This window comes from Brassica napus, unplaced genomic scaffold, assembly GCF_020379485.1.
Source record: "Brassica napus cultivar Da-Ae unplaced genomic scaffold, Da-Ae ScsIHWf_738;HRSCAF=1070, whole genome shotgun sequence".
Classification (NCBI taxonomy): Eukaryota; Viridiplantae; Streptophyta; class Magnoliopsida; order Brassicales; family Brassicaceae; genus Brassica; species Brassica napus.
The window spans coordinates 13,641-85,516 of NW_026016789.1; the positions used below are offsets into that span (position 1 = coordinate 13,641).

Genomic DNA, 71,876 nt, shown 5'->3' on the forward strand with positions numbered 1-71,876 from the left:
CAACAATAGTACTAATAAACGCTAGCCTAGGAAATAAATCAAGTAGATTTCAAATGTATGCATATAAGTATCTACTCTATTCACTTTCTATAATCGATCATAAGTCCTGATATTGATAATATCCATAATTATAACATCAAATACCCCAAATCTAAAACACGATCAAACTTTAAAATAGATCAAACTCTAGCATAAGACCGAGAAGTACCTCAAGGTCATCAACGACGGTTTCACGCGGAGTCAAGCGCTTCCCTTGTAGATTCAACATAACGACCAAAATAAAACCAAAGAACGATTAAGATACTTGAAACCCTAAGGCAAAATCACGAAGAGAAAGACGAAATCCAAACGATCACATCAATTTCAAGAAACCCCTAAATAACATAAGACCAAATCAGAAACAAATTCACGATCTAGAGATTAGAGAAATCGGAAAAAAAAACTTACTAATCTAAGATTCTAACGAGTTCCCGCATGCACAAACCGTCGGAACAAACGAAACTTCGTCAAGAATTGAGAGAGAGAGAGAGAGAGAGAGAGAGAGAGAGAGATTTCCTCGGCTTTTACTTATGTTTTTTTCTGCTTTTATGTATGTAACGTTGAGTGTTTGTTATAACTAGGCAAAACTCGCGCTAAGCCGCGGAAATTTTAACACAAAATTATTTTATATGTAAATTGAAGTTATTGTTAACAAATTATATAGTAATATTAGCTAAAAATGAGTTATATAAAATTTGTAAATTTTAAATATATTTATTAGTATCAATAAATTAGTATGATGCTCTTAGTGATCCCAGCCTTCTTACTTTAGATATTTTTTTCATTTTGATATTTATTTCTCAATTTTTTTTGGGTTATGAATCTTTTTGTGTATTTTGTTAAACACTAATTTTGACAAGCATATGATATAAAATTATATATCTCGATGTTCATATTACATTTAGGCCCATAATATTTGTTTCTACCTGATTTAGAATTTCAGATCTTTGTTGTCATTCAGCTTGGATTAAAAGATTAGTGTAGTTAATCTTGATTAATACTTGGTTGTGCTAATAGCCTAATACTAGCCAACAAAAACTTAACAATACCAAAACTAACTGGTGCCTGTTTTGCCATTTAAAACTTGGGATTTTTGCCAAAACTAACCCACAACTTGATTTTAACCCTAAACATATACCCAAACTTGAATCAAATGCAAAACTAACCTAAAAGTCTTGTGAAATTACAGCCCAGTCCCTTGTGACCAAACAAAAAAACAGAAGCTATTTTTATGAATATACCCCTAGTAAGTCGTCTGAGTCGTATGAGATGTTGGAAGTCGTCTGGACAACTTCAAAGTAAGTCTTCTGGTGTAGGTGATCTTAAAAATAATTTTTAAATTTTTTTAAAAAATATTTTGATAAGCGAAAAATTAAAATCATGTAATTATAAACAGTTTTAAGTGATATAAATTAAAATATAACAAAATTGAATTGTTTTCAACATAGATGAGTGTACGTAGTGAATCATGGTATTCTTTGGTCTAGGGTTTAGGAACATATGTTATAGTATTGTATGTATTCTTAGGGTTAGATTTTGGAAACCTTGAATGTTTTTTTGAAAAATTAATTTTTTACCTATATGTGTTTATTTTTGTGTATAGTAAACACTTTTGAAGTTTAATTTGATTTTATGAAGTGTTTAGTTAGTTAATTAAGTTAAGAGGTTATGTTTAGGGTCTAGACGACTTACATTTCAGTCGTCTGGTGAAGAAATTAAAACAGACGACTTACATGTAAGTCATCCAAATATTCCCGCCTAAAATTTTTAAAAAAATTATTTTCCCGCTTAAATAATTTAAACCAGACGACTTACAAGTAAGTCGTCAGGAAAGTCTTCTATTTTAGTTTCCCGCTAAAAATATTTTAATTTCCCGCTAAAAATATTAAACTCTTCTGGACGACTTACAAGTAAGTCGTCTGAATCAAAAATATTTAACCTAATTGGATTTTTTGTCTCCCTATATAAAGAAAAATTTACACATTCTCTCCCTCCTCTCCAATGGCTGCAACAAAAATGTAATGTTCATCATTCTAAAACTCTTCAACCTCTCTCTAATCTCTTTTACTTGAAAACACCAAACTTTATATGAATTTTTCAGTTTTGTCTCATGTATTTTTTACTAATCTATCTTTTTTGCAGGTTTTTAATTAAATGGTACTCATCTTCCACTCATTTAAAGGTAGATCTATTAATTTTATATATGTATTTTTGTGTGTTCTATAAAGGTAGATTTATCTAATCTTCCACTCATATTCTCAGTTTTTAAGTCATTTTGGATATGCAGGTTTTTCAGATCTGGAAGACTTCTGGGACGACTTACCTGTTAGTCGTCTAAAATATAATGCACTAGACGACTTCCAGAAAGTCTTCCATACTACTTCCATTTCAGTCGTCTGGACTTCCTGAAAGTCGTCTGGACTTCCTGGAAGTCGTCTGGACTTCCTGGAAGTCGTCTGGACTTCTTAGAAGTCGTCTGGACTTCCTGGAAGTCTTCTCACAAAGTCTTCTTCAATATCAAGTGGAGTCCAAGCTTGTCTTTGTAGAAGAATGATCTATAATAATTTTGTTTGTGGTCTATTTTGTGAATTGCATGTCTACTCTTTCAGTTGTGAATTTTTTGTAAAATCAGTAATAATGTTTCCCAAGATGTAATACATGTGCTAACAATGTGTTTACACATTTACAAATCAATGAAATAATAGACTTCAGTAGTCTTTTTCTTATCTTTGAATCTCTCATATGCAATAATAAACTCCAATGGCCTTTTTCTCATCTTAATAAACAAGAATGTTGGTAGCTTCATATTGATAAAACATTTTAAGAAGCATTTTAACATTTCTTCCAACTCATAACAATAATCGTCATTAGTGTTTATAACAATACTACTTAAGAGATGGAAACAAACAATAGTAACTAGTCAAAGCATATCATATTTTTTATTTGAAAAACTTAGTCAAATTTAGTAAAACTAAGGGAGAGAACATATTTTGTAAATATGAATATCTTGAAGTTACTTATCACTCTTAAAAATACAAGTTATTCAAAAACTAGGGTAGAAGACTTAAAAACTAGCGCATGGAAGTCTTCTCGGATCAGTTAAAAACTTTAATTAACGTGAATGTTGGTAACCTCATAAATATCACCAGTTAAGTTATAAATTTCATTCAGTAGCCTAAATATTTATTAATAAACATGAATTAACAAGAAAATGTTAAAAAGTCTTTATAGTTTTAGAGAAAATGCAAGTTTATTAAACATTAACGCGACGACATCCACGGAGGTCATCTAGTAGACTTCCAGAGAAGTCGTCCATTTAGGTCGACGCGGACGACTTCAATTTAAGTATTCCAAACGACTGAAATATAAGTCGTCTGGTCAACGCAGATGTTATTTTTGCAATTGACTTTGAAATCTGTTATTTGAGACGACTGAAAAATAAGTCGTCTACTTTTGTTTGGTTAAAAAAAAACTCCAAAAAGCTAGACGACTTACATTTCAGTCGTCATAGGTTAGTTTTGCATTTGACTAGATTATTTCAGAAGTATCCTGTACGACTTACCAGTAAGTCGTCTGACGGACGACTGAATTGTAAGTCGTCTATATATAATTAAATATTGAAGTTTTTTTTTTTCAATTGCAAAACTAACCTATGACGATTTAATTGTAAGTCCTCTAGTTTAAAAAAAAATTGATATATTAATTTTCACGAGACGACTGAAATGTAAGTCGTCCGGAAAAGTCAAACTTCTGAAATAATTCAGTCAAATGCAAAACTAACCTATGACCACTGAAATGTAAGTCGTCTAGGTTCTTTGGAGTTTTTTTTGTAACCAAACAAAATCAGACGACTTAACTTTCAGTCGTCTCAGAAAACATATTTCAAAGTCAATTGCAAAAATAACATCTGCGTTGACCAGACGACTTTCAGGTAAGTCATCTACAACCAGACAACTGGACGAACAGATCTGGAAAAAAACTCGATTTCATACCTTAAATTGGTGAGATAACTTCCTTAGCACACATAAGGCTTCTCCAAGAACACAAAATCTTAAACGAAAGTGACCCACCTAGAATCGTTAGCTTCTTTGACTCTATGAACCATAAAAAAATGTAGAATCAAAATCTTGGGTTTTTTTTTAGCTTAATGTGGAGAGAAATTGGGTGAGATGTTGTGTTTAGTTCATAAGAATGGAGAAAGAAGAAGGGTAAATCGATTTTGGGAGCATTAAGAGCTTCAAATTGGTTGTTCATGGTGGTTAGGGTATTGATGACAATGTCAATCTTGTAATTACTTGAAGATGATGAAGGTGAGAGAGTAAAAATGTCATTTTCGAAAAAAAAAAAAAAATTGATGGCATATTCGTGAATTATATGAACTTGTGGGGTGAATAGGGCATAACTAATTTCCAAAAAAAAAAATTAGTTTTGTGTTTGACTTTGAGTTGTAGGTCAATTTTGCAAAAATCCTTTAAAACTTTCGAGTGTTTTTTATTTGTCAATCAAGTACAAAGAAGTGGAATAAAACATCATTATATTATTTAATTTTCATAAATGTAAGACTATTTCTTGAACACCCAAGTTTATAAATTTGGTTATCCAAACCCAAAACATTATTTCAAAAGCAGAAGCTTTTAAACCACAGTGAGACTAAGAACTTCAAAAGAGATTTATTCATCAACTCTTTTTCCGTCAGTCCAGATGATATGCGATTTAGAAGTACATAATGAGACATAACAAGGTAAAGTTCAAATAGTTGGGAGAATAATTTAATAGCACTTTTAATTTTCACCAAGGATAAACAAAAATAAAAGAGTGTTCTTAAGACATCAAATTGATAGAGCGACAAACAGGTTTTACTTTCAGTTCATGTAATTTGATTGTGTAACGATTCTCTCAGCGAACTCTCTAGCAACTTAGCCATGTCGTCTTCTTAACTCTGTAAACACCAACAGCAGCAACTCCCATTATCGTCTATGAATCCAGTGAGATGATTTTGTTGCTTCGTAATGTACCCGTGTTGTTCTTGTTGTCCCAAGTCTGAGCAAAACAAAACACAAAAAACTTAAATTTGATCATTTATCATTCGAGAGATTCAACTGAATAAAAAATCCACCTGTGGAGGCATCCCTTGGAAAAAAGCTACGAAGAAATTTGACATAACGTAAGATGGGGTATCATGGACTGGCTAGAGCATGCCCTAACTATGAAAGCAATCACCATTGCACGATTTGTGGATTCTATATGACTGAAAAAGAGAAAAGTATAGAAATGACTCTCTATATAAACGCTTTGGAAACTATCATTTTTGAAATTGATTCCATTTTGACTAAACAAATAATGTGAAAGAGCTAGTCAATTATAAGTAAATTGATAATCGATGATGTGTCAAAACTAAAAATGACTTGTTAAATTGAAATGTTTCGATTGGCATTCCAAATTTTTTCATTAATTGACATGTTGTGGAGTTCGAAAATGCTGAGATGTCAACTCCTTGGAACACTTGTGTTATTATTGTGTTGATTACTGTGTTGATTTTCTAACGGATACACTGCATCTTTGTCAGTAATGATTATCTAACGGATACATTTTCCAAACCGAATCGATTTGAGATCCGTTGGATACTGACGGTCCTGCATTTTTCACGACTCGGGGTAAAAGCGTAAGATTAAACTTCGCCTTCAACGGTCCGACATAATAGATGGGGTTTATTAAAGCCCAATATGCCATTAATTCAAATTTCATTTTCTCTTACGCTCTCCTTGGTATCTCAAAACGTTTCGAATCTTAACACTCTTTCTTCGTCAATGGCGAACAAACACATACCCAACCACACCCACTAAAAGTATACCGCAAATATATCATTGTAGTTATTTTATTTTTTTGTCACAAGATATCATTGTAGTTACTAGAGCCGGTGTCCATGCTCCATGCGGATTATATATTTAATTAAAGTATGTTAATATTTGTGTTAATAGATTTCTACGCGTTTTTCTGGGATTAAAACAACGGTGAAGAGGTGCCGCATGTTTGTATAGAAAACGATCATCATCTAAGAATCTTCATCACAAAAATATTTTTTTTTTGCCAAAGTATTTAATTATTTCTATATGTGTCTTCTAAGGGTGAATGACGAATCTGTTGATACAGTTGGGAGCATGGTTTTTTTATTAAAAACTAATTGTGGTTTCTTTCATAATTTGTATTTTTAAATAAAAAACATATTTTACTAATAATGTTTATATTTGTTTTATTAGAGTTTTGTAACTATAAAATGAATAAAAATATCATTATTTAGTACTTATATAAAATTATATAGAGATAGATTATTAATTTATGATTATGATGAGACTATATATTAATTTGGAACAAATATTAAGCAACTCAATTAGATTCTTGCAAACCGGGGGAAAAGGAGTGGCCGGGCATGTCGTCTGTATTTTTACCTTTTCCCAAGTTTTAAAAAGTTTCGTAGCAATAAACAAAAATCAAAACGTAGCATTTCATTTACATATTTGGAATCTTATCAAATAAGATGTAACTTTTCCTTTTTTTGTGCACTTCAAATTTAATAAGATGTAAATAGTCAAAAATATATAAAAAATAAATATATATAAAACATAATTTGTATTTTATATGTTTTATTAAAGTTTTGGATTAAAGTATTAAATTAATATATCAATACTAATAATGTTTTTGATTCAAAAATGTACTTGTAAATTCAAAATACCTCCCATAAGCGAAGGATTTTTGGCGGTTGGTTTGACCATGGTATTGAGGAACAATCAATCCTTAAACAAAGGAAAGAATATTTAAATGTTAGGCAAAGTGAAATGGTTTGATAATAAAACATAGTGAAAAAAGTCCCAATGGATAAAATCGAACCATGAGATTAATTACAAACTAAAATCTTATAAAGCCAAAAAAAAACTAAATATTTTATATGACCGATAGAAGTGAACTACAATTGTAGTAGCTTAGCAGGCAGGAACTATTATATTAAATCAAAATTTTTTGGCGGAGACCAATAGCTAAAGACGGAAGATTGTCGGTCTATGTTTAATCTTAACCAACTAAAATCTTATACGTTTGTTCGCACAGATTATCAATATGAATCTATTATTAAAACAATTGAAAATAAACAGTGGAACGTGAGCCAAACCCCACGTTCCCAACCGCATATGGACTTAACTATCCAACTCTTAAACATATCACTTACGCCAAGAAATTGACAAAATTGTGACTTTCAAATATTGATTTACACAAAATCTTGAATGGTTGGCGGTGGTGGTTTTTTTAGAGTTATTTTAGAGTTCTTGATCCTAATGGTAGAATATATGTTATTTAATTTTCAATGAAAACAGTAGGCATTTTTGGCATGAAATATAACGATTTCCTAAATTAAAATTTTTACCAGCTATAAGAATATTAAGTATGGGGCAAGTTAAAGTTGTAGAAATCGATTTTGATTTAGGATGGCAAAGATGTGGTAGCTAGAAGCCTAATAATCAACAATCAATGCATGCATTGTTTTATTATGATGTAACTGGAGTTGAACCGGGTTACACCGTGACTCTTCACATATTTTAATGGTTGGTTTTTTTTTTAAAGTCCAGTCCAGAATGACATGGCATAATGGTTGGTTCTGATTATTTTGTTCATGTGGCAAGGCTTAGGAAACTAGGATTTAGCTCCTTTTATATAGTAGGATCTATAAATTTCAAAATTCATATAATGTATTTGACTCAAAGGGCTCGAAGAGTTTTTTTTTTTTTAGCATTTTAGAAACTGCGATGCTAAAGTTCATATTCATTGATTCGGTACGTAGAAAGATGTTGCAGAAATTTTGGTTAGGTCTTCAGCCGGTTCAACTAATTCTTGGTATAATGGTAACGGTAACGGTCCGTTTCAAAGAGTCGCCGTAACACAGACGTTTCACGGATCGTTATTCCCACGTCGTCTAACCAAGCTTTTTTCCGCTGTCCGATTTGTTATTTTTCTGAGGAGAACGTCGAGAAGCTTAAACCTTACTAGGTTTTAAGTTTCTAACTAGTACAAATGAGCAAAATAATGATGAAGAACAAATTAGTAGGAGTGAAGAAGAATTAAACGGAGAGTGAAATGTCATAAATGTTTAGAAAACATTAATCATCGTAATAATAATAATTATTTTATATCAGATATATTAAAAGTATGTTATCACTATCAAGTTAAATCTAAAACCTGCATATGAACTATGAAGTACCAGTGAATTTAATCGTATAAATTTTAATTTAATCTAGAAACACATCTGTAAATAATTAATTATCAACATTAACTAATTACATAGATTTTGCTAATATTTATAATTATATTTCACAATATTTTTATCTATTAATTTAAATTAAATTTGTATAGTAAATTATTCTTTGAACTATATATAATTATTATTCAGTTATATTACAAATTGTCAAAATATATATTTTTTGAACTTTTAAATTGTCAAAATATTTATTCTTTATTTTAGATCCTTCTCTAGTGTGAGCAGAGTTAGGAGAGGAAGATGGCTGTTTCTAGCTGCTGCACTAGTGAGTCTGGCCTGGGAGTTTGTTTTGGCAATGTGGCTAAGCAACCCACAGAGGAGGGATATTGTAAACTCTCACAACCAAAGGGAGAGCAGGACCAGAAGATGGATGCTGTTTTCCTGACAGCTGATGATGCTTGAGTTTTTGTTTCTGTTTCATCTAATGGATATTGACCTTGTGTTGTTTGCACATGTTAGTTTAAACCGTTTTAAGCACAGGTCAGAAACTATAATATACTTTGATTTATTCAGAGCAAACAAGAGGAAGGTCGCTCAGCTCATATGGCACTACGCAAGAAAGAGAAAAAAAAAATAAGATAAAGAATCTAGAAGAGTATGTTGATATACAATACCATCCATCCGGTCATTGAGAAGATGGCAAAGATGTGAACCCAGAAGAGCACAGCAGCTGACTCCCTTCCACATCCTCTAAGGTTGGCAACAGCACCTGAGAGCACAGAGGTAGGCATTGTGTGCTGTAGAAGTAACACAAACCTAAACATCTTGTCACCAGCTGGAAGGAACCCAAGTTTGTCTGCTAATGTCACTATCCCTAGCCCTGCTGGTGGCACCAACACCAACCGTCCAACTATAATCGCCGCTGTTGTCTTGAAACCAAGTTTAGAACTTCCTGGTCCTGTAAAATGTTTTATACAAGAAAGTTTCTTGTTCCAATAAGATGGGCTCAAAACAAATGTCTATATATGGATATGAGAGAGGAGCCATCCTTACCGTTGATGAGATTGCCACCAAGTGCCAGCAAGATGCACGGTATCATGGCGTCCCTAAAGTTTTTAAAAGTTATATCAACGTATTGATTCGAAGAAGACAAATAAAGAGTGTACTTACCCAAGAATCATGCAACTGTCTGTGAAGAAGAAAAGAGGTGAATTGTTTGTGAATATCAACTTCTTTGTGAAAGGTATTGCACCAAGTATCATGGCAAGAATCTGGAAGTAAAGAAATAAAACTTGTCTTTTTTAGTTACATAGTAAATGTTTCATCAGATTGTCAGAATAGTACAGGCAAGAGATACTTACAGAAGCAATTATTGCAGGTTGGATGATTTGCTTTAGTTTCAACTTCTCATAGAGGTAAACAAAGATGTGTGTAATCTTTGAATCCTCTCTTTCTCTAGGTTCGGCGCTCTGTACAGGGAGGCGAGCTTGAGCGGGTGGAGTGTCCTTGGGATAGTTCTGAGTAAGCAAGGGGACTTGGTCTGGAGAAGCAGCGTTTTTCAAAGGTAGATTTTCTTCTTCTCCGTCAAAACCTTCAGGGGGAGGAGTAAACATCTGGTACACATATGTGTAGAGGATGATGGCACCAACCTAAAATTAATAGTTTATTAAAGTCCCTGAATGATATATCATGGAAAGTGACATGAATGCTACATGTTGAAAAGCGTACCCATTGACCAAAAGAGATATAGGCAGTGCCATCAATGCTACATTTTTCAGAGTCACCAAAAGGGTTGGATTTGTCCCTACATAGAGCCGCTAGTAACACAAGAGGGACATTACCAATGTTACCTGAAAACAAAAGGCACGTAAACTGAGATTACTAGCGACAGAGGACAGAGCAGAGCAGATCAGACAAGGGTTCTAACCAACTCCGATTTGTATGATTGTGAACTTGAAATAAGGGTAAGGAGGCCGAATAATGGTAGCAACAAGGAAGCCTATTAACGACCCTGAGATTGTACCAAGAACAACGTTAACCGGAATGAACCACCTGAAACAAATCAAAAGAATTAAACAAAAAGAAAAGTCAAAAGAATAAGCCTTTAATGGATGGACCCTATAGAAAGAGACTTGAGGAAAAGAAACAAAACCACTGAAGCATCTTGTGGAGAGTGACGGCTTGTCCGAGCTGGGAAAAGATCAAGCATGGCAGAAGAAGCGTGAAGACCAACTGTAATATTACATAACATGACACACACTTGTTGAGAGAAAGAGAGAGAGAGAGAAGCAAACAGTGGAGAAAGAAAGAAAGAAAGGTTTACCCCGTTCAAGAGTTTTCTTCCGGAGGGAGGCAAGATGTTGACGTACTTGGAGGCCATGAGAAGACCCAAGAAGCACATGGTGAACACTTTAGCTATTGGCATCACAGCGATCTTGATTGTACCCAGTACCGATTCACCCGCAGCAACCGCCGTTGGCATATCCATGAGATCGGAGAGGATCCGCGTTATCATTCCTACAAAAACCAAAGAAAAAAGCAGCGACGAGTTGACTTGGGTCGGAATCTGAGAGAAATCTGGAGACGGAAGACAAATCAGAGAACTGATGAGTAGTTTGTTTGTAATGATGATTGTATGAGAGAGAGAGAGAGAGGGGAATCAAAAGACCTCTCTCGCGAAAGATTCTCTTTCCCTTTGCCACGTGTTCCTTTTTAAAGTTACTCATTTCCCTTTCCTAGCCCAAAAGGTCCAATTCAATTAATTATTTATTCTGTTCCCTTTTCTAGTTACTTTACACAAAAAGCCAAGAAGTTTAAAAGTTCCCAAAAATAATGTGGGGGCATTCATGAACCTTATTTATTCTAGTGTTTTTTTTCTTTAACAACACTTATTGGTGATTTTTTTACAAAATTGGTTAAAAGCCCAAAAATTTCTTAAATATATAATATTATTATTATTTTATATACACACTGGTTTATTAAGGTTCTCTCAGTAGCTAAAACAAAAAACGAGTTCCTGATCAGCTTTTCTTTTAATCAGTTTTTGTTTTATTTAATTATTTTATTTTTGAAATGCTCCATTCAAAACTTACGGTTGGATATGCCCTAATTAAACAAATTTCAAACCAAAATTTCCCAACTTTATTCTAATATTAAATTATAAAATATTTAATCCATTCTAAATTGAATTATCTAACGCATATTTAAATAAATTGAAAATTTACAAACTTAAATATTTTAAATATGTTTATATAAAATCAAAGAACCAAATTGTTTAAATAGAACAAATAATACTACATTTTAAGCAACATTTTAAAAATCAACAAGACAGAAGCTATGAAATTAAGCCTTAGAAATCAACAAGATTGACATCTCTTAGATAAGGGAGTGTAAATCTTCATAAAGATCAAATAGATATAGTATCTTTCAAGGAGAAATCTCCTTACGACAAATGTCATTTTAGCGAAAGATCAAATCTTTATCATTTTATACTCTTTGTCTTTTGAACTTGAGTATTTAGTGGTCTTTTTGCTTTTTAAACATGATTAGTCTTAATTTTTTATGAGTTTAATGTTATCCATGAAGATTAGTGAGTAGATACATTTTGAATCTATGGTTAAGTAGTGATTAGTAAATAGTTAAAGTGTTTATTTTCAGATTTAATTGTTTCCATGCTTGATAAATGCTCTTAATGCTAGATTAGTTTTGATCACTTTCATCTAGACTCTAAGCTATTTTATGCAACGGATATGTTTGTTAAAATGATTGAATGAACTTAGTTTTCCTCTTGCATGATTAACCAAATGGATTTCAAGATGGTAAGTAGACTTATTCAAATGCATGTTTGATTGTATTAAACCAAAGTGATTTAATGTTTAATACTTCATTACATAGAAGTTTCTATCATGGAAATGAATTAATCTAAGTGTTCTAGATCTATGGAAGCTTATTGATTGTTTGCTTTACACTCTGACTTGGAATCTTATTGCTTTATATCAATTTACATATACCCATAGGTTTATACTTGATTGAAAACTTGCTTATTCTTGAGTAGTCCGAGTTGTTTTCATTTGAATTGGATCTTGTTTGAGTTATTGATTAGTAAGTTAATCACAATGACTCTTATTTGCTTCAATTAAGTGATGGTTTTTCATTCTTAGTGATTAGAATCATCTTTGGTTGGATCGACACCTCTCTTATATTACAACAACTATTGAACTTGCAATTAGACTATAAGAAAATCTAGACTTAATCCTTATCAAGAGGCAAGGGAAAGAGAAACACGTTTAAAGATGGTGAAGAAAGAAATAAATAAACAAAAATATATAATATGTAAAAAAAATGAACATGTAAGAAAACCTCCCAAAATACAATTATAAGATAAGACTGTTACAAAGACATAAATATAAAAGGATACGTGTTCAAAAATCTTTTTCTTTTTTCCTTTATATAAAATTCTTTTTTGACCATTTTAAAGATAAGACTGTTAGAAAGACATAAATATAAAATTCTCTATATGGCCAAAATTTCTTTATCAAGCATCAATAAATATAAATAGTAAATTAGCATGTGTTAATCTATCTAAAAATTTATGGATCACATTCTAATGCACATATATTATTGACACAGAAATAAAATAAGTATAATCAGGCATGGTTCAAAGCATAACCTACTGAAACTATCACTTAATTAGGACAACTAATATGAAAATGCAACGTTTTTTAAATTTTATCTTAAACTTTTTTTAATTAATTTTTATATGCTAGACCTCCACCAAACATGGAAAAATGTTATCAAAATATTAAAAATTTGACTCATCATTTAGTCCAATATATCAAATTTCGTCATTGCTATTAAAGTATTCATTCAGATTTAAATCAATGACTATTTAAGTGTTTTATAATTTACAATTGAATGTTTTAATTGTTTTTATATGTTTATAGTAATTTTATATATAACCAAAAAAACAAATTATTTAAATCGAAAAGATAATGACCTATTTTTGAAGATTAAAAAACCCAAATAATTAAGACTAAACTGAATAATTAAACTCATCCCTAACCTAAAACAGTAACTTGTAAAGAGGATTTATCAGCTAATTGATCAGACTAATGCTTAAAAATTAGCAAGATTGACATATCTTTCTTAAATCCATAAATATCAAATAGATACATATAGTATATTTTAAATTCCAGTCTTTGAGTTTTTCAAAAAACATTTTAGCGGGTATCTAAAAGCATGCCCATTGCTAATATCCATAGGGTATCTCAGCAATGTTTTTCAAAAAATAAAATATGAAAAATATGACAGAAACACAGGAGAATATATCATTTCAGATACTCTGAAATACCATCTATTACACATGGCATTTTATAAATGGTTCAAAGTTTTAAAAATCATTTTGATTTAAATAAATAAGTAAAATATTATCAAATAATTATTTTGTTTTGTACAGAAACTGAGTTGAGATACATGAGGGATGAGGTTGCTCTAATAAGATTTTAAGATGAATAGGTGAGCTTGTCCTTTGGACCCATCCTGTTATAAATACTCAAATCATATAATAATAATGGTAGGGGAAAATCTATTAAAATGTTGAAATAATAAATGGTAGTTGACTAGTTGATATCCAAAAGATCACGAAAGATCACCTGAGTTGTGATATGGTTAGATGCGTGAACAACAGGACCAACTCAACCTACAACAAAATGCAAGTTTGTCATTTAGCCGTAAAAGTTGATTGCAGGCTAACAGGTTGTCGTGACTAAGTTGTACATAGTAATATAAGGCATGATTAAGACCGGTTTCTAGCAGAACAGAGAACAGCTGTCTCGATATGTGCGATCTTTAAGCAACAAGTAGTCTATATATCATCATGAGAGCCGTCTGAAAAAAATAGAACATAATGAGAGAGTGCAACATGCATAATTAGTCTACCTAGTCGATCAAGGCACAGCTGAAAAAGCTCTACTAGCCAAAACTGATAAACAACTAGCGACAAGTCCCTGAAGTCAAGAAGAAAGTGTTGATGGAACTCATCTGAGATAAGCTAATTCTTCAGCAAGTAAAACTCATAATCTGAAAAATGATTGTTATATTGTAAGCTCAAAATGATTGCAACAGCAGAAGTACATCTAAAACACGTGAGATTTGTTGCTGCTCTTCATATTCACCAGAAAGCGTATGGTTTTTTAGCTTATTAATAAACGTACGGACGAGATTAAATCCCGTTGAAAACTCTTAACGAACTTTCCCAAAAATGGCGCGCTTAAAACCGAACAAATAAATAAAACAGAAAAAAATCCTCTGTTCTGTTTTGAACATTTCAAACACACAGAAAAAGAGAGATAGTTGAGAAGATCTGAAAGAAGAATGAGCAGCGAAGAAGAGAAGACGGTATGTGTGACGGGAGCTTCAGGTTACATCGCTTCGTGGATCGTTAAGCTTCTCCTTCTCCGGGGCTATACCGTTAAAGCCTCTGTCCGCGATCCAAGTCCGTCTCGTTACTCTCTATTCAATCTCATCGCGATACAAACAGATCTAGTCATCTTCATGATTGATTATTAATGAAATTTTGAAGGAATGGGAAATGATATAGAGATCTTTAGATCTAATAGTTTTCGGATGATTCAAGATTCATAGATTGGTTATATATGGTTCAATGATACAGATGATCCGAGGAAAACAGAGCATTTGCTTGCATTAGAAGGTGCAAAGGAAAGGCTTCAACTGTTCAAAGCAAACTTGTTAGAAGAAGGCTCTTTCGATTCAGCGATCGATGGTTGCCAAGGAGTTTTCCACACCGCATCACCATTCTATCACGATGTCAAAGATCCTCAGGCTGAGTTACTTGATCCAGCGGTGAAAGGAACAATCAATGTTCTAAGCACTTGCTTGAAGACTCCCTCTGTTAAGAGAGTCGTCCTAACCTCATCTATAGCATCTGTTGCTTTCAATGGTATGCCTCGAACACCCGAAACCATTGTTGATGAAACTTGGTTCGCCGATCCTGAATATTGCAGAGCTGCCAAGGTAAAAAAAATAGAAAATAACTTCTGTTAGCGTGATCTTCAAGTTATCATTCTGTTTTTTTTTTTTTTCTGATTTTCTTTTTGTAAAAGCTATGGTATGTACTATCCAAGACATTAGCTGAAAACGCAGCGTGGAAATTTGCCAAAGAGAACGATTTACAGTTGGTTTCGATAAATGCAGCAATGGTGATCGGTCCTCTTTTACAGCCAACGCTCAACACCAGTGCCGCCGCAGTTCTAAGCTTGATCAAAGGTAAAGAGAAAAGATACAGCATTGGTTTGATTTAATACATGTACTTAGACTCAACTTTGATTTGCATTTTCAGGAGCACAGACGTTTCCTAATGCGACATTCGGGTGGGTTAACGTTAAAGATGTAGCTAACGCTCACATTCAAGCGTTTGAGAATCCAACTGCTAATGGAAGATACTGTTTAGTGGAGAGAGTTGCTCATTACTCTGAAGTTGTTAACATTTTACATGATCTTTACCCTGATTTCCAACTCCCTGAGAAGTAAGTCTTTCTTTGAATGTCAGAAACAGAGCAACTCTGTTTTTCTTTATAGAAATGGTTAAGATCTTTAAAAAGAATCCATCTAATATTTTTATATATTGCAGGTGTGCTGATGAAAAGATATATATTCCAACATACAAAGTGTCTAAAGAGAAAGCAGAGTCTCTTGGGGTTGAGTTTGTGCCATTGGAGGTTAGCATAAAGGAGACAGTAGAGAGTTTGCAAGACAAAGGGTTCATCAGATTCTGAGTTTCATCACCAAAGAAAAAACTCAAACCAGAACCAGATTTTTATTTTCATTTGTTTGTGGATTTTTTTAAATTCAAATGTGGAGTGTGTTGCCTATGATATTGTGGACACTTTTTTGCATCATTTGAGTCTGATATTTGCAGGATGTTTCCTTTTTGAAGTGTTACAATATGCTATAGCAAATAATCAAATTCATTACATTTATCTTGTGCATCTAATCTTAGCACAACTTCTTAGGGTCTACATCTAATTAACACTTTGGTTTAGGTAGCAGTTGCAATTTCTTAGACTCGTACACCACTCACTAATTTATAAAATTGTTAAAGAAGTTAGAGTTGTGATATTGATAACAATTTATAGAAATTGAATTTTGATTTAGAAAAGTAAATTTAATAATGTCTTGTAGTTGGATTGATTAAAGATATGAATTTGTAAAGGGTGATAACATTTCAGTCACTTCAAAAGCCAGAAGTTAATCTGGTGTATCATTGCAATAATAAGTGATGAGTCTATGATTTGACCAAAAAAACAAGTGATGAGTCTATGCAACCATTGATACTTTAGTCAAAAAAAGAAACCATTGATGATTGATACTTGCCTCGTAATCTTTTTGGCTCTCTACGCAAACAAGAGGGTTATAAAGATTTTAATATAAATTTTAATTAATGTATAATAGTGTTAGTTTTGGGGTCAAAACTGAAATGTTATGAGGCAGACGTTATGCTTACTGATAAGTAACATTATGAAATCATAGAATTGTAAGATTTTGGAATATAGTGTACCGAACGAACCATAATACATGTTTTTATTTTGTTTTATGGCAATACATAGGTGACTCCAAAACGCATAAAATGGCACTTTTGAATGCAAGTTTTATTCAACCAATAATAGGATGCTAGATGGTTAAAGCCAAAAAGATAATAGCAGTTCAGATTATCCAGTTGCTATCATCTTTCACCTCTGATTCTTCCGACCATGTTTGCTGCACATTTTCCCACACAAACCCTTCATTTTCCTGCAGGTTCCAATACATTTTTCAATACTCAAGAAACTGAATCTACTCTTATAGATTTGTATACTAGTGTACAGTTGCATGCCCTCTTAATCATCTCTTACCTTTGAGGTGAATTTGACGGTTGTTGTGCAGCATTTCCTTTCACTCCCTGAGATATTTATCCACAATACGAATATCAACAATTAAGGAAGAGAATGATTCATTTTCATGGGTCTTGTGTAGCGTATTAATGCTTTTAATTACCAGTTTGTTCCCATTTATCAAGCTTTACAATCCAAGTCCCATGAGTAGTTTCTGTTGCCAGAACCTGATCTGTCCAAACCCGGAACTTCTTGTCTTTTTTGTCCCCATGGTACTTCCCAAGCTCGTCAATAGTGTCTCTGAGTGATTTTTCAGCACCAGATGGATGGACAAAGACGCCAGCAGGATCCTAAAGGATAGCATCATAATTAGCCTCTTAGATACATTAAGATTTGCAGATAAAGAGAGAAACAAGGGTTATACTCTACTCACACATGAAGCTTTGAGACTTTTTGTGTATGCTTCACAATTCTCAATTTCACCTCGTCTCCATCTCTCATAGAACAAGAAAAACTCCACAACTGCATGACCCGGGTTCACATTATCCGACTTGCACTGCAAGAAGTCAGACACATCTCTCGGAGAAAGTTTGGGGCCGAGCTTAAAATGGCCTATCGCTTCTATAATCCCACCCGCACACCTCTCACTCGCATGGATTATGTTCGAATTGTCTTTCCCGTTTTCAGCATACCACTCCAACAACTCTTCTCGTGCATTGCTTACCTGTGAAAATAAGAGGAATAATTTTATAAAGGATGAAGAAAATAATGGGAAAACAAGCGATAAACGCAAGAAAAGTAAATGAGACATAGATTTAACGTGGTTCACCAGTTCGACTATGTCCATGGGAAACTAACGCTACGAGTCATATCAGATTCAGTGCACATCAACAAATAAAAAAATAGAGAATGGAAACTGGAAAAAACAGAGGTTCAGATGGTAAAAACTAACCATGACACCATAGACATTGGGAATAGTAAATAGTTCAGTATCGTTTCCGGAGTCACCACAAACAAGAGTATTAAGAGGAAGTTTCCCTTCAGTATTGAGCTTCTTCAGAAGATAAGCAAGAGCTTGTCCTTTTCCTCCACCTTTTGGCAAAACATCTAGAGCTATTCCTCCACTGAAGATTATTTTGATCTCCAACTGATAACAATACCAAGAAAACCATAATCATGTATGATCTTATGGATGCAAAATGCAGAAAAGATATGAACAAACGAAGAGATTTAATATGATTCACCAAATTGGTTACGTCCACCATAAAGAGAGATTTTCTTACCGGAGGCTCGAGATATTTTTTAGATACATTGTTAAAGAACACAAGATATATATAAGAATATTCCGGTCCAGAAACACTAACACTAACATACTAGCGGGTCTAGGGTCAAAAAGAATGACTAAACTAAATATCGTTGACCTTATAGGAAAGATCACCAGCAAATTACTGTAAGAGAGATTCCTCCTATATTCGAAGTATAGTAGCAATATAAATAACAAATAAGCAAACAAGATTAATCAATCTTATTACCCCGCGTTTCTCCAACCGTTGATATAGCTCCTTGGTTACTTCCTTGACTTTACTTTTGTCAACGTGAAAGCTAAGCTTGTGAGGCATCTGCTCAGTTTCTGCCTGCAAGGATTTATCAGAATATTGTTATACAAAATCATTGCTAGGTAGAGACTTTTATTTGTGTGTTGAAGAAGAAAGTAAGTAACCTGAAGAGTTAACTCAGGGAACTTGCTGGTTTCTTCTTCGACAATTCCTCGGTTCCATTTATTGTTCATGATCTCAACCCAGTTCTCATCCGGAACCATTGATTTACCATATGATATCTCAGTTCCTACGGATGTAACGATTACATCAGGAGTTAACAATGGTCTCTCTTTCCTCAGTTTCTTGTACATTGTTTTTGCTCTTCCCGTTGAGAAAACAAGAAGAGAGTCATGGCGATAAGCTTCCTCCCACAATGAGTTGAACCTCAACAAAGAGTGATTATCATTATCATTTCGATGTTCAACCTGGAAAACACACACACACAAGAAGATGGAAGGAAACGTGTACACGTAAAATCAAAATCGTTGCTCTTGAAAGAAGAATCTTAGGTATAAAATACCATTGTATCATCAAGATCTGAGACTATCATGAGACGAGGAGGAGATGTCAACCGCTCCATGAGTTACAAACAAAACGTCCTGATCAAGATTGAGATTAGATTCCTAAGTGATCATCTAGCTAAATGTTCCGACAAAGATTTGAGATCAGAGACAAACCTGAGGGATGTAATAGTATGACTTTGGTTGTGAGAGAGAAGAGAGCAAGCGCAGAGCGGGGAAGAACAAGTCAACCTTTTCCTAAACTTTTATTAAAATTTTTATTTTGCTTTTCTTTCTTCCAAGAAATATTATTTTGTTTTCGCTCTTTTCCACAAAATATTATTTCGTTGAGAAATTCTTAGGTTCACCTAACCAATGATATCTTGTCACTCATGTTCAGTCTTTAGAAAATAAAAAGCCAAAAACTTAGAAAGATATTTATCTACAGAAAAAAAAAAAAGAAAAAGATAAACATTAAAGTTAATAAGGCCGTCGGACTCAATGCGTCTTCCTCTTCATTGGTACATAAAAGAAAAGAGTCTGTGTTTGTGACTTTCAAGTCTCAAATTCTTTGCTTTCTAATTCACCTTGGACCATCCAACAAAAACAAAAAACTTGACAGCCACAACACAATTCTCTTCCTCGGGAGAAGATGAGGACACTGCTACTTTGGTGACCATCTGAGTTTGGCAGTGAGGAAGAGCCACAAGAGGAGGCAGAGATATACGTTTGGCAGAGATATACGTCTGGCAGAGACATACGTCTGGCAGAGACATACGTCTTGGATCCACTTTATCTTCCTTCTCTTGTGCCTCACGAAATCAAGAACTGTAGGTAACTATGCTGTCTAAGAAAAATAAAGCTTAACAGTGTAAACACTTGCAACTGCCAGGGCCGGCTTAGGGCATGGGGCAAGGGGGCGTGGGCCCCAGGGCCCAAACAGTTTTTAACAAAAATAGTATGAAAGAGGGGTCCAATTTTTTAAAAAATAATTAAGGATAGGGGCCCAAAATTTTTAAATTATTCATATATACATGTAAAAAATTTTTTTTGCCCAAGGGCCCACTATTATCTTGAGCCGGCCCTGGCAACTGCTAAACTAGATTCTTACCCTTGAGAACTTATTTTTCTGTATCTAATTTGCTAACAGTGTTCCAAAAGAAGTTAAGAGATCTTCCAGGGAGCTCGGTGTCGCAACAAGCAGTATGCCTCCTTGTCTGTGTGTAAACCTCTAATATTTGCATTATATTCATTATTTTTTTCTGGTCTTGACTTCTCTTTTGCTGGCTTCCAAAAAACTCTAGAGTTCATTGCCACCATGGTTGATACCTTATATGTCTTAATGCTGCTCCGTAGTGATTGATTATAAATCTGGAACAAAAAATGTGAGTGCAAAGGGCTCAATGTTTCTCCATCTCAGACTCAGGATTCAGTTTAGACTGTTATGTTTCTTCATCTCCAGACTCAGGATTCAGTTTAGACTGTCATGTTTCTTCATCTCAAGGTCTAAACAAATGGTTTGCCATAAACTGAAGACTAAAAATATGTTGCATTGATCACTCAAAACTCTACAAGATGAGGTACGTAGTAACCGAAGTAAATGAAATATTTGTGCTGGGTATTGGGGTAAACAATCTTTATAAAAAAAATTAAGTAGAAATACTCTAAACATGCTTGTCCAAAACATCTTTTGTGCAGTCTCTGCCAGAAAACGGGTATGAAGTGGAGAAACTCCATTCCAATACAAAGTTCATCAAAGTTCATCTTTCTTCTCATTGTTTGCTTCTAAAGCATCAGCATCTTCTGTTTTAAGTTGAACCTCTTGGTGGCTATTTCGTATTCTTCCTCAAACTCACTTAGTGAAATGTCGTCTTCACTGACTGAAACATCGTCCTCTTCTTCGCTGGATGCCTGTTTTAGTTTAAAAAAAAAGAGTCAGGTTCTCAATAATAACAGATTATTCCTTTGCATGTCAATGCAGCTAAACTAAAAAACAGTTAGTATTATGTCCTCAACACCTCGTCTTGTTGAAGTCACTAGGTATATAATTATATTATAAGTGTTCATATAAACAACGTGACAAAAGAAAAAAAGTTAATTCATCATAGCAGTCACTGTCCAGCATTCTAACATCGCATGTTCACCGCATAATCTTTGCTTTGACCTAATTCATCAACATGACAAAATTAATTTGACTATATCCCATCTTGTTGAATTCACTAGAGCCTGTCTCTAAAGTAGTGGCTCTCTAGTGTAGATAACAATTTTTTCTTGAATAACACAGAAGCCAAAACAAAACAAAAACTCTTAAAATAGATGGATTTTGAGAAACACAAAACTTAGTATGAGCAACCAGGGAGGAAACAAGCCAGAACATCAAACTGAAAACTTACCTTTTCCTTGTCTTTCTTCTTCTCAAGGTTAGCCATATAGTGCTTAAGAAATCCTAAAAGCTAAAACTCAATTTTTCTTCGTATCTTTTTGATGAAGAAGAAGTCGGCGGCGTTAGGTTTATTTTTTTCTTTTTTTTTCTGTAGATAAATATATTTCTAATTTTTTAACCTTTTATTTTCTAAATACTGAAGATGAGTTGGCAAGATATCATTGGTCAGATAAACCTAAGAATTTTTCTATTTTGTATCTCTTCTCTATTCCACGTTGTTACCTACTTATTTACTTGATAAAATACTAGTTAATTTAAAAAAAAAAAATCATTTGGCTATTGTCAGAGGCGAGTCTCAGCCCATTCCAGACCCTATCCAAGAATCCAGTCTAATGTCTCTAAGGCACAAGAGAAGATATTAGGCCTATGAAGATTATCATGGCTTATACCGAGCTAGGAAGATGATCCATGCCGAGCTGTCGTATTCAGTCCTGAACATAACATAGGACAAGATGTTAAAGACAATCATAAAAGCACCTGATACTCGTCAGAGATCATAGTATCCTTACGATCCACCTCTGTCTATCTATAGAAGAAGAACCAAGAACAAAGAAGGGGGGGGGATCCGAATTCTTTGATAGCAAACATATTGTCTCAATGCTCTTGTATCTTCTCACATAATCAATAAACATACATTTTTTCATACTTAATTTCTAGTGTATATAATTTTCTCAAAATTGTTCTTACTCATAAAAATAATAATAACAAGAAACTTATTTTAATCTGGTGGTTAAAATGCTTTTAGTTGTGTTGGAATGCGCGAGTTCGAGCCCAAAAGTAATAAAATTATGGGTTAGTTTGTGTTTGACTTTGAATTTTGAGTCATTTTTTCAGTAAGCCCTAATTTTGTTTTTGCCAAGATTCTTGATATCATATTGAATGTGTTTAAACTTAGAATGAAACAAGTCTTAATTTGCTTAAAGCATCTCCAAAAAAAAACTTTATTTTAACGTTTCAAAAACTATATATTTGAAGTTTAAAATTGTTCTTCTCCAAAAGCAAAACTTCAAACTCAACTTCAAAACTATTTGTATTTTATAATATGGTCCTTATTTTTTTTTATTTGAACACATAATATGGTCCTTATATTTGTCATAACTAATTTGAATTCATATAAATTTTATAAATAACTAGCACATATATAAAAACATTACAACAATATTAATTAATAAATATTATATTAAAATATAAAATTTTAAATAAAATACCTTAGTTAATATTAAACTTCAAACAAAATAACATACTATTCCATAAAATGACTTTCGTAATGCATATACTAGTCCATTTTGAAGTAAAAATAGCTCTCTTCATTTTTACTTTGTAGATTAAGAGTTAAAAAGTTATTGAAACCATGTGGTATTAATATTTGTAAATACATTAGATTAGAACAAGAATGTAAAAGAAAAACATAAATAATTGCTAAAATACTAATTTTTATCGATGATATTATTAATCGTGAATATATTTGATATGAAAAAGAGAGAATTGTACAAAACAAAACATCAAAAACAAAAACAACAATAACAACCATCTTTAGTTACAAAAGAATTGGACAATATTTGAAAATTTTGAAAGTTTCGAATCAAACTTACCTGACTATTAGTGTTATTGTAATATTTAAATTTGTGTAATAGTTATGGCTTCATGTAATTTTTAAAAGTTTTTTTGTTATGTTTCTTTTGTATATTATTGTTGTCTAAATCAAGTTTAAAATATTTTAAATCATATTTTAAAGTTTTTATTTGATTTTATGTGTAAAACTTAAATTCTTTAAACAAAATTTAAAATATTTATGAGATATAATTTTTTTAAGGATTAAAACAATAAACAAGAAAATATTTATGAATCATAAATGTGATGTGTATTGTAGGGCCAAAATGCAAATAAAATATGAAACTTCAAATTTGAAGTTTTGAGTAGTGAAACTTCATATATAGAGTTTCAATCCTCAAAACTTCAAATTTGTAGTTTTGAAGTTCCTTTTTGGAGAGCAAAAAACTTCTTTTTTTGAAGTTATAGAGTGTCTTTTGGAGATGTCCTTAGCTAGGGAACCATATATCTGTACAGATGAGTAAATTGAAAAATAAGCTAAAAGAGAATGTGTTTCGAACGAAAACCGTTAACCAAAAATTATTATAAACCAAATTGGGCATGTTCTCATTAATTAATTAACATATATATGTTCTCATTTCAGAGTTTCAGACATGTGCAGGTATATATAGCTTCACACACGATATATATATATATATATAAAAGATGACTTTCCGGGATATCACGGAATGGTATTATTTAAATATTATTTGTGATAAGTAAATTTTGCATGTATTTAAAATTTATAAAATTCTGATAAATTGAATTGGTTAGTAACAAATCGATAGAGAACTTTTTATTGGTTAATAATGTAAGAATATCATTAAATTTTATTACATTTTATTAGTCATATTAACACATGCTTCTTATAGTTATGGAAAAATAAAAATTTAAAAGAAAAACCATATATGATTTGTGATATATATTTAGCATTTATGTCAAATTTAGAAAATAGTAAATCTTAAAAGATTTTATTATATTACTTGGATATAATATAAAATTATTTTTGGATTTTAATAAATTTCTTTTCATCAAAAAATATTAACTATTAGGTATAGTTTAGTTATCTACACAATTAATCAACAATATAAGATTAATTTTAAGATATTTTAAAATATAATATCAGAGATCCCGTAAACATTTTCAAGACATTTGACATTTGTATGTTTATTTAATTTTATATTAAATATAATATATTACTTATTAAAATTAGGATTCTAACAAAAACATATCTATAGATTCAGAATATTTGAAGAAACTTCAGGATATAGATAATTTTGTTTTTCTTATAGCTACAGATTCATATTTTGATAAAGATAAAAATCATGTAAATACAGTCAATATAATATTGTTTCATTATAACAAACTATAAATTAGCTATTTAAAATAAAATTAACATATATTAAAACATTAAGTTGCATATTCTATAAAAAATATTATTTTAAAAACTGTCTCAAGCAGAATATTTAATAGAATATAATATATAATTCTTTATGAAGATATATTCTTAGAATTATGTTCTAATCGTACCTTTACTTATTTAAATATGGAAATATGTACCAAAGATATCATACGTGTTATAATTATAATATATGAAATTAATCTAACGCGACATATAAACGAAACTTAGTAAGTTTATTGGTATTATTTGTTTCCAAGTCTGATTTTGGGAAATTCCAAGTCGTACATACCTTAGCTTTCTCGAAGATTTGGATTTGCCTCTTCTCCGTTTGGCTTACTCATTATACATTCCTCTTCTCGTGTCTGTCCACCACTTACGGATTGTAAGGATATCGATTCTTCCTGGATTTCTTTACTTTCCTGGCCGTGTTTAGGCTGAAGCCTGTGTTGCAGTTTTGGTTCAGCGATCCGTATTTTTTAGATCTGGGTATTCGTATCATTGGCTTTACGAAAAGGAATAGGCATCTTGTCGAAAGTCTTTTGGCGTTTACAGGTAGCCAAGGTGAACAGGAGATGCCAAGGGTGATTAGGAAGATTCGTTGCGCGATCAGGAAGACTCGTTGGACTTTGAATCTTTTGTGAGAGGTCACGGTCGGTGAAGCAAAAGAGAGAGGACGGTGAGACCGTTTACAAAGGCTGATAGGTGGAGTTTACCTTCCAGCTCTCGCTCCATCTCTTTCCTTCTCTGAGAGTCTTTTTGAATGTTCTTGTTTGTCTTTACGAATGATGTTTCGTAAAATATTGTCAACTTTTAATCTTACGAATTTCTGCAAAGTTTTATCGAGTTTTAACTTTACAAAAGCTATTTCGTAAAATGTTGTCCAGTTTAATTTTACGAAGGTTATTTCGTGAAATGTCGTCGAGTTTAATTTTACAAAAGCTGTTTCGTAAAATGTCGTTGAGTTTTAATATTACGAAAGTTGTTTCGCAAAATGTTATCGAGTTAATTCAACAAAATATGTTTCGTATAATGTCGCCGAGTTTAATTTTACGAAGGCTGTTTCGTGAAATGTTGTCGAGCATAATTTTATGAAGGTTGTCGAGTTCGGCTGTACAAGAGCCTTGACGAGGTTAATTTATCGCGACCAATGTTTAATCAGAAATTTATCTCGTTTCCGTGGGATTGTTTCGTGGTAGTTCCGAGTAGATTTTTTTCAAAAGTAAGATTTAGGTGGCAAACATCAATGATTCGCGGAATATGTTACTATCAAAGTGATATCACTCAAATTATCCTACATGTGATTTGTACTCTCTCAAATAAGAGGTTCAATTGTAGTATTTAGAGATAAAATTCACGGGAAGCTAAGGCACGCAATATATCTATCTAGTTATCTAGATAAGCTAGATTGAATAGTTTTAAAGAAGTAAATAAACAGTGGTGAACAAGTAATTGTTCAGTTGATTGATTGGGTTTTAAGGATTGTCTAATAGGCCTAATTTAATTATATAACCGTCAGAAGATGAAATTAATAAATTGTATATGAATTAATGAATGAGCATTTATTAGCATATATATTCTCATTCAGACATGTGAGGGTATTTATAGTGTGTGAAGCTATATACGTATTTGACATTACATATTTAAGCAAGAGGAATATGATGCCGTAAAACTCAACATGGTTATTTGTTTATTCGTAATGAATCAACTTTCTTTGTATTAACAACTCAATCCTTGCTTAGATAACAGTATATAAAATCTGGAAATTTTGTTACGTTAATATTATGTGAATTTTACTTCAAAAAGAGACAGCAAGTCGTGAGGTGGAGAACATGGAAGATTAAAATCGTTGCAAATATTCGTACGTAACGAGTTTACTTCAGAGCCCATGCAAATTCTCATGCACGCAAATTTTTCTATATAAACCTTTCCAAGTTCACTATTTAGTCATCATCATCAAATTACCCATTAACAAAAAACAAATTAAAACAACGAAGAACTAAAGAAAGCAACCCATAACAATGCTCTCAACCATGGAAATTCCAAAAGCTCACTTCTCTTTGGCCATTCTTGTCATTCTCTTTGCGGTTTCAAGTAGCCAAAATGTTGCCACCCCGGCCTGTAAGGCTAAAGAACCCTTCAACTGCGACAATCCCCTTACATTCAACCGAACTAGTTTTCCAAAGAACTTCACTTTTGGTGCGGCTACTTCCGCCTACCAGGTACATATCTTTTTGTTACTGACCATTTTAAAAGATATATATAGCGATTTATTAAGATTATTTTTATCTATATAAAACCCGGTCGGCATGATTTATATATATATATATATATATTTGTACCAGATTGAAGGTGCAGCACATAGAACACTTAATGGATGGGATTATTACACTCACAGATATCCAGGTAATAAAAATCATTCAAAAAAAAAAATTCCCCGTATAATTAAATAGCATGTATGGGCAATTAAGTGTACAAACAACGGATGGGACGATTTCACTCATAGATGTCCAGTTCATGCTCAAATTTCGGTTTGCTGTATATGTACAGAGAAAGTTCCAGATCACAGTTCTGGAGACCTTGCTTGTGATTCGTATGATCTTTACAAGGTGAGAAGCTATTATTGATGAATGTGTGTATACATGTAGTTTTTCCATTTCAGAAATGTAATTTAACTCTTGAACTCTCATATGATTAACAGGAGGATGTCAAATTACTGAAAAGAATGAAGGCTCAAGCCTACCGGCTCTCAATAGCATGGTCTAGGGTCTTACCAAGTAAGTGCATATGATAAGAACATAATTTTATTAATGTTAGTATTGATATTATTGCTATTATATTATTATTATATTTTTTTAACTAATGTGATGATTGTGTATATGCTTACCTTTAGAGGGAAGATTGATAGGAGGGATTGACGAAAACGGGATCAAATACTACAATAACCTCATCAATGAATTAAAAGCAAATGGTAAAAATGTTATACAAATTTGCATTCTTCACAATACATAAATGAGCAAATTCTAATTGTCTTATGAATAAATGTGTGAATTAATAAAGGCATAGAACCGTACGTAACAATCTTTCACTGGGATGTTCCCCAAACTCTAGAAGATGAGTATGGAGGTTTCTTGAGCCGGCGTATAGTGTAAGTGCATTAAATAAATTATATATTACACCTGTTTTTCTTTGTGTTAGGTTATGTTATTTATGTACATCACATCAGATTTATCGAATATGTATGATACATGGACAGGGAGGACTACAAAAACTATGCCGAGCTTCTATTCCAGAGGTTTGGAGACAGAGTCAAATTTTGGATCACTTTAAACCAACCTTACTCTCTTGCAAGCAAAGGTTATGGAGATGGATCGTATCCGCCTGGTCGGTGCACTGGCTGTGAATTTGGAGGAGATTCTGGAACCGAACCTTATATAGTTGGACATAACCAACTTCTAGCTCATGCAAAAGTTGTAGAATTATACAGAAAAAGATATCAGGTTCATATACTTACCAAATATGTCATAAATTTTTGCTTCCAAAATTATTTGTATGTGGTATATGTATCTTATAATTCAAAAATATCAATGCATGCAGAAATTACAAGGTGGTAAGATAGGAACGACCTTGATCGGGAGATGGTTCACCCCATTAAACGAAAATAGCATTCACGACACGGCTGCTGCAAAGCGAGCATTTGATTTCTTCGTCGGATGGTATATTTATATATATACGTCAATTATTTGACTCTCACATCTCATGAATATACACGAGCAAACATATATATTTATATATAAAGCTTTGGTTATAAATCCTTGAAATTTGAAAAATATACTTGCAGTATTTAATTAATAATTTTTGTGCTATATATATGAAGGTTTTTGGATCCACTGGTCTATGGAAGATATCCAAAGATAATGCGACAGATGGTGGGAAATAGATTGCCCAAATTCACACCCCAAGAATCAAAATTAGTCAAAGGATCACTTGATTTTCTAGGGTTGAACTATTATGTTACTCAATATGCGACCACCGCACCTCGTTCCACACAACCTAATGTCATAACCGATGCAAGAGTTACTCTTGGATGTATGTAAAAAATATTGTGTTTCTTATATGTATATGTGTGTGTGTGGGTTTGTTAAAGGGTTAATTTGTGAACTAGCTATATATTGCATGTAAATTAAGTAACTAGCTTTGATTTTGACATAATCTAATATCTAACATTTATACCATAAACTACCCGGTTTTATCCTTTATTTTTGCAGGTACCAAGTAAAAAGGTGGAAAAGAATAACGTGGCCAGTAGAAAAAATAGTGAACCACGTATACTTTTATTGACCACATACATATCCACGGAATTCTATTCTATATAAAATAGTATAAAATTATAACTTTATCTACAACCCTTAAATAAAAACATATCTCAAATCCAATCCTTAGAAAACTTATTTCAATCCCACCCAACCTCTATACTAAACTCTAAACTCTAATTAATAAATCCTAAACCCAAATCTAAACCATAAACCCAAATATAAACCATAACTTCAAATATAAGCACAAAATCCAAATAAAATTGAACAAGAAAATAACATAGTACATATTTGTGAAATTATAAAATATCTGAAATTACATGGAAGAAGTTATTACTGACCTCAACCATACTCCTTCACCTTCTAAATACTAAACTTTAAACTCTAATCATTCAACCCTTACCCAAATATAAATCCTAAACCCCTAAATACTAACCCAATCCTAATCACACCTCAACCCCTAAATCCTAAACCCTAAACTCTAATCACTAAACTTAACCCAAATATGAACCCTAAACCCAAATATCAAAATTTAAACCTTAACCAATGTTAACCCCAAAATTTCATAAACTAAACATAAATTTTAAAAAGCCAGTAAGATGCATTACCATTCTACATGAGGCATATAGAATAGAAATGGTAAAAATGTAGTTACAATCTAAATATCATCTTAACATATTTTTCAAATGCTGATATGGTCATGCCTTCATGGAAGGTGATAATGCTTGTCCCAATGCCAACTCCAATCGTACATAAACTAAACCCTAGCAACTATCACTAAACCCTACATAAAAATATAAACCCTAATCTAATGTCAACTCCAATCTTCCGTAAACTAAACCCTAACCACTAATCACTAAACCCTATATGGAAATATAAACCCTAATCCAATGTCAACCCCAATCTTTCATAAACTAAACCCGCAAGTAACATGCATGTCCATTCTACATGAGCCTATAGAATAGAAAATGTGAGAAACAATATAGCACAATACATATATATTGTTCAAATTTTGAAGTGTCTATGATTGTAGGGATAGAGGTAATGCTTAAACCAAATTCAGATTGTTGTGGCGAAAGAAACGAAGACTAACGGCATTAGAGAAAAGAGGTGGAAGAGATAACATCATATATATATATCATTCCCATTCAACGTCACATTGTATTCTGTTTTATTTGATGTCATAATAAATTTTATTCCATTTACGTTCAATATATTATTTCTCTTTACAAAATCATATACAGACTAATATAAACCATATATAAACACCAATACAAAACTCATATCAATAGAACATGAAACAACAACAAACAAGATTGAACCCTCTCTTTAAAGCATCAAATGAAATATAACTTACATGAAACAACAACAAACAAGATTGAACCCTCTCTTTAAAGCATCAAATGAAATATAACTTACTATATAGTACATTATATATTAATAAACATGGCAAATAAGAGAAGAGTCAAATTTGAAAGAAAAACAATATGTTCCATTTCATAAAATAGTATAGAAGTACTATTACCTTTCCAATTCATCTATGACAAACCTGAAAAACAAAATGAAAATGAAGACACACATTAGTCTACAAGTTGGAAGGAAATGAAAGCATATGAGATATGCTACTAGTATATGAATTACTTTATGCTTAATTTAAATGTTTAGTTATGTTAATTCCAAATAGCCTATGCGAATAAAGAAGTAACATGTGCAATTAGAATTGAATCACATGATATAATATATAATTTATAGATATGGAGTGGAACATATGGTCTGATGGAATGGAAAGCGAATAGTATATTAGTTATGATATGATTTTTCAGAAATAGCAGAGGAATGGAATGGTACATAACCAGTCTCTAAAACTAAAATTTTTCATTTCAAATAGCACATGTTCCATAAGATATTCCATTTCACACATAACTAAACTTGTTTTATCGCAAAAGGGACTTTTCATTCCAAAATCACAATCCCCCCTTTGTAGTGAAAAAATTTCAACCCTAAATCAATTTGTTTACCTCAGCTTACCAGATCATGGATGCAACAGAAACAATAAGTTAGATTTATCAACTTAGAATACAGTAGGCCTGAATCTATTTCAAATAGGAGAGCTGACATAGAAATAATAGAATCTATGGCACAAAACAGAGAACTTACAATATTGCAACAGAACTCACCGTAATCGCCGATATAAAGGAGATCTGAAAAGAATCAACTTGGTGAAGTTGGAGAGGAAGGGTCTGTTACTAACCACTGCTACAATTTTAATACCGTTCGATGTCGGATGATGGCACAAATGGAGAAAGTAAAAGCAGGCGGAGGCGACGTTGTGGAGAGAAATATGTGAAGTTGAATAAGCCATGATTTATTTTTGTGTGATTAATAATTAATATTTTTAATTGTTTTTGTTTGCAGGTTTTGCCGGTAAGATAGAAGGACAAAATGGTAATATTATATAAAAGCCACACCATGTATAGGTATATTAGGGAAAATGGCCATGTAGCTAATTAGTGTTTTTTTCATAGCTATACAGCCCAATTCCCCTTTGTTAAACTCATATAATTTTCTCTACTTTCCTACAGATTATCGCAACAAAGTACCTATTGGTGTTCAGGTTATCATCGACTTTGATTTAGAATCATTATTTTTTTTTAAAGATCGTAGCATTTTTTAAATTTCAATTCTTTTTTTTTTGTGTTCCCTTCTTGTGCAGGCGCCTAGCTTCGTCTACTACCCTCCAGGGATCCGTCAGATTCTAAACTATATCAAAAACAATTACGGAAACCCACTTACCTACATCACTGAAAATGGTACTTACATATCATCATACCAATACATATACGATTAACCAATGAAAACGTTATATATATCTTGTTAAAATCTTGTGTTAAATTTTCAGGAGTTGCTGATCTTGATACCGGAAACTTAACGCTGCCAGATGCTCTTGCTGATAATGGACGAATTCAAAATCATTGCAGCCATCTTTCATGTCTCAAATGTTCTATCGAGTGAGTTTTAATGATTCTTACTTAATTTATTTAACATACTTTTGAGCATTATAAGTGTTAACATTATTTCAAATATATTACAGTGATGGATGCAACGTAGCAGGGTATTTTGCATGGTCTTTGATGGATAACTACGAGTTCGGAAATGGTTACACTCTCCGCTTTGGTATGAATTGGGTCAATTTCACTAATCCTGCTGATCGAAGAGAAAAAGCTTCTGGAAAATGGTTTTCTAAGTTCATTATCAAAAAATAAGAAGAATCAATATATTTTAATAAATTATGTGCATCTTACCTACTGAATCTAATAATTACTCTACTCTATGTATTGTTTGTTTTATTTTTATTATAATTAATTAATAAAGCTTCGATGATGTGTATGTGTTGCTAATACAGTTGTAATAACCAGGCCTTGGTTTTCGGTCAATTCATAAATAACGTGAAAATTATACATGTGTAGGCTTTCTTCTTCTTGTTTCTATATACTCTGACCAACAATTACTTGTCAAAAGTTTACAACGTTCTCTAATATTTGATATCGTTATTAATTATTACCACGCTGGCTTGTTTGAACAACAAAAGTGGAAAACCAATGATGTAGTATACTTAATGCCTAATTAATGGGCAAAGTTGAATCATTTTGCTTTGTTTGTATAGTTCTCTGCAATTCTAGATTAAAGACACCAAAATAACACACAAAATTTGTTATGTACAAAAAGTTAGTCATGAAAATGTATGTATTGCATCCCTCTGACCAACGTTCATGGTTTCATGTTGTTAAAGTCAAGAAACTAGCAAGTGAATAGTATCCAGTAAAGCAGAAATTTACTTTTATATTTGCTTCTTTTGTAAGGCTAATCGTTTTGCGTAGCCTCGAAATTCATACCTGCTTTTTAACTATTGTATCCGCAATTGCAAAAATTAAGAGAATTTAGTTTACAGTCTCTCTTCTCCATATTCTCTCAACCATCCTCATTGTTCTTCAGTGTTTTCATCATTCTTCATTAAGTTAATCTCATATTCTAACATGGTATCAGAGCAATAATCTCCTATTCTCTTCCACTACAAGAAAATTGCTATATTACTACGAATTTTGTAGTCACAATAATAAATATTTTGTCACAATAATAATATTATGACGTATCTGTGACCATTTAAAACGGTTACAATACCGTCGTCACAAATCTTTTTTGGTAACAAAAATGTCACAATGTTTGCTACGCATTACTGCAGTAACCATTCCGTTTCAAATAGCAACAATATAAAAAAGTAACAAATTTGTTACAATTACCAACTAAAAATAATGTCACAAAACTGTCATATTATGTGACTGATTATGTATTAATTCAGTCGCTTATTACAACAGAAATTTAGTATTAAATTGTCACAAATGAAGCTGAAAAAACATCTAATCTGTATCCTTTTACGACCATTTTCATAGTCCCAATTTTGTCACGTTTTATTACTAAAATATCAGCATTAGAACCCTCATAACTAGTTACGGTTTGTCATAGTTTTTACTAAATTATTATCTCAATGATTTATAGATTGTTAAAATCATGTACATTTTTACAACTTCCATCAAATGTTGGGTATATTACAAGCTATTCATTACTTTTTAATCAATTCAAACAAAACTTTAATACAAAGTACAATGGTCAATAACATTCATAAGGGAATATAGCGCTTAACATTCTGATGATTCTTGCGCAGAAAGCAAAAAAAGAATAGAGGCTTCCTATACTCTGATATTAATATTTGGTGACCAGATCTGACAGTGAAATTTGTTTCTTCTTCGCCGGCTTCTTTGCCCCCAGCTCCCTCTGCTCCGCTTTTTCCTTTGGCTGTCCAGTCTGATCTCATTGCCCAATCAAATTTTATATTTGCCTTCAGCTCCGAATCTCCGATCATACGGACTGACAGCGAGAAACACACTACCTCGACGTCAGTGACATGCTTTTTCTGTATTTCTTTCTTTCCATCTCCTCTCTATTTCTTTATTGTATACAGAGCCGCCTCTTCTTAGGGATTATATAATAGTAATAATGTTTAAGGGTTAGGTCATCTACAGCCGCAAATTTTAATTGGGCCTTAAGTGTTTAGACTAGGTCAAATTTGTCTACAGCGGAAAACTTTATAAGGTCTCTTGTTTTTTTATATCGCGTGATACTTATGTTATACATAAAATAGTTTGTGTTTATCCTTTTTATTTTCACAAACTATATACCTAATATAAAAATTGTAGACCAAAAATATTTAGCTTCAAACAACGCTTCTTCTAGCTGGACTGGAGGGATTGAAACAGAAAGATGATGTGTTATATATATGATTGACTAAAAGTCTAAAACTAAAACACTAATCAGTAAGTCTGAATACATAACTTAAAAGAACTCGTTGTTGCAGTTTGTTACAAAAAGTCTGTTTAAAATTCGTAGCAGTTTGAACAACAAAAATAATCGTAATAGTTAAAAAAGAAAAACTACTAACTCACGTTTAGTCACCATATTGTCATAAACTAAAACTATTCAATTCATCCAAGTTCGTAAAATTTGTGATAACACATTAGGTCCCAATATTGTAACAGTTTGTAACCACAATCACTTTGGTCAAAATATAGTCATTAATTATGACAAAAGTTGGCTACGATTTAAATAGTCACAATGTTTGTGACGAAACAACTACGTATATGTGACTTAAAATTTTAGTTACAATATCGTACCAATAATGTAACAGATCTGTGACCAAAATGATTGGTATCAAAATTTAGTCACAATATCTCTATTTTTTTGTAGTGTTCATCTCTTCCGCGTTCAACCTATTTCATTATCTATTTTCTGGATCTAACCATGGAAAACTCAAGGCAAATGGTTGTTCCAATCACCCTTAAGGAGGTAAACTACTTTTTGTGGTCTAAGATGGTGAAGAGAGCTTTAGGTGGCCGTAGTTTGTGGAACCATATGTAAATAAAGGTGAAGCTCCAAAAAATACGGTAGATGGCAAGATTTTCCTTGTGGACGAAGACAAGTGGTTTCAAGACACCATCAAGTGTTGTCTATCATCCAAAACTCCCTAGAAACTTATATATGAAACAAGAAGCTTTAATCAGATTTTTCTGATTATGGAAATCTGACAACTGAAATATTGATAGACGATAATGAACGAAGTCAGGTCCACTATAGCCATCTTTCATGTCTCAAATGCGCAATTGAGTGAGTTATTCGCGTGTCTATGTGTGAGATATTTTTTTGTGTGTAAAGGTTCGAGTATTAAGCTAAATAATTTAGTATACAAATGGGTGAAATGTAACACGATACCTTGCAAACTCTTTTATGGAAAATTATGAATTTGTGGAGTTATACGCTGCGGTTCGGTATGCATTGGGTTAACTTCACGAGTCCTGCTGATAGAAAAAGAAAAATTCTGGAAAGTGGTTTTCTAAGTTTATTGCTAGGGTATAAATAGATAATGTCAACTACATGTTTACAACTCCGGAAAGCGGTACTATTTACACTGTAATCTGTTATAGCTATAAGGATGCCATTAATGTTGTAATGATTAATGGGACTTAATACCCAATATAATCATCAAAAATAAATAAAGGTCTTTGAAGCTAGTAATAAAAACAAATAAAGGTATACACATACTCCTTTATAGAATATGTAACAGTTTTGCATCAATTGGTTTTGGGTGTTAGACCAAAAAAAAAAAAATTGAGTGTTGCATTCCATTTCAAAAAGTACAAGTTGGAATTTTTTTTTCAGTTCAAATCATACTAAATTTCAAAGTTGGTGTTTTAACATGTACGTATAAATTAATATTTTAAATATTCATTTACATATTATAGATCAAGAATCGGTTTAGTAATATTTTTTTATTTAACTTATGTTTAAGTTATATCATCTCATCGCTATTTAAGGAATGGTAAGTCCTAAAAATTTATATAAAATAGTCAAAGTTATTTATATATCATAATTCTAGGTTCATATATGTCCTCCAAATCCTTTAAGTAGAGTTTTAGTTTCCTAATATAATATTGAATTCGTTTAAATGATACAAGTCTTAATTTGCTTGGTTGCTACTAAAACAAGTAGATTAATAATAAGCTAAAAGAGAATGTGTTTGGAAGGGAAACCCTTAAATTTACAAACTTTTAAAGTTTATTATAAACCAAATTGCCTAATATACCTAATTTAATTATATAACCGTCAGATAAAATTAATAAATTGCATATGAATTAATGAATGAGCATTTATTAGCATATATATTCTCATTCAGACATGTCAGGGTATTTATAGTGTGTGAATCTATATATGTATTTGACATTACATATTTAAGCAAGAGGAATATGATGCCGTAAAACTCAACATGGTTATTTGTTTATTCGTAATGAATCAACTTTCTCTGTATTAACAATTCAATCCTTTCTTAGATAACAGTATATAAAATCTGGAAAATTTGTTACGTTAACATTATGTGAATTTTACTTCAAAAAGAGACAGCAAGTCGTGAGGTGGAGAACATGGAGGATTAAAATCATTGCAAATATTCGTACGTAACGAGTTTACTTCAGAGCCCATGCAAATTCTCATGCACGCAAATTTTTCTATATAAACCTTTCCAAGTTCACTATTTAGTCATCATCATCAAATTACCCATAAACAAAAAACAAATTAAAACAACTAAGAACTAAAGAAAGCAACCCATAACAATGCTCTCAACCATGGAAATTCCAAAAGCTCACTTCTCTTTGGCCATTCTTGTCATTCTCTTTGCGGTTTCAAGTAGCCAAAATGTTGCCACCCCGGCCTGTAAGGCTAAAGAACCCTTCAACTGCGACAATCCCCTTACATTCAACCGAACTAGTTTTCCAAAGAACTTCACTTTTGGTGCGGCTACTTCCGCCTACCAGGTACATATCTCTTTGTTACTGACCATTTTAAAAGATATATATAGCGATCTATTAAGATTATTTTTATCTATATAAAACCCGGCCGGCATGATTTATATATATATATATATATATATATATATATATATATATATATATATATATATTTGTACCAGATTGAAGGTGCAGCACATAGAGCACTTAACGGATGGGATTATTACACTCACAGATATCCAGGTAATAAAAATCATTCAAAAAAAAAATTCCCCGTATAATTAAATAGCATGTATGGGCAATTAAGTGTACAAACAACGGATGGGACGATTTCACTCATAGATGTCCAGTTCATGCTCAAATTTCGGTTTGCTGTATATGTACAGAGAAAGTTCCAGATCACAGTTCTGGAGACCTTGCTTGTGATTCGTATGATCTTTACAAGGTGAGAAGCTATTATTGATGAATGTGTGTATACATGTAGTTTTTCCATTTCAGAAATGTAATTTAACTCTTGAACTCTCATATGATTAACAGGAGGATGTCAAATTACTGAAAAGAATGAAGGCTCAAGCCTACCGGCTCTCAATAGCATGGTCTAGGGTCTTACCAAGTAAGTGCATATGATAAGAACATAATTTTATTAATGTTAGTATTGATATTATTGCTATTATATTATTATTATATTTTTTTAACTAATGTGATGATTGTGTATATGCTTACCTTTAGAGGGAAGATTGATAGGAGGGATTGACGAAAACGGGATCAAATACTACAATAACCTCATCAATGAGTTAAAAGCAAATGGTAAAAATGTTATACAAATTTGTATTCTTCACAATACATATATGAGCAAATTCTAATTGTCTTATGAATAAATGTGTGAATTAATAAAGGCATAGAACCGTACGTAACAATCTTTCACTGGGATGTTCCCCAAACTCTAGAAGATGAGTATGGAGGTTTCTTGAGCCGGCGTATAGTGTAAGTGCATTAAATAAATTATATATTACACCTGTTTTTCTTTGTGTTAGGTTATGTTATTTACGTACATCACATCTGATCTATATTTTATCGAATATGTATGATACATGGACAGGGAGGACTACAAAAACTATGCCGAGCTTCTATTCCAGAGGTTTGGAGACAGAGTCAAATTTTGGATCACTTTAAACCAACCTTACTCTCTTGCAAGCAAAGGTTATGGAGATGGATCGTATCCGCCTGGTCGGTGCACTGGCTGTGAATTTGGAGGAGATTCTGGAACCGAACCTTATATAGTTGGACATAACCAACTTCTAGCTCATGCAAAAGTTGTAGAATTATACAGAAAAAGATATCAGGTTCATATACTTACCAAATATGTCATAAATTTTTGCTTCCAAAATTATTTGTATGTGGTATATGTATCTTATAATCCAAAAATATCAATGCATGCAGAAATTACAAGGTGGTAAGATAGGAACGACCTTGATCGGGAGATGGTTCACCCCATTAAACGAAAATAGCATTCGCGACACGGCTGCTGCAAAGCGAGCATTTGATTTCTTCGTCGGATGGTATATTTATATATATACGTCAATTATTTGACTCTCACATCTCATGAATATACACGAGCAAACATATATATTTATATATAAAGCTTTGGTTATAAATCCTTGAAATTTGAAAAATATACTTGCAGTATTTAATTCATAATTTTTGTGCTATATATATGAAGGTTTTTGGATCCACTGGTCTATGGAAGATATCCAAAGATAATGCGACAGATGGTGGGAAATAGATTGCCCAAATTCACACCCCAAGAATCAAAATTAGTCAAAGGATCACTTGATTTTCTAGGGTTGAACTATTACGTTACTCAATATGCGACCACCGCACCTCGTTCCACACAACCTAATGTCATAACCGATGCAAGAGTTACTCTTGGATGTATGTAAAAAATATTGTGTTTCTTATATGTATATGTGTGTGTGTGGGTTTGTTAAACTCATATAATTTTCTCTACTTTCCTACAGATTATCGCAACAAAGTACCTATTGGTGTTCAGGTTATCATCAACTTTGATTTAGAATCATTATTTTTTTTAAAGATCGTAGCATTTTTTAAATTTCAATTCTTTTTTTTTGTTCCCTTCTTGTGCAGGCGCCTAGCTTCGTCTACTACCCTCCAGGGATCCGTCAGATTCTAAACTATATCAAAAACAATTACGGAAACCCACTTACCTACATCACTGAAAATGGTACTTACATATTATCATACCAATACATATACGATTAACCAATGAAAACGTTATATATATCTTGTTAAAATCTTGTGTTAAATTTTCAGGAGTTGCTGATCTTGATACCGGAAACTTAACGCTGCCAGATGCTCTTGCTGATAATGGACGAATTCAAAATCATTGCAGCCATCTTTCATGTCTCAAATGTTCTATCGAGTGAGTTTTAATGATTCTTACTTAATTTATTTAACATACTTTTGAGCATTATAAGTGTTAACATTATTTCAAATATATTACAGTGATGGATGCAACGTAGCAGGGTATTTTGCATGGTCTTTGATGGATAACTACGAGTTCGGAAATGGTTACACTCTCCGCTTTGGTATGAATTGGGTCAATTTCACTAATCCTGCTGATCGAAGAGAAAAAGCTTCTGGAAAATGGTTTTCTAAGTTCATTATCAAACAATAAGAAGAATCAATATATTTTAATAAATTATGTGCATCCAACCTACTGAATCTAATAATTACTCTACTCTATGTATTGTTTTTTTTTATTTTTATTATAATTAATTAATAAAGCTTCGATGATGTGTATGTGTTGCTAATACAGTTGTAATAACCAGGCCTTGGTTTTCGGTCAATTCATAAATAACGTGAAATTTATACATGTGTAGGCTTTCTTCTTCTTGTTTCTATATACTCTGACCAACAATTACTTGTCAAAAGCTTACAACGTTCTCTAATATTTGATATCGTTATTAATTATTACCACGCTGGCTTGTTTGAACAACAAAAGTGGAAAACCAATGATGTATTATACTTAATGCCTAATTAATGGGCAAAGTCGAATCATTTTGCTTTGTTTGTATAGTTCTCTGCAATTCTAGATTAAAGACACCAAAATAACACAAAAAATTTGTTATGTACAAAAAGTTAGTCATGAAAATGTATGTATTGCATCCCTCCGACCAACGTTCATGGTTTCATGTTGTTAAAGTCAAGAAACTAGCAAGTGAATAGTATCCAGTAAAGCAGAAATTTACTTTTATATTTGCTTCTTTTGTAAGGCTAATCGTTTTGCCTAGCCTCGAAATTCATACCTGCTTTTTAACTATTGTATCCGCAATTGCAAAAATTAAGAGAATTAAGTTTACTTGTCTCTCTTCTCCATATTCTCTCAACCATCCTCATTCTTCTTCAGTGTTTTCATCATTCTTCATTAAGTTAATCTCATATTCTAACATGGTATAAGAGCAATAATCTCCTATTCTCTTCATCTCTTCCGCGTTCAACCTATTTCATTATCTATTTTCTGGATCTAACCATGGAAAACTCAAGGCAAATGGTTGTTCCAATCACCCTTAAGGAGGTAAACTACTTTTTGTGGTCTAAGATGGCCAAGAGAGCATTAGGTGGCCGTAGTTTGTGGAACCATATGTAAATAAAGGTGAAGCTCCAAAAAATACGGTAGATGGCAAGATTTTCCTTGTGGACGAAGACAAGTGGTTTCAAGACACCATCAAGTGTTGTCTGTCATCCAAAACTCCCTAGAAACTTATATATGAAACAAGAAGCTTTAATCAGATTTTTCTGATTATGGAAATCTGACAACTGAAATATTGATAGACGATAATGAACGAAGTCAGGTCCACTATAGCCATCTTTCATGTCTCAAATGCGCAATTGAGTGAGTTATTCGCGTGTCTATGTGTGAGATATTTTTTTGTGTGTAAAGGTTCGAGTATTAAGCTAAATACTTTAGTATACAAATGGGTGAAATGTAACACGATACCTTGCAAACTCTTTATGGAAAATTATGAATTTGTGGAGTTATACGCTGCGGTTCGGTATGCATTGGGTTAACTTCACGAGTCCTGCTGATAGAAAAAGAAAAATTCTGGAAAGTGGTTTTCTAAGTTTATTGCTAGGGTATAAATAGATAATGTCAACTACATGTTTACAAATTCCAACTCTGGAAAGCGGTACTATTTACACTGTAACCTGTTATAGCTATAAGGATGCCATTAATATTGTAATGATTAATGGGACTTAATACCCAATATAATCATCAAAAATAAATAAAGGTCTTTGAAGCTAGTAATAAAAACAAATAAAGGTATACACATACTCCTTTATAGAATATGTAACAGTTTTGCATCAATTGGTTTTGGGTGTTAGACCAAAAAAATAAAAAAATTTGAGTGTTGCATTCCATTTCAAAAAGTACAAGTTGGAATTTTTTTTTCAGTTCAAATCATACTAAATTTCAAAGTTGGTGTTTTAACATGTACGTATAAATTAATATTATAAATATTCATTTACATATTATAGATCAAGAATCGGTTTAGTAATATTTTTTTATTTAACTTATGTTTAAGTTATATCATCTCATCGCTATTTAAGGAATTATAAGTCCTAAAAATTTATATAAAATAGCAAAGTTATTTATATATCATAATTCTAGGTTCATATATGTCCTCCAAATACTTTAAGTAGAGTTTTAGTTTCCTAATATAATATTGAATTCGTTTAAATGATACAAGTCTTAATTTGCTTGGTTGCTACTAAAACAAGTAGATTAATAATAAGCTAAAAGAGAATGTGTTTCGAAAGGAAACCCTTAAATTTACAAACTTTTAAAGTTTATTATAAACCAAATTGCCTAATATACCTAATTTAATTATATAACCGTCAGATAAAATTAATAAATTGCATATGAATTAATGAATGAGCATTTATTAGCATATATATTCTCATTCAGACATGTGAGGGTATTTATAGTGTGTGAAGCTATATATGTATTTGACATTACATATTTAAGCAAGAGGAATATGATGCCGTAAAACTCAACATGGTTATTTGTTTATTCGTAATGAATCAACTTTCTTTGTATTAACAACTCAATCCTTGCTTAGATAACAGTATATAAAATCTGGAAAATTTGTTACGTTCACATTATGTGAATTTTACTTCAAAAAGAGACAGCAAGTCGTGAGGTGGAGAACATGGAGGATTAAAATCATTGCAAATATTCGTACGTAACGAGTTTACTTCAGAGCCCATGCAAATTCTCATGCACGCAAATTTTTCTATATAAACCTTTCCAAGTTCACTATTTAGTCATCATCATCAAATTACCCATAAACAAAAAACAAATTAAAACAACTAAGAACTAAAGAAAGCAACCCATAACAATGCTCTCAACCATGGAAATTCCAAAAGCTCACTTCTCTTTGGCCATTCTTGTCATTCTCTTTGCGGTTTCAAGTAGCCAAAATGTTGCCACCCCGGCCTGTAAGGCTAAAGAACCCTTCAACTGCGACAATCCCCTTACATTCAACCGAACTAGTTTTCCAAAGAACTTCACTTTTGGTGCGGCTACTTCCGCCTACCAGGTACATATCTCTTTGTTACTGACCATTTTAAAAGATATATATAGCAATCTATTAAGATTATTTTTATCTATATAAAACCCGGCCGGCATGATTTATATATATATATATATATATATATATATATATATATATATATATATATATATATATATATATTTGTACCAGATTGAAGGTGCAGCACATAGAGCACTTAACGGATGGGATTATTACACTCACAGATATCCAGGTAATAAAAATCATTCAAAAAAAATATTCCCCGTATAATTAAATAGCTTGTATGGGCAATTAAGTGTACAAACAACGGATGGGACGATTTCACTCATAGATGTCCAGTTCATGCTCAAATTTCGGTTTGCTGTATATGTACAGAGAAAGTTCCAGATCACAGTTCTGGAGACCTTGCTTGTGATTCGTATGATCTTCACAAGGTGAGAAGCTATTATTGATGAATGTGTGTATACATGTAGTTTTTCCATTTCAGAAATGTAATTTAACTCTTGAACTCTCATATGATTAACAGGAGGATGTCAAATTACTGAAAAGAATGAAGGCTCAAGCCTACCGGCTCTCAATAGCATGGTCTAGGGTCTTACCAAGTAAGTGCATATGATAAGAACATAATTTTATTAATGTTAGTATTGATATTATTGCTATTATATTATTATTATATTTTTTTAACTAATGTGATGATTGTGTATATGCTTACCTTTAGAGGGAAGATTGATAGGAGGGATTGACGAAAACGGGATCAAATACTACAATAACCTCATCAATGAGTTAAAAGCAAATGGTAAAAATGTTATACAAATTTGTATTCTTCACAATACATATATGAGCAAATTCTAATTGTCTTATGAATAAATGTGTGAATTAATAAAGGCATAGAACCGTACGTAACAATCTTTCACTGGGATGTTCCCCAAACTCTAGAAGATGAGTATGGAGGTTTCTTGAGCCGGCGTATAGTGTAAGTGCATTAAATAAATTATATATTACACCTGTTTTTCTTTGTGTTAGGTTATGTTATTTATGTACATCACATCTGATCTATATTTTATCGAATATGTATGATACATGGACAGGGAGGACTACAAAAACTATGCCGAGCTTCTATTCCAGCGGTTTGGAGACAGAGTCAAATTTTGGATCACTTTAAACCAACCTTACTCTCTTGCAAGCAAAGGTTATGGAGATGGATCGTATCCGCCTGGTCGGTGTACTGGCTGTGAATTTGGAGGAGATTCTGGAACCGAACCTTATATAGTTGGACATAACCAACTTCTAGCTCATGCAAAAGTTGTAGAATTATACAGAAAAATATATCAGGTTCATATACTTACCAAATATGTCATAAATTTTTGCTTCCAAAATTATTTGTATGTGGTATATGTATCTTATAATCCAAAAATATCAATGCATGCAGAAATTACAAGGTGGTAAGATAGGAACGACCTTGATCGGGAGATGGTTCACCCCATTAAACGAAAATAGCATTCGCGACACGGCTGCTGCAAAGCGAGCATTTGATTTCTTCGTCGGATGGTATATTTATATATATACGTCAATTATTTGACTCTCACATCTCATGAATATACACGAGCAAACATATATATTTATATATAAAGCTTTGGTTATAAATCCTTGAAATTTGAAAAATATACTTGAAGTATTTAATTCATAACTTTTGTTCTATATATATGAAGGTTTTTGGATCCACTGGTCTATGGAAGATATCCAAAGATAATGCGACAGATGGTGGGAAATAGATTGCCCAAATTCACACCCCAAGAATCAAAATTAGTCAAAGGATCACTTGATTTTCTAGGGTTGAACTATTACGTTACTCAATATGCGACCACCGCACCTCGTTCCACACAACCTAATGTCATAACCGATGCAAGAGTTACTCTTGGATGTATGTAAAAAATATTGTGTTTCTTATATGTATATGTGTGTGTGTGTGGGTTTGTTAAACTCATATAATTTTCTCTACTTTCCTACAGATTATCGCAACAAAGTACCTATTGGTGTTCAGGTTATCATCGACTTTGATTTAGAATCATTATTTTTTTTTAAAGATCGTAGCTTTTTTTAAATTTCAATTCTTTTTTTTTTGTTCCCTTCTTGTGCAGGCGCCTAGCTTCGTCTACTACCCTCCAGGGATCCGTCAGATTCTAAACTATATCAAAAACAATTACGGAAACCCACTTACCTACATCACTGAAAATGGTACTTACATATCTTCATACCAATACATATACGATTAACCAATGAAAACGTTATATATCTCTTGTTAAAATCTTGTGTTAAATTTTCAGGAGTTGCTGATCTTGATACCGGAAACTTAACGCTGCCAGATGCTCTTGCTGATAATGGACGAATTCAAAATCATTGCAGCCATCTTTCATGTCTCAAATGTTCTATCGACTGAGTTTTAATGATTCTTACTTAATTTATTTAACATACTTTTGAGCATTATAAGTGTTAACATTATTTCAAATATATTACAGTGATGGATGCAACGTAGCAGGGTATTTTGCATGGTCTTTGATGGATAACTACGAGTTCGGAAATGGTTACACTCTCCGCTTTGGTATGAATTGGGTCAATTTCACTAATCCTGCTGATCGAAGAGAAAAAGCTTCTGGAAAATGGTTTTCTAAGTTCATTATCAAACAATAAGAAGAATCAATATATTTTAATAAATTATGTGCATCCAACCTACTGAATCTAATAATTACTCTACTCTATGTATTGTTTGTTTTATTTTTATTATAATTAATTAATAAAGCTTCGATGATGTGTATGTGTTGCTAATACAGTTGTAATAACCAGGCCTTGGTTTTCGGTCAATTCATAAATAACGTGAAATTTATACATGTGTAGGCTTTCTTCTTCTTGTTTCTATATACTCTGACCAACAATTACTTGTCAAAAGTTTACAACGTTCTCTAATATTTGATATCGTTATTAAATATTACCACGCTGGCTTGTTTGAACAACAAAAGTGGAAAACCAATGATGTATTATACTTAATGCCTAATTAATGGGCAAAGTCGAATCATTTTGCTTTGTTTGTATAGTTCTCTGCAATTCTAGATTAAAGACACCAAAATAACTCAAAAAATTTGTTATGTACAAAAAGTTAGTCATGAAAATGTATGTATTGCATCCCTCCGACCAACGTTCATGGTTTCATGTTGTTAAAGTCAAGAAACTAGCAAGTGAATAGTATCCAGTAAAGCAGAAATTTACTTTTATATTTGCTTCTTTTGTAAGGCTAATCGTTTTGCCTAGCCTCGAAATTCATACCTGCTTTTTAACTATTGTATCCGCAATTGCAAAAATTAAGAGAATTAAGTTTACCAGTCTCTCTTCTCCATATTCTCTCAACCATCCTCATTCTTCTTCAGTGTTTTCATCATTCTTCATTAAGTTAATTTCATATTCTAACATGGTATCAGAACAATAATCTCCTATTCTCTTCATCTCTTCCGCGTTCAACCTATTTCATTATCTATTTTCTGGATCTAACCATGGAAAACTCAAGGCAAATGGTTGTTCCAATCACCCTTAAGGAGGTAAACTACTCTTTGTGGTCTAAGATGGCCAAGAGAGCTTTAGGTGGCCGTAGTTTGTGGAACCATATGTAAATAAAGGTGAAGCTCCAAAAAATACGGTAGATGGCAAGATTTTCCTTGTGGACGAAGACAAGTGGTTTTAAAACACCATCAAGTGTTGTCTATCATCCAAAACTCCCTAGAAACTTATATATGAAGCAAGAAGCTTTAATCAGATTTTTCTGATTATGGAAATCTGACAACTGAAATATTGATAGACGATAATGAACGAAGTCAGGTCCACTATAGCCATCTTTCATGTCTCAAATGCGCAATTGAGTGAGTTATTCGCGTGTCTATGTGTGAGATATTTTTTTGTGTGTAAAGGTTCGAGTATTAAGCTAAATACTTTAGTATACAAATGGGTGAAATGTAACACGATACCTTGCAAACTCTTTTATGGAAAATTATGAATTTGTGGAGTTATACGCTGCGGTTCGGTATGCATTGGGTTAACTTCACGAGTCCTGCTGATAGAAAAAGAAAAATTCTGGAAAGTGGTTTTCTAAGTTTATTGCTAGGGTATAAATAGATAATGTCAACTACATGTTTCCAACTCTGGAAAGCGGTACTATTTACACTGTAACCTGTTATAGCTATAAGGATGCCATTAATGTTGTAATGATTAATGGGACTTAATACCCAATATAATCATCAAAAATAAATAAAGGTCTTTGAAGCTAGTAATATAAACAAATAAAGGTATACACATACTCCTTTATAGAATATGTAACAGTTTTGCATCAATTGGTTTTGGGTGTTAGACCAAAAAAATAAAAAAATTTGAGTGTTGCATTCCATTTCAAAAAGTACAAGTTGGAATTTTTTTTTCAGTTCAAATCATACTAAATTTCAAAGTTGGTGTTTTAACATATACGTATAAATTAATATTTTAAATATTCATTTACATATTATAGATCAAGAATCGGTTTAGTAATATTTTTTTATTTAACTTATGTTTAAGTTATATCATCTCATCGCTATTTAAGGAATGGTAAGTCCTAAAATTTTATATAAAATAGTCAAAGTTATTTATATATCATAATTCTAGGTTCATATATATCCTCCAAATCCTTTAAGTAGAGTTTTAGTTTCCTAATATAATATTGAATTCGTTTAAATGATACAAGTCTTAATTTGCTTGGTTGCTACTAAAACAAGTAGATTAAATAATAAGCTAAAAGAGAATGTGTTTCGAAGGGAAACCCTTAAATTTACAAACTTTTAAAGTTTATTATAAACCAAATTGCCTAATATACCTAATTTAATTATATAACCATCAGATAAAATTAATAAATTGCATATGAATTAATGAATGAGCAGTCAGGTCTTGACTTCTCTTTTGCTGGCTTCCAAAAAACTCTAGAGTTCATTGCCACCATGGTTGATACCTTATATGTCTTAATGCTGCTACGTAGTGATTGATTATAAATCTGGAACAAAAAATGTGAGTGCAAAGGGCTCAATGTTTCTCCATCTCAGACTCAGGTTTCAGTTTAGAATTTTATGTTTCTTCATCTCCAGACTCAGGATTCAGTTTAGACTGTCATGTTTCTTCATCTCATGGTCTAAACAAACGGTTTGCCATAAACAGAAGACTAAAAATATGTTGCATTGATCACTCAAAATTCTACAAGATGAGGTAGTAACCAAAGTAAATGAAATATTTGTACTGAGTATTGGGGTAAACAATCTTTATAAAAAAAAAATTAAGTAGAAATACTCTAAACATGCTTGTCCAAAACATCTTTTATGCAGTCTCTGCCAGAAAACGGGTATGAAGTGGAGAAACTCCATTCCTATACAAAGTTCATCTTTCTTCTCATTGTTTGCTTCTAAAGCATCAGCATCTTCTGTTTTAAGTTGAACCTCTTTGGTGGCTATTTCGTATTCTTCCTCAAATTCACTTAGTGAAACGTCGTCTTCACTGACTGAAACATCGTCCTCTTCTTCGCTGGATGCCTGTTTTAGTTTTAAAAAAAAAAGAGTCAGGTTCTCAATAATAACAGATTATTCCTTTGCATGTCAATGCAGCTAAACTAAAAAACAGTTAGTATTATGTCCTCAACACCTCGTCTTGTTGAAGTCACTAGGTATATAATTATATTATAAGTGTTCATATAAACAACGTGACAAAAGAAAAAAAGTTAATTCATCATAGCAGTCACTGTCCAGCATTCTAACATCGCATGTTCACCGCATAATCTTTGCTTTGACCTAATTCATCAACATGACAAAATTAATTTGACTATATCCCATCTTGTTGAATTCACTAGAGCCTGTCTCTAAAGTAGTGGCTCTCTAGTGTAGATAACAATTTTTTCTTGAATAACAGAGAAGCCAAAACAAAACAAAAACTCTTAAAATAGATGAATTTTCAGAAACACAAAACTTAGTATGAGCAACCAGGGAGGAAACAAGCCAGAACATCAAACTGAAAACTTACCTTTTCCTTGTCTTTCTTCTTCTCAAGGTTAGCCATATAGTGCTTAAGAAATCCTAAAAGCTAAAACTCAATTTTTCTTCGTATTTTTTTGATGAAGAAGAAGTCAGCGGCGTTAGGTTTTTTTTTTCCTTTTTTTTCTGTAGATAAATATATTTCTAATTTTTTAACCTTTTATTTTCTAAATACTGAAGATGAGTTGGCAAGATATCATTGGTCAGGTAAACCTAAGAACTTCTCTATTTTGTATCTCTTCTCTATTCCACGTTGTTACCTACTTATTTACTTGATAAAATACTAGTTAATTTAAAAAAAAATCATTTGGCTATTGTCAGAGGCGAGTCTCAGCCCATTCCAGACCCTATCCAAGAATCCGGTCTAATGTCTCTAAGGCACAAGAGAAGATATTAGGCCTACGAGGATTATCATGGCTTATACCGAGCTAGGAAGATGATCCATGCCGAGCTGTCGTATTCAGTCCTGAACATAACATAGGACAAGATATTAAAGACAATCATAAAAGCACCTGATACTCGTCAGAGATCATAGTATCCTTACGATCCACCTCTGTCTATCTATAGAAGAAGAACCAAGAACAAAGAAGGGGGGGGGGGTGGGGATCCGAATTCTTTGATAGCAAACATATTGTCTCAATGCTCTTGTATCTTCTCACATAATCAATAAACATACATTTTTTCATACTTAATTTCTAGTGTATATAATTTTCTCAAAATTGTTCTTACTCATAAAAATAATAATAACAAGAAACTTATTTTAATCTGGTGGTTAAAATGCTTTTAGTTGTGTTGGAATGCGCGAGTTCGAGCCCAAAGTAATAAAATCATGGGTTAATTTGTATTTGACTTTGAATTTTGAGTCATTTTTTCAGTAAGCCCTAATTTTGTTTTTGCCAAGATTCTTGATATCATATTGAATGCGTTTAAACTTAGAATGAAACAAGTCTTAATTTGCTTAAAGCATCTCCAAAAAGAAACTTTATTTTAAAGTTTCCAAAACTATATATTTGAAGTTTAAAATTGTTCTTCTCCAAAAGCAAAACTTCAAACTCAACTTCAAAACTATTTGTATTTTATAATATGGTCCTTATTTTTTTATATTTGAACACATAATATGGTCCTTATATTTGTCATAACTAATTTGAATTCATATAAATTTTATAAATGACTAGCACATATATAAAAACATTACAACAAAATTAATTAATAAATATTATATTAAAATATAAATTTTTAAATAAAATACCTTAGTTAATATTAAACTTCAAACAAAATAACATACTATTCCATAAAATGACTTTCGTAATGCATATATGATCTACTAGTCCATTTTGAATTAAAAATAGCTCTCTTCATTTTTACTTTGTAGATTAAGAGTTAAAAAGTTATTGAAACCATGTGGTATTAATATTTGTAAATACATTAGACTAGAACAAGAAAGTAAAAGAGAAACATAAAATATTGCTAAAATACTAATTTTTATCGATGATACTATTAATCGTGAATATATTTGATATGAAAAAGAGAGAATTGTACAAAACAAAACATCAAAAACAACAACAACAATAACAACCATCTTTAGTTACAAAAGAATTGGACAATATTTGAAAATTTTGAAAGTTTCGAATCAAACTTTTTTTTTTTTTGGTCTAAATGTTAAGAAAAAGAAACTGTTGACAGTGGGAATTGTGTAAGTTTCGAATCAAACTTACCTGACTATTAGTGTTATTGTAATATTTAAATTTGTGTAATAGTTATGGCTTCATGTAATTTTTAAAAGTTTTTTTTGTTATGTTTCTTTTGTATATTATTGTTGTCTAAATCAAGTTTAAAATATTTTAAATCATATTTTAAAGTTTTTATTTGATTTTATGTGTAAAACTTAAGTTCTTTAAACAAAATTTAAAATATTTCTGAGATATAATTTTTTGAAGGATTAAAACAATAAACAAGAAAATATTTATGAATCATAAATGTGATGTGTATTGTAGGGACCAAAATGAAAATAAAATATGAAACTTCAAATTTGAAGTTTTGAGTAGTGAAACTTCATATATAGAGTTTCAATCCTCAAAACTTCAAATTTGTAGTTTTGAAGTTCCTTTTTGGAGAGCAAAAAACTTCTTTTTTTTGAAGTTATAGAGTGTCTTTTGGAGATGTCCTTAGCTAGAGAACCATATATCTGTACAGATGAGTAAATTGAAAAATAAGCTAAAAGAGAATGTGTTTCGAATGAAAACCGTTAACCAAAAATTATTATAAACCAAATTGCGCATGTTCTCATTAATTAATTAACATATATATGTTCTCATTTCAGAGTTTCAGACATGTGCAGGTATATATAGCTTCACACACGATATATATATAAAAGATGACTTTCCGGGATATCACGGAACGATATTATTTAAATATTATTTGTGATAAGTAAATTTTGCATGTATTTAAAATTTATAAAATTCTGATAAATTGAATTGGTTAGTAACAAATCGATAGAGAACTTTTTATTGGTTAATAATGTAAGAATATCATTAAATTTTATTACATTTTATTAGTCATATTAACACATGCTTCTTATAGTTATGGAAAAATAAAAATTTAAAAGAAAAACCATATATGATTTGTGATATATATTTAGCATTTATGTCAAATTTAGAAAATAGTAAATCTGAAAAGATTTTATTATATTACTTGGATATAATATAAAATTATTTTTGGATTTTAATAAATTTCTTTTCATCAAAAAATATTAACTATTAGGTATAGTTTAGTTATCTACACAATTAATCAACAATATAAGATTAATTTTAAGATATTTTAAAATATAATATCAGAGATCCCGTAAACATTTTCAAGACATTTGACATTTGTATGTTTATTTAATTTTATATTAAATATAATATATTACTTATTAAAATTAGGATTCTAACAAAAACATATCTATAGATTCAGAATATTTGAAGAAACTTCAGGATATAGATAATTTCGTTTTTCTTATAGCTACAGATTCATATTTTGATAAATATAAAAATCATGTAATAGTCAATATAATATTATTTCATTAGAACAAACTATAAATTAGCTATTTAAAATAAAATTAACATATATTAAAACATTAAGTTGCATATTCTATAAAAAATATTATTTTAAAAACTGTCTCAAGCAGAATATTTAATAGAATATAATATATAATTCTTCATGAAGATATATTTTTAGAATTATGTTCTAATCATACCTTTACTTATTTAAATATGGAAATATGTACCAAAGATATCATACGTGTTATAATTATAATATATTAAATTAATCTAACGCGACATATAAACGAAACTTAGTAAGTTTATTGGTATTATTTGTTTCCAAGTCTGATTTTGGGAAATTCCAAGTCGTACATACCTTAGCTTTCTCGAAGATTTGGATTTGCCTCTTCTCCGTTTGGCTTACTCATTATACATTCCTCTTCTCGTGTCTGTCCACCACTTACGGATTGTAAGGATATCGATTCTTCCTGGATTTCTTTACTCTCCTGGCCGCGTTTAGGCTGAAGCCTGTGTTGCAGTTTTGGTTCGGCGATCCGTATTTTTTAGATCTAGGTATTCGTATCATTGGCTTTACGAAAAGGAATAGGCATCTTGTCGAAAGTCTTTTGGCGTTTACAGGTAGCCAAGGTGAACAGGAGATGCCAAGGGTGATTAGGAAGATTCGTTGCACGATCAGGAAGACTCCTTGGACTTTGAATATTTTGTGAGAGGTCACGGTCGATGAAGCAAAAGAGAGAGGACGGTGAGACCGTGTACAAAGGCTGATAGGTGGAGTTTACCTTCCAGCTCTCGCTCCATCTCTTTCCTTCTCTGAGAGTCCTTTTGAATGTTCTTGTTTGTCTTTACGAATGATGTTTCGTAAAATATTGTCAACTTTTAATCTTACGAAGGTTTTTCTGCAAAGTTTTATCGAGTTTTGACTTTACAAAAGCTATTTCGTAAAATATTGACGAGTTTAATTTTACGAAGGTTATTTCGTGAAATGTCATCGAGTTTAATTCTACAAAAGCTGTTTCGTAAAATGTCGTTGAGTTTTAATATTACGAAAGTTGTTTCGCAAAATGTTATCGAGTTAATTCAACAAAATATGTTTCGTATAATGTCGCTGAGTTTAATTTTACGAAGGCTGTTTCGTGAAATGTTGTCGAGCATAATTTTATGAAGGTTGTCGAGTTCGGCTGTACAAGAGCCTTGACGAGGTTAATTTATCGCGACCAATGTTTAATCAGAAATTTATCTCGTTTCCGTGGGATTGTTTCGTGGAAGTTCCGAGTAGTTTTTTTTCCAAAGTAAGATTTAGGTGGCAAACATCAACGATTCGCGGAATATGTTACTTTCAAAGTGATATCACTCAAATTATCCTACATGTGATTTGTACTCTCTCAAATAAGAGATTCAATTGTAGTATTTAGGGATCAAATTCACGGGGAGCTAAGGCACGCAATAGATCTATCTAGTTATCTAGTTAAGCTAGATTGAATAGTTTTAAACAAGTAAATAAACAGTGGTGAACAAGTAATTGTTCAGTTGATCGATTGGGTTTTAAGGATTGTCTAATAGGCCTAATTTAATTATATAACCGTCAGATGAAATTAATAAATTGCATATGAATTAATGAATGAGCATTTATTAGCATATATATTCTCATTCAGACATGTGAGGGTATTTATAGTGTGTGAAGCTATATACGTATTTGACATTACATATTTAAGCAAGAGGAATATGATGCCGTAAAACTCAACATGGTTATTTGTTTATTCGTAATGAATCAACTTTCTTTGTATTAACAACTCAATCCTTGCTTAGATAACAGTATATAAAATCTGGAAAATTTGTTACGTTAATATTATGTGAATTTTACTTCAAAAAGAGACAGCAAGTCGTGAGGTGGAGAACATGGAGGATTAAAATCATTGCAAATATTCGTACGTAACGAGTTTACTTCAGACCCCATGCAAATTCTCATGCACGCAAATTTTTCTATATAAACCTTTCCAAGTTCACTATTTAGTCATCATCATCAAATTACCCATAAACAAAAAACAAATAAAAACAACTAAGAACTAAAGAAAGCAACCCATAACAATGCTCTCAACCATGGAAATTCCAAAAGCTCACTTCTCTTTGGCCATTCTTGTCATTCTCTTTGCGGTTTCAAGTAGCCAAAATGTTGCCACCCCGGCCTGTAAGGCTAAAGAACCATTCAACTGCGACAATCCCCTTACATTCAACCGAACTAGTTTTCCAAAGAACTTCACTTTTGGTGCAGCTACTTCCGCCTACCAGGTACATATCTCTTTGTTACTGACCATTTTAAAAGATATATATAGCGATCTATTAAGATTACTTTTATCTATATAAAACCCGGCCGGCATGATTTATATATATATATATTTTTACCAGATTGAAGGTGCAGCACATAGAGCACTTAACGGATGGGATTATTACACTCACAGATATCCAGGTAATAAAAATCATTCAAAAAAAAATTCTCCGTATAATTAAATAGCATGTATGGGCAATTAAGTGTACAAACAACGGATGGGACGATTTCACTCATAGATGTCCAGTTCATGCTCAAATTTCGGTTTGCTGTATATGTACAGAGAAAGTTCCAGATCACAGTTCTGGAGACCTTGCTTGTGATTCGTATGATCTTTACAAGGTGAGAAGCTATTATTGATGAATGTGTGTATACATGTAGTTTTTCCATTTCAGAAATGTAATTTAACTCTTGAACTCTCATATGATTAACAGGAGGATGTCAAATTACTGAAAAGAATGAAGGCTCAAGCCTACCGGCTCTCAATAGCATGATCTAGGGTCTTACCAAGTAAGTGCATATGATAAGAACATAATTTTATTAATGTTAGTATTGATATTATTGCTATTATATTATTATTATATTTTTTAACTAATGTGATGATTGTGTATATGCTTACCTTTAGAGGGAAGATTGATAGGAGGGATTGACGAAAACGGGATCAAATACTACAATAACCTCATCAATGAGTTAAAAGCAAATGGTAAAAATGTTATAAAAATTTGTATTCTTCGCAATACATATATGAGCAAATTCTAATTGTCTTATGAATAAATGTGTGAATTAATAAAGGCATAGAACCGTACGTAACAATCTTTCACTGGGATGTTCCCCAAACTCTAGAAGATGAGTATGGAGGTTTCTTGAGCCGGCGTATAGTGTAAGTGCATTAAATAAATTATATATTACACCTGTTTTTCTTTGTGTTAGGTTATGTTATTTATGTACATCACATCAGATCTATATTTTATCGAATATGTATGATACATGGACAGGGAGGACTACAAAAACTATGCCGAGCTTCTATTCCAGAGGTTTGGAGACAGAGTCAAATTTTGGATCACTTTAAACCAACCTTACTCTCTTGCAAGCAAAGGTTATGGAGATGGATCGTATCCGCCTGGTCGGTGCACTGGCTGTGAATTTGGAGGAGATTCTGGAACCGAACCTTATATAGTTGGACATAACCAACTTCTAGCTCATGCAAAAGTTGTAGAATTATACAGAAAAAGATATCAGGTTCATATACTTACCAAATATGTCATAAATTTTTGCTTCCAAAATTATTTGTATGTGGTATATGTATCTTATAATCCAAAAATATCAATGCATGCAGAAATTACAAGGTGGTAAGATAGGAACGACCTTGATCGGGAGATGGTTCACCCCATTAAACGAAAATAGCATTCGCGACACGGCTGCTGCAAAGCGAGCATTTGATTTCTTCGTCGGATGGTATATTTATATATATACATCAATTATTTGACTCTCACATCTCATGAATATACACGAGCAAACATATATATTTTTATATAAAGATTTGGTTATAAATCCTTGAAATTTGAAAAATATACTTGCAGTATTTAATTCATAATTTTTGTTCTATATATATGAAGGTTTTTGGATCCACTGGTCTATGGAAGATATCCAAAGATAATGCGACAGATGGTGGGAAATAGATTGCCCAAATTCACACCCCAAGAATCAAAATTAGTCAAAGGATCACTTGATTTTCTAGGGTTGAACTATTACGTTACTCAATATGCGACCACCGCACCTCGTTCCACACAACCTAATGTCATAACCGATGCAAGAGTTACTCTTGGATGTATGTAAAAAATATTGTGTTTCTTATATGTATATGTGTGTGTGTGTGGGTTTGTTAAACTCATATAATTTTCTCTACTTTCCTACAGATTATCGCAACAAAGTACCTATTGGTGTTCAGGTTATCATCAACTTTGATTTAGAATCATTATTTTTTTTAAAGATCGTAGCATTTTTTAAATTTCAATTCTTTTTTTTTTGTTCCCTTCTTGTGCAGGCGCCTAGCTTCGTCTACTACCCTCCAGGGATCCGTCAGATTCTAAACTATATCAAAAACAATTACGGAAACCCACTTACCTACATCACTGAAAATGGTACTTACATATCTTCATAACAATACATATACGATTAACCAATGAAAACGTTATATATCTCTTGTTAAAATCTTGTGTTAAATTTTCAGGAGTTGCTGATCTTGATACCGGAAACTTAACGCTGCCAGATGCTCTTGCTGATAATGGACGAATTCAAAATCATTGCAGCCATCTTTCATGTCTCAAATGTTCTATCGAGTGAGTTTTAATGATTCTTACTTAATTTATTTAACATACTTTTGAGCATTATAAGTGTTAACATTATTTCAAATATATTACAGTGATGGATGCAACGTATCAGGGTATTTTGCATGGTCTTTGATGGATAACTACGAGTTCGGAAATGGTTACACTCTCCGCTTTGGTATGAATTGGGTCAATTTCACTAATCCTGCTGATCGAAGAGAAAAAGCTTCTGGAAAATGGTTTTCTAAGTTCATTATCAAACAATAAGAAGAATCAATATATTTTAATAAATTATGTGCATCCAACCTACTGAATCTAATAATTACTCTACTCTATGTATTGTTTGTTTTATTTTTATTATAATTAATTAATAAAGCTTCGATGATGTGTATGTGTTGCTAATACAGTTGTAATAACCAGGCCTTGGTTTTCGGTCAATTCATAAATAACGTGAAAATTATACATGTGTAGGCTTTCTTCTTCTTGTTTCTATATACTCTGGCCAACAATTACTTGTCAAATGTTTACAACGTTCTCTAATATTTGATATCGTTATTAATTATTACCACGCTGGCTTGTTTGAACAACAAAAGTGGAAAACCAATGATGTATTATACTTAATGCCTAATTAATGGGCAAAGTCGAATCATTTTGCTTTGTTTGTATAGTTCTCTGCAATTCTAGATTAAAGACACCAAAATAACACACAAAATTTGTTATGTACAAAAAGTTAGTCATGAAAATGTATGTATTGCATCCCTCCGACCAACGTTCATGGTTTCATGTTGTTAAAGTCAAGAAACTAGCAAGTGAATAGTATCCAATAAAGCAGAAATTTACTTTTATATTTGCTTCTTTTGTAAGGCTAATCGTTTTGCCTAGCCTCGAAATTCATACCTGCTTTTTAACTATTGTATCCACAATTGCAAAAATTAAGAGAATTAAGTTTACCAGTCTCCCTTCTCCATATTCTCTCAACCATCCTCATTGTTCTTCAGTGTTTTCATCATTCTTTATTAAGTTAATCTCATATTCTAACATGGTATCAGAGCAATAATCTCCTATTCTCTTCATCTCTTCCGCGTTCAACCTATTTCATTATCTATTTTCTGGATCTAACAATGGAAAACTCAAGGCAAATGGTTGTTCCAATCACCCTTAAGGAGGTAAACTACTTTTTGTGGTCTAAGATGGTCAAGAGAGCTTTAGGTGGCCGTAGTTTGTGGAACCATATGTAAATAAAGGTGAAGCTCCAAAAAAGACGGTAGATGGCAAGATTTTCCTTGTGGACGAAGACAAGTGGTTTCAAGACACCATCAAGTGTTGTCTATCATCCAAAACTCCCTAGAAACTTATATATGAAACACGAAGCTTTAATCAGATTTTTCTGATTATGGAAATCTGACAACTGAAATATTGACAAACGATAATGAACGAAGTCAGGTCCACTATAGCCATCTTTCATGTCTCAAATGCGCAATTGAGTGAGTTATTCGCGTGTCTATGTGTGAGATATTTTTTGTGTGTAAAGGTTCGAGTATTAAGCTAAATACTTTAGTATACAAATGGGTGAAATGTAACACGATACCTTGCAAACTCTTTTATGGAAAATTATGAATTTGTGGAGTTATACGCTGCGGTTCGGTATGCATTGGGTTAACTTCACGAGTCCTGCTGATAGAAAAAGAAAAAATCTGGAAAGTGGTTTTCTAAGTTTATTGCTAAGGTATAAATAGATAATGTCAACTACATGTTTCCAACTCCGGAAAGCGGTACTATTTACACTGTAACCTGTTATAGCTATAGGGATACCATTAATGTTGTAATGATTAATGGGACTTAATAACCAATATAATCATCAGAAATAAATAAAGGTCTTTGAAGCTAGTAATATAAACAAATAAAGGTATAAACATACTCCTTTATAGAATATGTAACTGTTTTGCATCAATTGGTTTTGGGTGTTAGACCCCAAAAAAAAAAATTGAGTGTTGCATTCCATTTTAAAAAGTACAAGTTGGGATTTTTTTTCAGTTCAAATCATACTAAATTTCAAAGTTGGTGTTTTAACATGTACGTAGAAATTAATATTTGTAATATTCATTTACATATTATAGATCAAGAACCGGTTTAGTAATATTTTTTAGTTTAACTTCTGTTTAAGTTATATCATCCCATCGCTAGTTAAAAAATGATAAGTGCTAAAAGTTTATATAGAATAGTCAAAGTTATTTATATATCATAATTCTAGGTTCATATATGTCCTCCAAATCCTTTAAGTAGAGTTTTAGTTTCCTAATATAATATTGAATTCGTTTAAATGATACAAGTCTTAATTTGCTTGGTTGCTACTAAAACAAGTAGATTAATAAGCTAAAAGAGAATGTGTTTCGAAGGGAAACCCTTAAATTTACAAACTTTTAAAGTTTATTATAAACCAAATTGCCTAATATACCTAATTTAATTATATAACCGTCAGATAAAATTAATAAATTGCATATGAATTAATGAATGAGCAGTTATTAGCATATATATTCTCATTCAGACATGTGACGGTATTTATAGTGTGTGAAGCTATACGTATTTGACATTACATATTTAAACAAGGGGAATATGAATATATGATGGCGTAAAACTCAACATGGTTATTTGTTTATTCGTAATGAATCAACTTTTGGATGTATGATATCGAATATGTATGATACATGGACAGGGAGGACTACAAAAAATATGCTGAGCTTCTATTCCAGAGGTTTGGAGACGGAGTCAAATTTTGGATCACTTTAAACCAACCTTACTCTCTTGCAAGCAAAGGTTATGGAGATGGATCGTATCCGCCTGGACGGTGCACTGGCTGTGAATTTGGAGGAGATTCTGGAATCGAACCTTATATAGTTGGACATAACCAACTTCTAGCTCATGCAATAGCTGTAGCATTATACAGAAAAAGATATCAGGTTCATATACTTACCAAATATGTCATAAATGTTTGCTTCCAAAATTATTTGTATGTGGTATATGTATCTTATAATCCAAAAATATCAATGTTTGCAGAAACTACAAGGTGGTAAGATAGGAACGACCTTGATCGGGAGATGGTTCACCCCATTAAACGAAAATAGCATTCACGACACGGTTGCTGCAAAGCGAGCTTTTAAGTTCTTCGTTGGATGGTATATTTATATATATACGTCAATTATTTGACTCTCACATCTCATGAATATACACGAGCAAACATATATATATTCATATATAAAGCTTTGGTTATAAATCCTTGAAATTTGACAAATATACTTGCAGTATTTAATTCATAATTTTTGTTCTATATATATGAAGGTTTTTGGTGGGAAATAGATTGCCAAAATTCACACCCCAAGAATCAAAATTAGTCAAAGGATCACTTGATTTTTTAGGGTTGAACTATTACGTTAACTTTGGAGTTCTAACGGATGTGTGACAAAAAAAGGTAAGTGCAGTTTTGTGATATAGATAGCGAAATCAATTCTTTTAAGTCTTTTCATATACCACAAACCGGGATGTTACAATTCACTCCCTCTCAAAGAATGCAACACCCTTGTTGCGCTCCAAGATTGTTACCCATGTAAGTGTGAGCCCTCAATGACTCCACACTCGTTTGGGTACGGCTCTAATACTACAAGTGTAATGTCCCGACCACCCACGGGTAATGGGCCATCCACACCTGCTCACTTGGCCTGTGGGCCCCATCCCGTCCGACGGGCAGTGCGTTAATATTTCCAAGGCTCGAAATCATGGTTTACTGATCCGACAATCATTAGATGACATTTCCTCGTGCTCTAGCCTCACTCGCACGATATCGGGAATTACTTTCTGATAGGTCACCAATCCTTCCACTACTCTATCTTAAACTGGCTTTAACCATAGAGTACTAAACGGATGTGTGACTGAAAAGATAAGTGCACGTTGGTGACATAGGTAGCAAAATTATTTTCTTTAAGCCTTTTCCACATTGCTATGGTTGAGGGCTATTCCGTTTTCTAGAAAGGCTGGTGCGGGTGGCCCATTAACTAGGATCGAATCTTCTTCTTTTTCTTGTTTCATAAGACAGATTTTGTTTTCTAATCACCCAATTCGATGGAGAACTCAAATCCTCCGTAGAAACCCATTGCTCTCATCTCCTTTGCATTCATCAATACCCATTCTGAATTTCTAACCTCCTGATATCATTCAAATTATCCTAAGCAGTGAATTACTCTCTCAAATAAGAGGTTCAGATGTAGTACTTAGGGATCGAATCCACAGAGACTCAAGGATTACACAGTAGATTTATAGTCTTTGAAACAAAGCTAGATTAATAGGTTTTAAGCAGTAAATGAAATGGTGAGCAAGGCACTTGCTCGGTTGGTTTGATTTGAGGTTGTTAAAAGTTGGGGAAATAGTTGGATTCAGGTATATTCTCAGGTGTGATAAGTAAACAACTTTTCGGGTTTTTAGGGGTTTATTGATATTAATTATTTTCAAACTCAAACTTAGGTAAAATCAATTAGATTATCTAATCTAGATCTCAGATTTCAACTTTCGTATGTTAATCACGAGAAGATGTCGATCGATGATTCGTAAAGAATATCGATCGATACACCTTTCAAAATATCGATTGACTCAACGGTCATCGCGTCGATCGATGCTTCTTTCAGAAAGCTTTACGAGCGGATTTGATTAGTGTTATCTAACTTACTAGACCAATTCTCGTGTGTATCTAGTCAGTTAGATCATACTAGTTTAGTTCAGGTATTGAGTCAAGCAATGACTTGTTCTCAATTAATCCGAAGATCTAAGTTAAATGGTGATCAATCCTAAACTTAGCTTTAAGAACAACTAGATGAAGAACTAAATTTTAAACACCCTAGCAACAGTTTAAGTTAGCAATACATATATCAACCTTATGAGAAATCTAAATCTAACAGTAAGACTACTCAGACATATTCATAAGAAACATAGTTATGGTGGTCAGAATAATACTTAAATAAATGAATAGCAAGAGAAAACAATAAAGAAAATGAAAGCAAAGGAGTTCAAGATCTTCTCTGTTTTGCAGTTCAGATCTATCTCTCCAATCCTAAGCTCTCTCTCTCCCTCCAATGGTGGTTTTTTTCTTCTCTCCAAACTAGGTCTAAGAGGTCTCTAGGCAAGTCTGCCTCTAAAATGATACAAAACCCTAATAATATAGCCTAACATGCAGCAAGGAACTTAAAAATGTAATTATTGGAACTTTTGTGAAACTTGCAATCTTCTAATTTTGTCATTAACTCGCGGGTGGCTTCGCCGTCGATCGATTCTACGAGCTTTCCATCGATCGATTGTGCTTGGTAATCGTCGGTCGATATTCTGATATAATAATCGACTCCTCCTCTGTTTCCAGCAAAGCTCTGAAATAGTCTCCAAATTTCTCCAATACATCATTTTCCTCAAGTAAGTACTTGAACCTGTAATTACTCTAAATAGACTCTATATCGTAGTAAATATACATTAAAACACCTATATACCATGGCTACTAATAGGTAAAATACATGGTCTATCACCTCCATCAATTCCGTTTCCAGCCCCAGACCTATGTCGATCTACTCCTCTTCTTTAGATCGTTTGTGGCACCATTTCTCATTTTGTAGTCTTTTTTATATCGTATGTTGCACCCAGTGGAAAACTATTGGATAATGATGATATATATTAGAGATATACATGAGATTTGTATAGATAAACACAAAATCCTATAGTTAAAGGTCTAGTCACGTATGTTAGGCTTGTATATAAACCTATCTTCCACATCAATAATGGACAGGTTGTTTAGTTATTCACATGGTATCAGAGCTAAGATCTGATTAGAAACCAACGTAGTTTTCCAAGTTCTTTTCATCATCATGAGCGACGACGATAAACAGGTGGTGGCTAAGCCAAACAACACTGTCGTGATGTCTCCATACTCTCTGTTTTCTTCAGACAACCCGGGCGCCATGATCACATCTGTGCAGCTCAAAGGAGACAATTACAACGAGTGGGCGACGGAGGTGGTGAATGCGCTGAGGTCAAAGAAGAAGATAGGTTTTGTTGATGGGAGTTTACCGAAACCAGACGAGAACCACAAGGACATGGAGGCATGGTTGAGTGTTAACTCCATGATTGTGGGATGGATACGGACGTCAATCGAACCAAGACTGAGGTCTACGGTAACATTCATTACAGATGCTCACAAATTATGGGAGAATCTCAAGAAGAGATTTGATTACTATGGACGCATGGCGGTTATGTGGGAGGAGTTGCAGACATACAGACCACCGCCTGCTTGTATGTGCTATGCTGCTAAGCATATGAAAAGGAGCGCGAGGATGAAAGAGTTCATCAGTTCATTATGGGACTGGATGATTCAAGGTTTGGGAATGTTGTGACAGCTATCATAGAAGCAGATGACTTACCTGACTTTGGTAAAACGTATGCAAAAGTTATCAGGGAGGAAGCCAGACTCAAATCGTCTAAAGCACGAGAGACGAGCCAGGAGGCAATTGGCTTTACTGCTAGAAAAGAATCTCAACCAAGTGAGAGTCGTGAAACCAACTTTGGTAGTGCGCAAAGTGAAGGGAGCAAGTCAAGAGATAGAGTATGTTATCATTCTGGGAAACCAGGCCATGAGAAGAGTTCTTGTTGGAAACTTGTGGGTTATCCAGAGTGGATAACTGATAAACAAAGAGGACGTGGTGATGGACGCGGTGGGAACAGATGCATCGGTCGAGGCTATGGCATAGGCGGTGGGCGTGGAACCGCTCATGTCGCAACAGCAACAAGTTCATATGGCTCCAATTCAAACGATCTGACTCCTGAGCAATGGAGTAAGATAACGCAAATCATACAAGAGGGGAAGTTGAATGGTGGTAATGATAAGCTTTCAGGTAACATACTTGGTGATGTTATTATAGACACATGTGCGTCACATCACATGACTGGGAAACTTTCTCAGCTGGTGAACATACGAGACATGTCACCTTGTCTTGTGGGCTTTGTGGATGGAGGAATCACAACTTCAACAAGCATGGGTGATCTTGTGTTTAGTGAAACTATATCACTCAAGGACGTGCTTTATGTGCCAAAACTGGACTGCACGTTGATATTGGTGTCTAAGTTATTAAAGCATATGAATTGTTTTGCTTTATTCACAGATGCTATATGTTTGTTGCAGGACCATTCTTCGAAGATTTTGATTGGAGCGGATGAGGAGCGTGATAGGGTGTACTACTTCAAGGATGTCTCAATGGCGAAAGGCAACAAGACTCAGTGCAAAGTTGATCAGGTGTTGTGGCATCAAAGACTTGGACACCCGGCTTTTTCAGTTTTTCTTATGGTTTCTGGTGTTAGAAATAATGTTTGCTCCAGTCTTTGTGACATTTGTTTTCGAGCTAAACAAACTAGAGATGTGTTTTTTGAAAGTTGCAATAAAACTACAAAGTGTTTTGAGTTGATACATGTAGATGTATGGGGTCCTTATCGAGTGCTTTCATCATCTGGTGCAGTTTATTTTTTAGCGATAGTAGATGACTACTCTAGGGCTGTATGGACCTACTTGCTAGTCGCAAAATCTGAAGTCCGAAAGGTGGTAGAGAGGTTCTGTAAGTATACTGAGAAACAATTTGGTAAGAGTGTCCAGATGGTGCGTAGTGACAATGGTTTGGAGTTCAAGAGTTTGAGTACATTATTTTCGGATAATGAGATCATACATCAAACAACGTGCGTCTATACACCACAACAAAATGGTAGAGTAGAATTGAAGCACCGTTATATATTGAATGTGGCAAGAGCAATGCTGTTTCAAGCTCAGCTATTTGTCAAGTTTTGGGGCGAGCCAATCTCATCGGCAACTCATGTCACTAATATGACTCCATCAAAGAATCTTCAAGGAAAGTCGCCGTATGAAGTCTTGTTCGGTAAGAAGCCACTGTATAACACGTTAAGGGTGTTTGGTTCGTTGTGCTATGTCCATAGGAAGGACAGAAGCAGAGATAAGTTTGGTCCTAGAAGCAGAAAATGTATCTTTGTGGTTATCCATTTGGCAAGATGGATAGCGAGTGTATGATGTTGAGACAAATGAGTTCCTTGTCTCTAGGGATGTAGTGCTTAAGGAGGATGTGTTTCCTTATAAAGAAGCAGTGTCGACTCAGGTAGATGAAGCAATTTGACTGGGGGATTAGATGATGATTGGATCATCGATTCTGCCTCAGATACTGCAAACAGCGGAATGATCCTATTGATGTGGTTCAAGTCACCAAAGAGCAAGGCGTGGCTGTTACGGAAGAAGAAGATAGTCAAGTAGATGGTGAAAGTTCTAATGAAGCAACTCAAAAAAATGAGGTTGCAGAGATCAACATGACTAATGATTCAGAGGTTGCAGCGATCAAAAAGACTAATGATTCAGATACAGCTAGTGGTGGTATAATTGCTAATCAACCTGCGATCAGCAGTGAAGAAACAAAAGAACCAGAGTTGGGACGAGGCTTGAGAGAGAAGACACCGTCAGTTAAACTACGAGATTACATCAGTCACAATGTTGTGTGCATTGACAACCCCCATCACGATCTCACCAGCTCAGATCCAGAGTCTTCGATGAAGGTCTCAGGTACGCATTCAACTCCATATCCATTAGTGAACTTTGTGTCTGATGAAAAATTTTTAGAAGCACACAAAGCGTTTCTTGCGGCTGTTACCAAAGGTGTTGCACCAAAGAGTTATAAAAAAGCAGTCCAACTTAAAGTTTGGTGGGATTCGATGAAGGATGAAATGGATGCATTTGAACTCAACAAAACATTCAGCATTGTCGATCTACGACCGGGGAAGGAAGCCATAGGCAACATGTGGTTATATAAGTACAAATATGGCGCAGATGTGATGATCAAGAAACATAAATACATGCTAGTTGTACTCGGAAACAGACAAGTAGAAGGAGTAAACTTTACTGAAGCGTTTGCTCCAGTGGCCAAGATGACAACCATTCGAAGTTTATTGCGTGTGGTAGCAGGCAAAGGCTGGATCATACATCAGATGGATGTACAGAATGCATTCTTGCATGGAGAACTCAAAGAAAAAGTATACATGAAACTTCCACAGGGTTTTACTCATTCTGATCCCAAGAAGGTATGTAGACTACCCAAGGATGTCTATGGTTTGAAGCAAGCTCCAAAATATTGGTATGAGAAGTTAACAGAGGCTTTGACAAAATATGGGTTTAAACACTCGTATGAAGATTACTCATTGTTCATGTATACGAAGGGAAATGTTGAAATTCGAGTTCTAATATACATAGATGATTTGTTGGTGTGTGGTAATGACATGTAGATCTTGGTGAAGTTTAAAGAATATCTCGGAAGGTGTTTTCATATGAAGGACCTTGGGAAACTTAAGTATTTTTTGGGTATTGAAGTTGGAAGAGGAGCTGGGGGTTTCATGATCACGCAGAGGAAGTATACATTGGACTTAATTGCGGAAGTTGGCTTGCGTGGTGCAAAGCCGTGTGGAACACCAATGGAACAACAACATAGCTTGGCAGGGACAAGAGTCCGTTTATTCAACATGCTGGTCAGTATAGAAGATTAGTGGGGAAATTAATATATCTATAAATCATGCGGCCAGACATATAATACTCTGTTTATATCTTGGCTCAGTTTATGCAGACGCCAAGAGAGGCTCATTGGGATTCAGCTCTCCGAGTCGTACGGTACCTGAAAGGAACGGTGGGTCAGGGCATTCTTCTCATTTCAAATCTTGACTTGAGACTATCAGTGTATTGTGATGCAGATTGGTCATCGTGTCCTACGTCGAGACGATCATTGAGCGCTTATGTAGCAATGGTGGGAGACTCAGCTATCTTCTGGAGAACACAGAAACAAGACGTTGTGTCACACTCCTCGGCCGAAGCAGACTATAGGTCAATGGAAGAGGCGTCAAGAGAGATCAAGTGGTTGAGACGTCTCTTGCATGATTTGGGGTCACCTCTAAAGGATCCAGTTTGGTTATATTGTGATAGCAAATCAGCGATTTACATTGCAACTAATCCAATATTTCATGAAAGAACGAAACACGTAGAGTCTGATTGTCATCAAGTTAGAGATTTAATAAAAGCAGGCTTTCTTTCTACGATACATGTCAGAACAAATGAGCAGATAGCCGATCTCCTAACCAAGGCACTTGGTCAAGTCCAATTTGAGAATCTGTTGTATTTGATGGGAGTTCAAAATTTTCATCTTCCCAAATTGAGGGGGAGTATTGGATAATGATGATATATATTAGAGGTATACATGAGATTTGTATAGATAAACACAAGATCCTATAGTTAAGGATCTGGTCACGTATGTTAGGCTTGTATATAAACCTATGTTCCACATCAATAATGGACAGGTTGTTCAGTTATTTACAAAAACTCTTAATTATTTACAAAAACTCTTAAGTTATCTAGCAGGTATCTAAAGGGTAATTGATTCAATTATCGTTAAGAGGGTCTACTATCTTAAGGAGAGTTAATTTAAGTGACAGAGAATGAAATGTCCTAACCAACGAAGAATTGGTTAAAACTTTTAAGTCATCTAATAGGTCTTTAAAGGGTCATGGGTTCAATTCCTGTTAAGAGGATCTGCTCTTCTAAAGAGAACTAATTTATACTAAAATGGTTCAGACCTCGGCCTAGAGAATGTATGGGCTTAAAAGCCCATAACCTCTAGACATTCACGAACAAGAATGAAATGTCTTTTTCCTAGATAACAAATAGGAGTAAAAAGAGTGTAAGAGGAATGGTAGAGGTAATATAGCAACTCAAAACGAAACAAAAAAAATCTGACTAATCTACTCATAGTTTTTTAATATTGCATCAATTTGTGTATATTGAGCTAAATGTCTCATGTCTATTTATTAGAGAAAATTAAGATTATTATGATGATACTGAAAAATAACAATGCTGAATCATAAATCATCAGGTGCTGATACATAATTGATGATGTTGAAACTATTGTATGTGCAAAATAAATCGAAGCCACAAAGTGTATACACATATATAGATACAATCTTTAATGGATTGGAGAGGTAAGACCTTCTTGAGAAGAAAGTGAATGTAGAGCTTGGTGTCTCCTTGAAGAGAGTGAAGATAGAGACGGGACTTTCCTGAAAGAAGGTCTCTTGTTAAGACTCCTCATCGTTCTCTTTGCTTGTAACGCCTTCAAAGCCGGCTCTGCTCTTTCTTTAAGCTTCAATACTATGAAGAAGAGAATGCGGTAACACACAAGGATTAACACAATCGCTGCTAAGTCCCACCACTTTGAATGTGTGACTTTAACTCCAAATATTTTCTGTATTACTTCCTCTCCTGTCATCTTGGGTTCTCCCGCAAACATAGGCTCAAACTCTAGTCCAAGAAAATCGTTCTTGTATGCACCCTACAGTAAACAAGAAGAAGAAAGACATGTATAATGTTTTAACTGTGAATCTAGACTGTTCTACGTACTTATAACTTTAATATGCATTGATTCAAATCTATTAGGGACGTTATCGATATTCATAGAAGTAAAGATATACATATGTATAACTTCCTTAATTTTTTTTTTTGAGCAACACATATGTATAACTTCCTTAATAAAATCCTTTTTATTCATATATTCATATAATTGTCAATAAGAAGAAATGTTCATAGCTCATGTAGATCATACTCTTTTCAATATTGGATTAATTTTATATACAGGCTGAAGGCTTCAATAATTGCATTGAATGTTTCTTGAGAATAAAGCAAAGAGAGTACCTGAATAGCCCAAGAACCATAACTCATGAAAGAAATTGGATATCGCCAGAAAATCTTTGGAAGATCTGGAAGTAGACGGAAGAATCCAGAAGTCATCATGATGATTCCCTGCCAAAAGTAGAATCAAGAACACCTTTTATGAGCTTGCAAAGAAGAAACAAACAAACAAAAGAGAGGTAAGGTGTTTGCTTACAATGATGCCAGCTCCTGTAATGAGACCCATCAAAAAGTTTGGAACGAGAGAAGCGACAACCATCATGAGACTCTCAATGACCGAGACAGAGAAGAATATGTTGAGACAGAAGAAAGCCCAGTGAGAGAACCCTGGACGGAACTTCACCATGTTGTAAGTAATACTCCCCGTGATGCCTGAAATCGCGACCAAGAACGGGAAAGATGAGACGTAATTGGATATAATATAAACCGAAACGCCGTAGTAACCACTCAGTCTCTCTTTGTAGAACACTTTCATCTCTTCAATGAAAGAAGGAAACCCTCCAATGGACATGAAAGTCATGAAACCAGTAATGAATCCACCACAAGAAACCCGAGCCAAGATCGATGTGTAGCTGTGTCCTACATCGTAAAAGATGGTCCCAACACAGATGGATACAACAATGTAGATCACAATTCTTGACCAGTAGTATCCAATATCGCGGCACATGTTCACAAACGATCTCTTTGTCAAAGTCCTTAGCTGTTTAAACCAGCTCGCTTCGCTTCCCTTTCTCACTTCCATCTCATGATGTCCTTCCTGTTACAAAAAAAAAAGAGAAAAATAGAACACGGAACACAAAAATGTATTAAAAAAACACTTGTCTACATTCTTGAATCAAATGGGACTAACAACTGTTTTTGCTTACAATGCTAGCTAATTCACGGATCCGAGATTTAGCAGATTTAGCATAGACTGAGCGACGGTAGTTCTCAACAAGTCTAGCTTTGATCTCAGATGTTGCTAGATTCATCAAAGGATCTGATGTAGCTGGTGTCTCCTGCATTAATGGTAAAAGTCTTGAGAAAATCCACAAACTAAACTCGAATACAGCCAAAAAAATAAAAACGTTGAGAACAATACTCGATTAAGTCTGTTTTTAAGGTTTATTGATGTGTGTGAACCGCAACCCTTATGATTCGTATTTATACTACTCAAAAACCGATAATTCTTTTCCCTTTAGAAATTTTATTAAAGGTGATTTTCCGAATCCTAAAAAAAACCATACTAGAGCACCGAGACTAAAGTCACTTGTAGAATCAACAAAACAAAAAGGACTTTGACACAAAGTTTCAAGATTTAGATTTCTCACCCGCATTCTCTGAGATCCTTTGAGTGTAGCTGTAACGGTATCAAAATCTGAGTTTATACATCTCAAGAAATGATCAGAAGGGTTCCGTTTCTTCGGGCAAGGAAATCCTGCTTCAGCAAAGAACTGGCAGACGCAATTAAACGTTAGCGTTAGCGATCAGACAAACGCGATTCTTGAAACTCAAGAAAGATCTTGTTCTTTACCTCAACAGCAAACTTGGATTCACCAAAGTAAACAGTCTCGCCACTAGAGAGCAAGAAAAGATCGTCAAAGAGAGCGAAAACTTCGCTGCTAGGCTGATGAATCGATGAAACAACGGTTCTACCGCCATCTCTAGCGATGTTCCTAAGCGCTTGAATCACAAAGAAAGCAGAAGCACTGTCCAAACCGCTTGTAGGTTCGTCAAGAAACAGTATCTGCGGTCGGGTTAAGATCTCTAACGCAATGCTGACGCGTTTCCTCCTCTCGCCACCACTCACTCCTCTAGACTGCCAGCTACCTATGACTCTGTCTGCACAATCTTGAAGACCAAGCTCAATGATTGTTCCTTCAACAATGCCGTTGACTTCCTCTTTTGTCAAATCATTTGAAAGTCTTAGATGAGCTGAGTATGTTATTGTCTCCCTCACCGTTAGTGTTCCCATCAATACATCCTCTTGTGTTACATAAGCCTATTCATTATTTTAGCAAGACAATTTTTTAAAAAAATGAAAAAAATCTTTCAAATTAAATTTGTATAGTAATTTTAATAATCAAATAATAATAATACTTACGACGAGGCCGTAGTCTAGTCTTGCCTTCTTTCCGTTCAATAGAAGATTACCGGTCATAATCACGTTTCTTGCGAGTCTACCTATATATATGCGATAATTCATAACCGTTAAATTAAAATTCGAATTAAGATTATATTATATGTATCTTATACACGAAGATCTACAGGTTTCTTGCGATTTTTAAAGAACACATCTCATGTTACAGCAAAAATAATAAACAGAAGTGATATATATATATATATCTAACTCACAAAAGAAAACACAATCATGGTAATAGAATAGTAAGTTCTGAGGTAAGTTGGTAACCATGTTTATTAATCTCTGATCAAATATATCTCACTAATTAGTAATTACAAGAAAAAAAATGGAAAACAAACCTGCGAGAGAGTCAAGAAGCGTGGACTTGCCGGATCCGGAAGGACCCATAATGGCCATGATCCGACCCGGTTCAGCGTACCCGTTTAGTCCATCGAGCAACCTTCGAGTCGGACCACCACTAAAGTTAGGTATAACCACCGTTAAATCTTCCCAGGCCAAGTACGCTCCACGACCAATCGCCGGTGCTGGCGGTGGAGGAGGAGGTCGAGAAGCCGGCCATTGCTCGCACTGTCCAACTCCATTTGTGTGTGAAATGGAAGAAGAGAGAGAGAGAGATATAAGTTTTTTTTGTTATAATGGTTGGGAAAATGAGTTATAAAGATAAGAGATTAATCTTGTAGGTCTAAGATTTTCTTAGGTGATTGCAACAATCAACAAACAACTAATCACATTTAATGGGTGGCTTTAATATGATAACCATATATGTATACACGTAAATAAGAGTATAGTTTTATTTACTCATTAAATGTGAGATAGTGAGAGTTATGACTTGAGAGGGTCTCTTATACTAGTATATACAAATCGTCCATGTGTATGTAATAACCACCCACCTATTGACATATACTAATACGTATGAATGAATATAAAGCTTGCAAATACTTTGTAGTATGTCGGCTCTTGATAATTAATGCCGTTGCCTAACAAGATACTCCGACACCAAGAGCAAATGCCTTTTTGTGAAATGAAATCTACCATCCGAATCTATATTAGTTTTTTACCTATGAGATGTTTTAGTTTGATTTGAAACAAATAACCACAGTTATTATAAAAATCATATTTGGATGGTTATTACTTTATACTAGTATGCAACGGATTGACAATGATGTAGTTTCTTTTAAAATAATGCAATACAAAAAAAAAGGTTCCTGAAACCTATAAAATTCTGATAACTTTTCTCTCTAATTTCATTAAATGAAAATTGTCAGTCCACTTCTTTTTACTAAAATTGTTGTTTGTTCAAACATACCATCATATAAGACTTTTAGGTTACGATATCTTAACATTTTGTAAACATATAAAGAAATAATATTCTGATCACTAATGACCATTTGCTAGATAAGTCAAATCAACAGATAGCTATTGATAATTTTGATGAGATAAAAAGGAAGAGAAGGTCACAAGTTCACAAACGAAGCCTTCACAAGGTGTTAATGAAAGTGAAGGAAGTAAATGCGTGGTAGTTGGCACCGATATAGTTATTTGCCCTATTTGTAATATGCCTCATTATTTTCATTTTGGTCTGTCCATTTATTATCCATCTTCCTGATTTATGGGTTTCTTTAGCTTGATGTGTAGCTGCTACCTCTCTAACTATAATTTTAGTATCTAAT

General features: G+C 33.1%; 6 protein-coding genes and 2 pseudogenes across 6 annotated transcripts; 5 read left to right on the plus strand and 3 right to left on the minus strand.

The window, feature by feature from the left end:
* Nucleotides 1-8,827: 8,827 nt before the first annotated feature.
* Nucleotides 8,828-10,915, minus strand: LOC106416671 (protein PIN-LIKES 6-like). Its single transcript, XM_013857587.3, has 8 exons — nt 10,605-10,915; nt 10,434-10,513; nt 10,209-10,333; nt 10,010-10,131; nt 9,643-9,930; nt 9,452-9,552; nt 9,335-9,387; nt 8,828-9,239 (listed from the first exon to the last, which is right to left on the minus strand). Exons 1-8 carry the CDS (start codon nt 10,794-10,796, stop codon nt 8,929-8,931), a joined length of 1,272 nt encoding a protein of 423 aa, XP_013713041.1. The 5' UTR covers nt 10,797-10,915; the 3' UTR covers nt 8,828-8,928.
* Nucleotides 10,916-13,864: 2,949 nt separating this feature from the next.
* On the plus strand, nt 13,865-16,212 carry LOC125605302 (phenylacetaldehyde reductase-like). Its single transcript, XM_048775171.1, has 5 exons — nt 13,865-14,774; nt 14,952-15,313; nt 15,403-15,565; nt 15,639-15,825; nt 15,930-16,212. The coding sequence occupies exons 1-5, from the start codon at nt 14,654-14,656 to the stop codon at nt 16,072-16,074; spliced, it is 978 nt and encodes a 325-aa protein (XP_048631128.1). The 5' UTR covers nt 13,865-14,653; the 3' UTR covers nt 16,075-16,212.
* A 583-nt stretch (nt 16,213-16,795) lies between these two features.
* Nucleotides 16,796-19,694, minus strand: LOC125605301 (probable sucrose-phosphatase 1). Its single transcript, XM_048775170.1, has 9 exons — nt 19,445-19,694; nt 19,288-19,366; nt 18,890-19,192; nt 18,702-18,803; nt 18,122-18,316; nt 17,603-17,893; nt 17,333-17,519; nt 17,191-17,237; nt 16,796-17,089 (listed from the first exon to the last, which is right to left on the minus strand). The coding sequence occupies exons 2-9, from the start codon at nt 19,345-19,347 to the stop codon at nt 17,003-17,005; spliced, it is 1,272 nt and encodes a 423-aa protein (XP_048631127.1). The 5' UTR covers nt 19,348-19,366; nt 19,445-19,694; the 3' UTR covers nt 16,796-17,002.
* Nucleotides 19,695-26,661: 6,967 nt separating this feature from the next.
* LOC106453759 (myrosinase 4-like) lies at nt 26,662-32,275 on the plus strand. The gene is made up of 13 exons (XM_048775167.1): nt 26,662-26,921; nt 27,045-27,105; nt 27,250-27,308; nt 27,401-27,476; nt 27,593-27,670; nt 27,760-27,847; nt 27,956-28,199; nt 28,297-28,415; nt 28,577-28,788; nt 31,595-31,626; nt 31,726-31,822; nt 31,912-32,020; nt 32,104-32,275. The coding sequence occupies exons 1-13, from the start codon at nt 26,721-26,723 to the stop codon at nt 32,273-32,275; spliced, it is 1,548 nt and encodes a 515-aa protein (XP_048631124.1). The 5' UTR covers nt 26,662-26,720.
* A 4,311-nt stretch (nt 32,276-36,586) lies between these two features.
* LOC125605300 (myrosinase 4-like) lies at nt 36,587-39,792 on the plus strand. The gene is made up of 13 exons (XM_048775169.1): nt 36,587-36,928; nt 37,084-37,144; nt 37,288-37,346; nt 37,439-37,514; nt 37,631-37,708; nt 37,798-37,885; nt 38,001-38,244; nt 38,342-38,460; nt 38,622-38,833; nt 38,920-38,951; nt 39,047-39,143; nt 39,233-39,341; nt 39,425-39,792. The coding sequence occupies exons 1-13, from the start codon at nt 36,728-36,730 to the stop codon at nt 39,594-39,596; spliced, it is 1,548 nt and encodes a 515-aa protein (XP_048631126.1). The 5' UTR covers nt 36,587-36,727; the 3' UTR covers nt 39,597-39,792.
* A 2,126-nt stretch (nt 39,793-41,918) lies between these two features.
* Nucleotides 41,919-44,953, plus strand: LOC125605298 (myrosinase 4-like). The gene is made up of 12 exons (XM_048775168.1): nt 41,919-42,522; nt 42,688-42,748; nt 42,892-42,950; nt 43,043-43,118; nt 43,235-43,312; nt 43,402-43,489; nt 43,605-43,848; nt 43,946-44,064; nt 44,226-44,437; nt 44,526-44,557; nt 44,655-44,751; nt 44,841-44,953. Exons 1-12 carry the CDS (start codon nt 42,322-42,324, stop codon nt 44,951-44,953), a joined length of 1,380 nt encoding a protein of 459 aa, XP_048631125.1. The 5' UTR covers nt 41,919-42,321.
* Nucleotides 44,954-53,506: 8,553 nt separating this feature from the next.
* LOC111216031 lies at nt 53,507-56,754 on the plus strand (annotated as a pseudogene).
* A 10,449-nt stretch (nt 56,755-67,203) lies between these two features.
* LOC125605299 lies at nt 67,204-70,802 on the minus strand (annotated as a pseudogene).
* Nucleotides 70,803-71,876: the final 1,074 nt, after the last annotated feature.

Excerpts from the sequence above, each read along its gene's own strand:
- LOC106416671 (XM_013857587.3), bottom strand. The coding sequence starts at position 10,796 with ATGATAACGCGGATCCTCTCCGATCTCATGGATATGCCAACGGCGGTT. Across the intron at positions 10,334-10,433 it reads CTCCACAAGATGCTTCAGTG|GTGGTTCATTCCGGTTAACG; the intron begins GTTTTGTTTCTT and ends GATTTGTTTCAG. Across the intron at positions 9,553-9,642 it reads AACCTGCAATAATTGCTTCT|ATTCTTGCCATGATACTTGG; the intron begins GTAAGTATCTCT and ends CTTTACTTCCAG.
- LOC125605302 (XM_048775171.1), top strand. The coding sequence starts at position 14,654 with ATGAGCAGCGAAGAAGAGAAGACGGTATGTGTGACGGGAGCTTCAGGT. Across the intron at positions 14,775-14,951 it reads AGCCTCTGTCCGCGATCCAA|ATGATCCGAGGAAAACAGAG; the intron begins GTCCGTCTCGTT and ends TCAATGATACAG. Across the intron at positions 15,826-15,929 it reads GATTTCCAACTCCCTGAGAA|GTGTGCTGATGAAAAGATAT; the intron begins GTAAGTCTTTCT and ends TATATATTGCAG.
- LOC125605301 (XM_048775170.1), bottom strand. The coding sequence starts at position 19,347 with ATGGAGCGGTTGACATCTCCTCCTCGTCTCATGATAGTCTCAGATCTT. Across the intron at positions 19,193-19,287 it reads CAGATCTTGATGATACAATG|GTTGAACATCGAAATGATAA; the intron begins GTATTTTATACC and ends TGTGTTTTCCAG. Across the intron at positions 17,894-18,121 it reads CCAATGTCTATGGTGTCATG|GTAAGCAATGCACGAGAAGA; the intron begins GTTAGTTTTTAC and ends TTATTTTCACAG.
- LOC106453759 (XM_048775167.1), top strand. The coding sequence starts at position 26,721 with ATGCTCTCAACCATGGAAATTCCAAAAGCTCACTTCTCTTTGGCCATT. Across the intron at positions 26,922-27,044 it reads CGGCTACTTCCGCCTACCAG|ATTGAAGGTGCAGCACATAG; the intron begins GTACATATCTTT and ends TATTTGTACCAG. Across the intron at positions 28,416-28,576 it reads TTTGATTTCTTCGTCGGATG|GTTTTTGGATCCACTGGTCT; the intron begins GTATATTTATAT and ends ATATATATGAAG.
- LOC125605300 (XM_048775169.1), top strand. The coding sequence starts at position 36,728 with ATGCTCTCAACCATGGAAATTCCAAAAGCTCACTTCTCTTTGGCCATT. Across the intron at positions 36,929-37,083 it reads CGGCTACTTCCGCCTACCAG|ATTGAAGGTGCAGCACATAG; the intron begins GTACATATCTCT and ends TATTTGTACCAG. Across the intron at positions 37,709-37,797 it reads CAATGAGTTAAAAGCAAATG|GCATAGAACCGTACGTAACA; the intron begins GTAAAAATGTTA and ends GAATTAATAAAG.
- LOC125605298 (XM_048775168.1), top strand. The coding sequence starts at position 42,322 with ATGCTCTCAACCATGGAAATTCCAAAAGCTCACTTCTCTTTGGCCATT. Across the intron at positions 42,749-42,891 it reads TTACACTCACAGATATCCAG|AGAAAGTTCCAGATCACAGT; the intron begins GTAATAAAAATC and ends GTATATGTACAG. Across the intron at positions 44,752-44,840 it reads TACCTACATCACTGAAAATG|GAGTTGCTGATCTTGATACC; the intron begins GTACTTACATAT and ends TTAAATTTTCAG.